General features: G+C 35.3%; 1 protein-coding gene across 1 annotated transcript; it reads right to left on the bottom strand.

Moving 5' to 3' along the window:
• Positions 1 to 7,285: 7,285 nt before the first annotated feature.
• On the bottom strand, positions 7,286 to 50,328 carry LOC145293946 (replication factor C subunit 3-like). The gene is made up of 8 exons (XM_080140808.1): positions 50,163 to 50,328; positions 43,645 to 43,850; positions 33,397 to 33,494; positions 27,071 to 27,252; positions 20,746 to 20,882; positions 15,468 to 15,566; positions 12,503 to 12,572; positions 7,286 to 8,301 (listed from the first exon to the last, which is right to left on the bottom strand). The coding sequence occupies exons 1-8, from the start codon at positions 50,247 to 50,249 to the stop codon at positions 8,113 to 8,115; spliced, it is 1,068 nt and encodes a 355-aa protein (XP_079996934.1). The 5' UTR covers positions 50,250 to 50,328; the 3' UTR covers positions 7,286 to 8,112.
• Positions 50,329 to 72,089: the final 21,761 nt, after the last annotated feature.

Genomic DNA, 72,089 nt, shown 5'->3' on the forward strand with positions numbered 1-72,089 from the left:
TTTGATTTTGGCCTACATTTTCCTCAATGGTAATTATTATATACCTGAGAACCTATTATCCACTACTGCACCAGAAAGAGGACTACACGGACACTACATGAAACTTTTTCACTGTCGATTTGGATTGAACCAAACAAAGACAGCTTTCTCAATCTAAAATCTTGTGTTGGATAATTCAGATACTCGGGAGTGACATCAGAGAAAAGTCGGTCAGAAGCCTTGATGCGGGTGCTCCCAGGAATGACGTCAACGAAGGGGGACATAGAATCTCCGGAGATTAAGTCAGCGAGAATGACTTACATTTTCAAGACAATGCATGGTGGAATGTTGACCTCATCTGTGCCAATAAAATAGATATGCAGGCAATGAGAGAGAGAGAGAAAGAGATGAGAGAGAGAGAGAGAGAAAAAGAGAGAGAGAAAGAGAGAGAAAAAGAGAGAGAGAGAAAGAGAGAGAAAAAGAGAGAGAGAGAAAGAGATGAGAGAGAGAAAGAGAGAGAAAGAGATGAGAGAGAGAAAGAGAGAGAGAGAAAGAGAGAGAGAGAGAAAGAGATGAGAGAGAGAGAGAAAGAGAGAGAGAAAGAGATGAGAGAGAGAAAGAGATGAGAGAGAGAAAGAGAGAGAGAGAGAAAGAGAGAGAGAGAGAAAGAGATGAGAGAGAGAGAAAGAGAGAGAGAAAGAGATGAGAGAGAGAAAAAGAGAGAGAGAAAGAAAGAGAGAGAGAAAGAGAGAGAAAGAGAGAAAGAGATGAGAGAGAGAGAAAGTGAGAGAGAAAGAGAAAGAGAGAAAGAGAGAGAGAGAGAAAGAGAGAGAGAGAGAGAGAGAAAGAGATGAGAGAGAGAAAGAGAGAGAGAGATGAGAGAGAGAGAGAGAGAGCGACCATGATGAGCGAGCTAAGCAACACACATCATCACTAATATCAAAACTGTCATTTTGAAATCGAAAAGGTTATAACAAAATATTTTATAACTAGCTGTGTGTGTTTTTATTTCGCCGCCAAGTGTACGTATCAAGACAATGACAAAGGTTAGTTTTTTTTAGAAATTATATAGACTGAAAAAAACCTTTGATGACCGGCTGTAGCAAATATATAACGCTTGGACCTAGGAATAAACTTCCAAGTGAAGTAATAAATGCATCAACAAAAAAAATCAAGGTAGATTTAGACAGATGCTAGCCTACTGTATCCTCTTCTTTGTAAAGACCTTTCTTTACACGGCGTTGAAACATGATTGTTGGATTTTTATGACAACAGATACATTTTAACAACGAACATGTAACAAAAGGAACAAATAATAGTTCTCTAGGGTTGTAACATCAAGCCAATCGGAGAAACATACCTGGTCCAATTCTGATCTTGTTTGACAGATCCTCGGGAAGAGTTACAAAGAAGATTCATCTCAATGAATCAACAAATCTCGGGTTGTCTTTTCTGCAACTTTTATTTCCGATGTTCCTTCCTCCCCCATTGAAAAACTGCCGCATTCTGATCCCCTCTACTGAGGACCATCACCGTCCGACTCAAGTCACTCTCTCTCACTCCCGATCTTTTTGCATCTGCTCACTCTTGCTTTCTATCTCTTAACTTATCAAATCATCGTATCTTTTCCCAAAACTCACTAAAGGCCACGTCACTTTATAATGACCTCAACGTATGAGTCATCAAACTCTAGAGGTCAATTTATTTTAAATTGTTGTTTGTTCGGCATTCCTTAATTTACTAAACATCTTAACATAAAAAAATGTTCTCTGTAAATATTTATTTTGCAAGGATAACATTCTTCTATTTTTTACAAATATTACGATAATAATAATCGACCATTATAATTTCATCATAATAATCGACCATTTTAATAGTTTCTGGTGTTTTCCGGTAGAGTAACAACAAAACAAGAATAGAGTCAGACACAAGGTCAGTTTTAATGCGAGTAAAATCCAGCTTCCAAAAACAAGGCATTCTGGATTGAAACAAATATTAAAAAATTACCTTAGTCTAGAAGTACATCTCCTTCACTATCGAGGACAAAACAGATACTCCACTTTGAATTATTCATTTGCAAAAACATGAAGCACGTGTGGTTTTGGTTTAGCGGTGAAAATCATCACGTCTCAATAAACATATTGCGGTCAAAAACTCATGCCTCCCAAAATCTCCTTTACTGATGTTACTTTCATCTAAAACTGATCGTCAATTAACATATGTATTTGTTGTGTTGTGATATCATCAATGTTGCCACCCCCTTAAGTGTAAGAAAGTAGAGAAGAAGAAAAAAATGCCCCCCCCCCCAAAAAAAAGAAGAAATTGGTTTATTGGCAGAAGACTTAACATGCAACATAACATTAGCTACTTATATTTTCTCTACCGTTCTCCCTCGACCCAGGACTGTACTCTAATGAACAAAGTCTCTGACAGCATAGATACAGCACTCTCCATCGATACTAGCGCACAAGTGCATATATTTGATGACATCAATGTCCACCACAGTAACTGGCTTGGATTTTCTACTTACACAGACGCAGCTGGTAGCACAACGCATAGCTTCTCTATATCGCATTCCCTATCACAGACGGTTACATTTCCAGCACGTTTTCCAAACCAGCAAGATCAAGATGCCTTATTTCTAGATCTATTTCTGACCACAGTTTCCGATGACTGTGTAATGAATGCACACAACCCACTTGGGAATGCTGATCACGCTGTGATAATGGTAGAAAACACCCTAAATTCTCGACCCAAAGCCACTGCTTAAAACAATGAGGTATTATAAAAAGGCTGACTGGGAAGCCATCAGAGATCTCATCAGAGATGCCCCATTGGAAAATATCTTTTCTCTTCCACCGAACAGTGCGCTAATGAGACCACTGAAAGGTACATAACTGCAATCGAAGCACATGGTTCCACACGGAAATTTTATAGCAAACCCCACTCTCCCCAGTGATTTACTTCTACAGCTGCCATTGCTCAAAGGCAACATGCATACCACAGATTTAACCAACATTAGTTCAGTTCAAACAGACAGAAGTATATAGAAGTAATTGTAAGAGAGAAATAGCGACAGGTAAAAGAGAATATACTGAAACCACCAGAAAACGCATCAAAGCACAGAAATTAGGAACCCGTGATTTTTGTAAAATCTACAACAGTGTAGTAAATAATTGCCAGTCAACAATTCCCCCACTATCAAACAATCATGAGGTTGTTTGCACAGTAACTGAGAAGGCTAACACACTGGACTCATTGATACTTCACCGCCATCTTTGTTATTAAGAATTACTCAGCACTCGAGATCATGACTGCATTTATTCTTTGCCGATTTGATTTACTACTGCCATCTTTGTTCAACATAATGTCTCAACATTTAACAGTCACAAAATGTAGGAGGAACCCCAGTGTTCATCACTGTCTGCTCACGTCAGTACCCAGCAATTCTCTTCTCAGCTTAATCTGCTCTCGCTTGACTTTGACTTCAATCTCTCTCAAGAGCCTTCGCCAACAGTCTCAAACTGGATACTGTCCTCAACTCAAAACTGTCTCCACTGTCACAAAACCCATCGGCATACCCAAAACTGGCTGTAAAATAAATGTATATCCAGTGCTTTTATTCTTGTTCACTGTCACACCTTGATTAACTATCCTATTTTTAGTTTCCTTTGTGTGTTGGTGGACAACTTCCTCGCTATTATTTTACTGATAAACTTATTTCCTCTTTTTTTGTTATATTTTCTTCTCTTTTTTTAATTAATAACACTTGGGGAGGGGGACATGTCAATTGTATCATACGTTGTTTCTGGTCATGTTGGAACTGCGTCTTTTCTACTCTGCATCACGTCCTGAACCCTCGCAGTTCTTACCAATTGCGATTCCACTGTTGAAAACTAACCATTTATGGATCTGAGGGTTTAGCCATATCTTCCTTGATGCTTGTCACCTACGTCTTTTATTGTTACACCCAGACAGAAACGATTATGTCACAAATTAATTTCCTCTCTTTTGGTGACAATCTACATGCCCGAATCATGAAAGACGTTGCTGATAATATATTTCCATGAGGTCCAGAGGGATCTCACGGAGGGTGTCAACATCCATAGCAAAAGTGGGGCTATAGATTAAACAGGATGTGAACATGGTATAGTTTACTATTAAAATGAATTGTTAAGTATTCTCGACTTTCAATAACAGATTGTTAGCTATTATGTTTATACTTAATTTTGTGATTAAAGTCAATATGCCTCAGTATTGTACACGCACACATTGTGCTCTGAATTCATGACTCCAAATCCTTCATCCTTCTCTGAAATGGGGCTTTTTACCAAAGTCGGCATTATCTTATTTGCATATGACAAGATTTCATATTAATTTGTGAGACCTGTTAGCATATAATCAAGTGCAGATGCTATTTTGCTTTTCCTTTTTTTTGCTCATAAAAGAATCTTACGTTACACAAAATCTTACGTTACACAAAATCATCCAGAAGATTGAAGTCTCTCCCATACTCTTATCACTTGTTACAAGTGGCAACAAGATATTTTGTCACACATGCAACAGTGAGCAATTAATTTGCCGTTATTCATCAAAGACAGTATCCCTTGACATTTTTTTAAACCACTGAAGGCAAACATATCAGTGATACAATTGGATCCATTGTAAAATGTGCCATTATCACAAGCATTAATGTGGTGTGCATGGAATTTGTAATATTCTTAATGTTGTAAAAATCAGAATTTCGAACAATAACCAAGGAATTTTATTTTTTTTAATAGAAGATTTTGGAGCAATTGAAAGAATTCAGAATCAATGTTGATATCAAATTGAAGACATCCTGAAGTCCAATAATCTGCTTGTGAAAAGTGGGGAAGTCAATGTCAAGCAATGGACCGGCAAGAAATGTACTGTAGAAGTAACAACCCCGCTGCTGACTCCAACGTTATGTGAGGATTGTAAGGAGACCAATCACAGTGCGCGCTTTCACAAATGTTGATAGTCTCAGTAAGCAGGCAGGTGGGGAGGGTTGTTGCACACAATCCTGCCTCATGGAACCAATTAGTGTAATCGGGCCGTCTCCAGTCCCTGAACACAGAAGCTAACCCTCTGTGCAAGTCCCTGTAGCTACACTTTTATCTTCATGATGAACTCTTCAAAATCTAAACAGACTCTTAGTTGTTACCGGAACTCCTGCTCTGATACTCAGAGTGCACAAAATGTGCATGACCCTAAGTCTCTGTGGCAATACCTTTAATTCATGGGTTGACAGTTCATCATCAGACGCTGTGGTTGAATTCTCCTCGTACAGTTGTACTGATCAGCAGACATGTGCCTCTTGTAGCTGCAGTGTGGTGTTGGGTTCAGGGTAGATCTTAAATCAATTGCATTTCAATTCAACAATTAGGGATATAACTCAGAGGCAGTTTTCTTATAAATAAGAATAATTATTCAGAAGATATTTCAGGTACACTTCATCCATAGTAATTCTTAACACTTTCAAGATGTAGGATCCTTCAGATGGTTTCTCAATCAGGAGTTAGAGTTTCCTATTTAGTTCTTTTGTGGGGGCTTCCAGATTTTTAACTAAAGCCCAAAAACCGGTGCATACTCTTTGATGGCCAGCAAACAAGTTCTCAATTCATTTGCGAACATCATTTCTGAGATTAGCATTTTCTCCTCTTTCATTTGGCGCTTACTCGTCCTCTTTTTTCTCCTGAGTCTCTTTCTCAATCCATATCTCTTTAATTTTGTTTCCCTTTTCTCTTCCCCTATCTCCTCCTTTGCTCCACAGAAACTTTATTATCAAACCATGCTAGAGGTCTGCTTGTGTTGTGTATATAACCCTTCAGCCAAACAAACATGGCAATCCCTCACGGCGTATTATCAAAACCAAATTAACGATCAGAAAGCAAAACCTGTCTAAAATCCCCTTTTGAATAGAACAAATGTCTAATTGGCGATATTTTGTTGATATTTCGGTGGGAAGCTGTCATAGCAATTGCCATTGAGATGCCTATTTTTCTGTCATCTTTGGAAAATGCATATTTTATCATTCTGTTAAAGCATCTGGATTCTTTGAAGAGTGTCAACACCCTCACTATCAAACCTAACCCTTGGCCCGTAAGTAAGGTTGGTGCAAAAATAATGTTTTTATCAGATATATATATATATATGTCAAAAAATGACATCATTTTTGCACCAACCTAATAATTTGGTACTGCCCAGCGCATGCAACAATGTTACACTATAATCATGTGTTCCTTTGAATTGTCTGATCTATTCCCTGCTTCCTTTGTTCCAGCTCATTTGACTCCTTGGTCTAGTGGTCTTCATCAATTCACTGTTTTAATATCTCATCGTTATACAGCTTCCTATTCCAGTAGCTTTTTTTCCAAGGACTGAAATGTTGCGGAACTCTCTCCTGCTCACTGTTTTCCTTATACCTACAGCCTTAGTATTCTCAAGCCTAACATCAATAGGCATTTCTTGTCTTTGTGAACTTTACGATAATCATCTTTTGTTCTTGATAGTGTCTTATATCAAGTGGCTTGTCTTGAGCGATGTCCATGAAAAAAAAAAAAAAAAAACTCTTGAGGCACAAGAACACACGTTTTACTTCTGTCTTATACAAGATGATTATCTTGAAATATTGTCTAATATCGTGATTGACAATATATAGAAAGATAAGGTAGATCGGCATCAACTCAAATGCATAAGAAAACAACACTGGAAAATCCGTGTAACAAATCTACCATTGTTGCTGCATTTGGACTGCTGCACTAACCACAAGGTGCAAAAAATGAATTTCTAACCAAATAGTTGCCACATTGGATGCCAAGTTCCAGCTCCTGTCACATTGCTGCAGTGTTTTGGTCATGTGCTTGTTTGACAAGTACTACCAAGGAACGTGCTCCAATGAACTTACCTCACCTGCAACTCTTCAACAAAAACACCTCTGACGCCTCCGACTAGCAACAATATCCTACCCCTTCGCTGTAGAGGTCCTAAGATTTCCTACTCTGATAGAGTCTTTCTTCAGACTACTTACCTTTAAAATTTTCTTCTGATTTCCCCAAAGGTATCAACATGTAAAAATTTAAATGTAGTGTAAACAAACATCTGCATAACTCCTCATTAAGTTTCCCCATTATAAATCTGGCTATCATTACAATAGCCCTTTAGGTTATAATTGCGATATGCTGTTTGAAAGGGAAAACAAAAGAAAAAAAAGCACTAAACAATATATTGTGTGTGTGAATGTGGTCCAAAGACTTCAAATACAAAATAAAAATAAAAGTCTGCAGATTTTAGAAAATTCATCAAATTTTATTACAAAATTATTTTCTTTTAAATTTTATTCTATTTTCACATTTAGGACACCAGATTTCTGTAAGTGTTGACTTGGGCTTGACCGACAGCTGATGTAAACTACCAGGATATGCCGAGCACTGATCAGTCGATGTAAAACGATAACAAACGGGCTTAGAAAAAATAAATAAATAAATAACAAAAAAAACGAATTGGAAGAAAAAGAAAAAAAAAAACGAATTGGAAGAAAAAGAAAAAAAAAAACGAATTGGAAGAAAAAGAAAAAAAAAAAACGAATTGGAAGAAAAAAAAAAACGAATTGGAAGAAAAAAAAAAAAAAAGTTTTTAATCACACACAAATTTAATCAGTCCAACCCCAACCCTAAAAATAAATGGCAACAGTTTTCCTAAAAATTCTTACTTTTGTTGAAAAGAAAGAAAAAAAAAAAAAAAAACAAGATTAAACAAAACTCAAAAGTTTTCCTAACAATAAACATTAAAAACTTACAAAAAAAAAAAAAAAAAAAAGTTTCTATTTATTTAAAACAAAATATTTAAAGAATATTTATTCATAAAACGTCCAGTAGGTTGCTATATTTTATTTTATTGTATTTTTATTTTTATTTGTGAGTAGTATCTGTTAAATGTTTTTTTTTCTTAGCATTTTTAAATTGGATCAATATGATTGGCATATTCTGGCAATTTATGTCAGCTGCTGCTAACGTCACAGAAATTTGGGGTGTGAAATGTAAAAGTATCAATCTTTTCAATCTGAAAACCTTGCTGGCAAGAAAATCATTACCCGTGTTGCACAGAATTCATTTAAAACAATTCTGCAATTCCTTCTTCCAGGAATCGTTTATAAATGGCCATGAATTTAGCCACAAATGCTTCCATGTGAAATATTGGCTTTTGTCCGAGCTGTAAGCGATGTTCAAAATAAGCGGCTGACTGGACAACCTCTGTCTTAAGCTGACCATCACAATTAGCAATAAGTTCTTCAAGCAGACCCTGAGCAAAATGTAAATAAAAAAGAATTTAGAATTAAAACTCAATACAACATTTGGCAAATTAAAATTTTTATTAATATTTATTGCAATGTTAAAATTCTAATATATACAGCTGTACACTAGTTATCATGAAAATGATAATAATCTATCTCTACTAGCATATAAAAGGAATTTTGTCTGTCTGTGCTCATTCCCTATGGACTCCTAAACAGCTGGGCTGTTTTTTTGTTTTTTTTTATTTGACACAAATGTACTTTATGTGCCTGGCAGTGTTTTTAGATAGGTTTTGTATCAGATGCCAGCACTTCTCCTCCTGACAAGTCATCCTCGCAAGACGTCTACACTCACTGTCAACCAGAAGAGTTTACCTATGAAACAATTGCTGTCAATTCCCTGTAGAGTTGGAAACAGTTAACATGGCTGATGACAGTTAAAGCTAACTTGTAATCAATCTGGGCACTCGAATCTACTGTTTGCCCTTGGAACAGCGAATTGTTAGATTACTCAGTCATTTTACTTCAAATTATCAGACTTGGTTGGCCTTTGTGAAGTATTTAATGGAAAAGATAGATGGAGTTGGTTAAATCAACACCAAGTAGATGCCGTTTTAGCTAAGTACAAGTGTGTGTTTTTTAAATGGTAAATTAACGCAAAGATTTAAATAAACAAATGTTTGTTTAAAATTGATACATTTCGACGTAGCCTGTCTTTTTCAGGATTTTTTTTTATCTTTCGTCGCATGGTGTTCATATGAAATTATTAAGTATCCGCGTGTTGTGTAATCGTGATTTCTTTTTTCAAGTCCAGGATGCACTTTGGGTGCGCAAAGTGAAATATTCAAATGTTCCTGCATTGAAAGCGTTGTTTAAAATGGTAAATTAAATTGAAATATATATATAGAATACATTTAAAAGCCAAACAACAAAGATTTAACTAAACAAATGTTTATTTCATTACAATCGATATATTTTATTGTAACCCATCTTTTTCAAGATATTTTTTTCTTCCGTAGGATGTGATGTTAATACGAAATGTATTATATTTCAATTTAATTCATCATTTAAACAATACTTTTAAGGAACACTTAAATATTTCACTTCGCATATACCAATTTTGCATCGTTCAGTTTTTAGAATAGGCAGAGTGCTAGCCTTGGCAATTTATACATTTGGACTCGCGACATTCTTGTTCATTGTGACTTATTTCTCTAAAGCCACATTTAGCGTACGTGGGATGACCTCTGAAGGCATCTCTATATTGACCAAATTTTTGACAGTTGAAACATCTCAGGGGATCTGGGATGCATATTTCAGCTGGTTCTATAGTGTAACCAATTTTAATTTTTGGAGTTTTAAATGTAAGTATTGGTTGGTAGTTTTTCTTTATATAGATTCTTTTATAGTTAAGAACTCCTTGTTTGCTCAGTTCGTTCTGGATTTCTTCTGGTGAAGCAAGTAATAGTTTCCGGCTTCAGCTGACTCCTTTGGATTGATTAAGTTTATTGTGTGGGGTGACTTTAATGTTATGAAAAGTTTTCATATTTTCTAAGTTTAGGCTTTGGCTTATTGCTTTGATTTCAATCAATAAGTTGCCATTTTTTTTTTTTTTTTTTTTTTAACCAATTTGGGGTTTATTTTCCTAGTTAGCACTTTTTTGATAAGACAAGTAGCATTACATGCTGTATTTTCGTGGACATCGGCAATATTACATACCTAATGTGCTTCAACAAGTCATATCTTTTTTATTTGTGGGTCAATTTTTAAAAGAATTATATTGATGAAAAAAGAACAGAATAAGTATTCCAATGATGTTAATTTATTTTTCTTTTATGCGTTCAATATTTTTATGCTTCAAGTTAAAAATGAAAAAACGTAAAAAATTACGACAGCAAAAAGGGAAACTGTTTTTTCAATGTTTACATTTCATACGTTACGTTTGGATACATATGCGCAGGGTTAAATTTGGTTGTATATGGCGGAAATTTTACAGGCTATATAAACAAAGAAGTCCATCTCTACTGGTGTTTGATTTTTATTTTTACGACCACAAACAAATATCGCGTTTAAATTTTCTGCAAATAAGTAGTTTTCCGGATATTAAGCAATATCATTTCTTATGTTATTGCTGGTAGCCATCTTGGTATGTGTGTTTGCACATAGTTTCTCGGGGTTATGTTTGCGTGCTCGCGCGTACTAAGATGTCCACCAACGATAACATAAGAAATGACATTGGTTAATATCCGGAAAACTACTTATTTGCAAAAAATTGAAATGCGATATTAGTTTTCAGCATACCCTAAAACCTAAAAAAAGTAATCATTTTAAATGTTAAGGTGGAAACAAGGTAAAAAATTACTGTTTTATTTCTTTGTTTACATAATTGAATTTTCAGTAAAATAACAATAGAAATGTCAAAAATTACCATTAACTGGTGAATGTATAGTTGTTGCTTATTAGGATTCCTGGTATCCTGGTACTGTGAAAGCTACAGCAAGGATTCACGTAGAGTACGATTTATGGTTGCATCTCATAAAATAGAGGTATATTTTGGGCCAGATAGTGAGGATTTACAAAATTGAAAATTGGACTGGTCCCAAAATGCATAAGTTCTGGTCGACTATGAGAATTTGCACCTTTTACAGAAATTCAAAATCTATATGAAAAATTTTCGATTTATTTCTGAGATTGATTTATATCTATCGATTTTTTTTTCTTTGATGGGAGTAGTAAATACCAGCCATGAATGCTCTTCAGATTAAGCTCTCCTTTGGTGAGGAGGAAGGAAAATGCCTGCTCGCAATAAAGCTATATTTAAATACTACTATAATACTTAGTTTTGTTCATGAATAGACACCCACTGTATGATACCATGCGCCAGTTTAAAAAAAATTGAAATTTGTACATCCTAATTTATAATTCATGGCTTATGGTAAAGAGATACATCAAATTTGATTGCATAATCAGAAAGAGCACATGATTTTACATAATAGTACCAAGTTTCATGAGAATAACTTGGAAAATAAATAAATTGTGGTGAAATTACCGAATTTCTTCAAATTCGGAAGTCCGTAATTTAGCCCACTTTTTCTAAAGAAAAATGTCTATGGAAAAGCATAAATTTTGGCACTTAAAATTCTCATAACTTTTGAACTACTGATGGTATTTGCATAATTCAAACAGTTTTAAGCATCTTTTACATAGCTCTTTTCATGCAAGTTGATAAAATAACAATTATCTAAAAAGAAAAAAATCAACTTGTAATGCTAAGAAAAGGAGACATTTCTGACACCGGAGTTTCATCTAGTGACTATTATATAGTACTTAGGAAAATCTGGATTTTCTTCGCTTTCAGAGTCTGATAAGGAGCGTTTGTTTTTTTTGTTTTGTTTTGACATCAATATGGATAAAACTTTCTTTGCCTGTGTTCCTCACTCACTTTGGAGCCTGACATTGGGACTTGTCAAGGGGGAAACCCATTCATTTTGACAAAGTCAGGGCTACACAGGCAGTATACTCAGTCAAGTGGGAAAACCCTAGCATCTGTCATTAAATTTTTTTCACTACCCAAATCTAGAGTGAAAAATGTTGTTCGCAGCCATGTCAGAATTGTGTTCTTCACTTGCTGATTGACTCTTAGCCAGCGCTTTCAAACATCTACTTTGGGGTGGAAGTTTGTTGGTTTCTGTTTTTGTTTAGGAGAAGATTTCTTTTAATAATTTTAAAATTCTCAGTTTATTTAGTCTAAACCATTAATAGTAGATGTAGGGTTTGACCTGACCATCCGATTGATTGGATCGGGCCCTTCCAACTGCCCGTGTAGCAAAGGGCTAAAAGTGATGTGTTGGGAAGAGGAGGCTCATGAACTTGTCCTCCAAGACCTTCAATCACCAGGATTCCATCCTAAGGTATCACGGGTCGCCACCCACAGCCAACAAGTGGCCCCAATGAGGGACTTTTACCCTCTGAAAGGGGGGGGGGGCCAGTCAGTGTATTTTAATGCCCACTGACAGGGCTGCTTTACATTTGGAAGAATCCTCGTAAAAACTAATCAGTAAAATATATATAAATAAAATTAAGTTCAAGATATTTGAGAAAGGTTGGCTAGCTGTTGTATTTCTATATAAAACCCAATCCGAAATTTCACGTCACCATTTCTTCTATTCATTATATTACAGATGAAATCAGATAAAATCTCTTGCTTACCTTCATGATTATGTCGGGTGGAATACAGTGTGTTAGTAATTCATAAAGCCGTTCACGAATTTCAAGCAGTCTGTCAAAAAGAGGAAATAATCAGACGATGAGGACAAAACAACGACAGAATTTAATAACAGCAACTAAATAGCTGGCCATAAGTTAGTTTGAAAGTTAATTTCTTAAAGCCATCTAACACATTCCAGCATATAAAACGGACGATAAAATAAAATGTTCTATTTGAAATTCCATACATGTTCGATAAGACACACCTGAAGAAGGTCAGACATTACATTTACTGAAACGTTAAGAGATCAATATCTAAGATGAAACCAGTTGTTTAAATAATACTAAATAAACACACACACACACACGCACATATATATATAAGAACAAGTAATTAATAAAACAAGTTAAAAAACACTTTGAAAAAGAGTCAAAAACATATTTAATTTTAAAAAGGAAGCACAAAATAAGTGGAGAGTCCTTAATCCCCGGAGTTTCGAAGAAATACTTTCCTTCTCATCAGAGGGTAGGATTTAGCAAAATGCGGGATCGGATTTTGCTTGCAAAAGTATTTAATGAAACTACAAGTCATAGATCTTACTTGGTAACAAATAGTGAAGCAGAGGGAATATGGTGAAGAAAAAGGTGATTTCATGTGAATGGATAGTCTGGTAAAAGGTAAAATATCCAATAAGGGAAAAATCCAAAAAAGTTGGTTAAGTTTCCATTTCCACAAGTAAAATCCAAGGAAATCGGGTAATTGGAAAATAGTCCAAAGTAATCCAAAAGGCAGAAATCCGTGAAATAATTCACAAATGGGGGCAAGGACAAAGGAATGAGTTCAAATAATATTATTAAAAGGAAGATAAGATGTGTGTAGAAAAAAGAATTTAAAATGACTGCTAAGGCTGGGCTAATTTTGATGAGTGAAGAAAAAAAAAATATATTATATATATATATTTTTTTTTTTAAACCTTAATTTACTTGATTCTTCCGGCCTTGGCAGACGTGTTTTAAATATTCTCTCCAGTGCTTTTTCTGTGCACATTTTAACTTTTCTTTTGATGATTTTGAACTCATTCCATTCGTGATTTTTTCCCAGGAATTCTGCCTTTTGGATCATTTTGGACCATCTTCCAGTTACGCGATTCCTTTGGAACTTACTTGTGGATTAGAAGTTTTTAATTCAACCGTGTTTGGATTTTACCATTCTTGGATTTTTTAACCTTCACCGGACTATCCATTCATGTGAAATCTTTTTATCATTTTTTCTTTTACCTCCTATTCCCCTTACCTCACCCTTTTTTTAACCAAGTAAAATCTGTGACTTACTTGTGGTTTCATTAAATACTTTTACATGCAAAATCCGATCCCGCATTTTGCTAATTCCTGCCCTCTGATGAGAAGGAGAGTATTTCTTCGAAACTCCGCGGATTAAGGACTATCCACTTATCTTGTGCTTCCTTTTTAAAATTAAATATGTTTTTAACTCTTTTTCAAGATGTTTTTTAACGTGTTTTATTCATCATTTGTTCATATATATATATATATATATATATATATATATATATATATACATACACACACACCCTGTGTATTGCTTTATTGCAAGTCTATTTTTTTTTTTTTAATTTTGAAATTGCTATGGAATGCAGAGAAGTAAAATTTGGTACACTGGGAGAACATAACAAGGTGGCTTATTGCCTCGATTTTTGTGGAATTCGAAAAATAATTTTGAAAATTACGCTAATTTTTCTACTTTCTGGTAATTTTAAGTGTGTATCACCTTATTGCAGGTCTCCCAAAATGCATAGAAAGGGTCGATTGGCAGCTAATGAAAAGGGACATGTTGTTGCAGGCCTTGCAAAAGGTTAATCTAGCCAAGGAGCTTGGAAGAGATCATTGTCTTCATTTGTTGAAAATCCAAACATCAAACAAAGGAAGGACAAAAACAAAAGAAAATCAGTTTCTGCTTGTGATGTTAGAAAAACTTTGCCGTCAACTTATCAAGCAGCCGGGCAGCAACAGTGCTGCTATATTTGATGAGACATCTTGCTATGATCTTCCAGTGAACCAAATTTCACTTCACTGCGTTTCATAGCAATTTCAGAATTAAAAAAATATTGACCTGCAATAAAGCGATACACAGTGTTATATAAATAAATAAAAGGAATTTTGTCTTGTGTTTTAATTTTCTAATCACTTTGCTATAGAAATGGATCATCCCACCAGATGCCAGATATTCACCCACTATTTCAGTCACTTCAACGAAGAAATATTTTTAAAATTGTGTCTTTTTGAGTGCAATTGTTTGTATTTTTCTTGCACTTGGTTCACTGAGTGTATTCGACAGGTAGTTTTTGAAACTCTTTTTCATGAATCCGGTTGTTCCTATAATGACTGGGATGATGAAGATCTGCCTAAGATTCCAATTTCTTTTCATATCATACATAAAGCCTTGGTATTTTGTTATCTTCTCTCTCTCAGCTCTGTTTAAGCCAGCATTGTAAGGGCCATTTACTTCAACTAGGGTTGCTACTTTCTCTCTCTTATCTCATATCACTGTGTGTGTATCCAATGAAATCCGATGTAAGAAGGAACCGACAATTTTGACCAAAGTTCACACCTTATACAGCCTAACATGCATTTGAGAAGTTTTATTACCACAGAAGTAAAAAAGGTCCGGTATATAAAATCAACAGTAGGTTCTTTGATATGACAGGGGCACATACAAAATGTTTCTGTTCAAAGCACAATTGCCCCATGATACTTGACTTTTTCATTTTAAACTTAAATCCAAGCCATTATATATGAAAATAATTTTATAAAATCAACAGTAGGTTCTCTACAGTGCAATGTAGACTACAATGTGTTGTGGACTAAATAACTGCAAGGAGGACTGTGAAGTTTCCTCCCGGTGAATAAAACCAAAAATAAAAAAGAACGCCTCAAATGTTTAAAAATTTACCGTTGTGGACTTTGTTGTTGTACCATCAGGGTTGCCGTTTCTTCCAGGTAAATTTTCCAGTCAGGTTCGACCACCTCCTGATCAGGACTGAAGGGATACCTTACAAAACAAAAGACAAACAATCAAATGTGATAATCTACATAATAAAGTAATCTCGATTCTCCTTCTGCATCTACAGTTCAAATAGGAAAATAAATGAACACTTCCTGGATACAAATTTCGTTACACATATTTACAAACAAAATTAAAAAACAAAAGTAAAACAGGACCTACATTTATGTTAAACAATATATTTCACCCCCCCCTCTTCCCCTCGTGTCAGAAAGTAATAAAAAATAATAAAAAAAGAGGAAAAATATAACAAAAAGGAAAAGTTTATCAGCAGAACAATGGAGAGGAAGTTCTTATTTACAATGCCTCCCCACGAGGACAGTTAGACACCAGGGTCGGTTTTTAACGTGGAGAAAAGGAACAAAAATAAAAATTGTCTCAGTCGTGAAGGATTTCCCCTCCACTGACAGAGAACAAGAAATTGAAGTGCAGCATCTGAAGAACAGATGTATTTATTTGCTTCCCCACCAAAGCAAATTAGGCACAAGGCCATTTTTAATGTGGGGTAAAAACCAGCTCCCCTAAAAGTAGGCAAAAAGGGGGCACTCTGGTTACCAAAAATAATAATTGTCCCAGTATAGAGGGTTTCCCCTCCATTGACTGGTCCAAATTATCTTAAGTGCAGCATCTGAAGAACAGATGGTATTTATTTGCTCCCCCACCGAGCAAATTAGGCAAAAGGCCAATTTTTAATATGAGGAGTGAAGGGAGGGGGAAGGGGAAAAGGGGACCAGCTCCCGAGAGGTGGGAAATGGGAGCTGGTTAAAGGTCAGGTATATGGGGCTGCCCCCACATACGGTCCCTGCTTGCAGCATCTGAAGAACAGATACTACACTTTGATCCCAGCCCGAAGGCCAATGGAGAGGAAGTTGTTCACCAAAGTACACAAATGAAACTGAATGGGATTGTTAATCAAGGTGTGGCAAAAGGCTGCATATATTTAGGTAGTTTTAGGTGTAGTGGTAGGTTTTGCAACAGTTGCGAACAGTCTTGGGTTTGTGATGGTTGACAACAGAGTTGAAGAAGAGAGTTGCCAATTAGATATAAGAGGATGTAGGTTGTAACTTGGCTCCGTGATGAGTATATTTGTTGATGACACCACACTCTAACAGACATAAGAGGAAAACAAATGAACACATATCTAAGGCAATGGCTGTCTTGTATTGGAAGCCATGTTACATTTCAGAAGAGTTTCCGATGGGTAGTTATTCTATACAAGTCCTGGATATGAAGAATTTTCAGACCGTCGCTGTTCTGTACAAGTTCTGGACTTTATAATTGTGCAAGCAAAGAGCAAAAGATCCTTCTCGTGTTGACGAGAAAATTATGTGCTGGAATGCTAAAAAGAATCAATTATTATGGAGCAATTCTGGTTTCTGATTGGATGATAACAGAACATGAATTTGATTCAGCAGTTCCTGTCGGCAGCGTTTCTAAATAGGATCTCCCAACTTTCAGGGAGCACACCCCATCATGTATCAAAAATATTGCCACAGGCTGAAACCTTAGAGGATGATCTGCAGTGGAATAGGGATGAAAATGGACGGCAACATTCAATGCGGCTAAGCTTCGTTCCTTTAATAATTACAAGAAACCTTCTCAATCACTGATTGCTATGATTAATAATATGCTACTTGAAAGTTCTTTATTAAAACTCCTTGGCTTAACATTCACAGGCAACATGAATTGGAACAAATACATTGAGGACATTGCCAAGGCTGCTGCAAAGAAGGTGGGCTCTCTCTACCATGCTAGAAAATTACTCACACCTGAGAGTATCGTACAAAGCTAGTATTTACCCATGCATGGAGTATTGCTGGTGCATCTGTCATTAGTTTCACTCTTATAAAGAGTCTCCAACCTAATGGGTCCCACACTATCAACCAAACTCCAGCCCCTGTCTAAATATATTAATAGAAGGTGACCTAACATACTCAAAGTACTTGCATCCCCTCAACATAAATACTTCCAACTAATCAGAAAAGCAGCAAAATTCTCACAGAAGATGCTGCAAGTTTAACTCTGCTTTATCGTTATTTTTATAGTTGGTGCTTGACTGAGCTTCAATCTATGGTCCCCCACCACAAACACTAGTCTAGCTACAACCAATGACAACGATTTCCCCATCTGTACCTAAAACCGAATAAAATTTACATAAGCAAAATTTATTTTTCTAGAACTGCCCGTTTCTGGAACATAATACTGCAGGGCTGCTTTTGAACTGACTCTAACCTGGTTGCTTTTAAGTTTAACTAGCAAAGAGTACCCGGCATTGCCCGGGTAGAAGATATTGGCACAAGGACAAAGCGATGTTAAGAATGGCTTCCATGTGGTTAAAATAAAAAAAAAGAGAGAGAGAGAGAGAGAGGTGAGATCAAACTCAAAAATGTAGGGTAATCAGTCTTCCTCGCTAACCATTAGGTCAAAGAGGATAGCGAATTCAATGAGTTGGTACTGAAGAATCATAAGAGTCGCCACGCATGCGCGGAAATGAAGGTTGCTTTTAAAACTGGCTGGGGGCCAGGTAAGCTTCTCACTTTCCCACGAAAACAAAATGCGACAATGTGGGACTAAAAACAATTTGTTTAAAAATGAAATTTTCCTAATATACAAAGGTTTCCCTCTCCATTGACTGAGAAATAACCTTGTCGAGCTGTCGTTTGCATTTGAATAGTTCCGCTTTATTTTACAGAAAAGGCAAACGCACAATCGAGATGACGGAACAGTGAGAATTTTGTTTAACTCGATCAAAAAGAAAGAAGAAAAGAAAGGATGTCCATTTGCGAATGCGAGATACTACGATCTGGGAAGTATACTAAAACTTCTCACGGACTATAACCAACGTGAGAACCCTGATGCAAAAAGCCTTTGGCAGACATACACAAATGCGCGCACCTATTTTGCCTTTTATATATTAGACTAGCCTAGGTGCCCAGGTGTTTGGAGGTGTGTGTATAGCAAGAAAAAAAAAAAAGTGGTAGTAGGCAGGCAGGCTTGAACCCGTGAATGTGGAGAGGTGGGTTAAAAAAATAAAAATAATTAAAAAGAAAGGTAGTAGCGTGGGGAGGGAATCAGAGCAACAGTAGGCAGTCAGGGTGGAGAGAGGTGTTTAAAAAAAAAAGTGGTAGTAGGCAGGCAGACTCGAATCCACGATACGAAGGCGGAAAAGAAAGTGAAAGAAAATCTGAAATCTTAGCCGATGTCTCCATGACGCGACCGGAAGTCAAAAGCGTTCAAATTAACTGAAGTCAATTCAATGGTGACAATGACTTGCTAAAATGTCGGCGAAAAAAAAAAGAAGAAAACCGACCCCTCCTTGTACAAAATGGCTGAATTTAGGGTGAAGGAATTAATGTTTTTGGCCAATTTTTCAATATTTGTCATCCGAGACGTCGAGCTTCAAAAATGATACCGATCTTGTCAGGATCTGTTGCCTCTGTCGAAAGTTTTTGCGAGACATATAAACATACTTTTAAACAGACAGGTGAGATTTATATTATAGACTAGCGGGGGTGCCCGGCGTTGCTCGGTGTTTTGGAGGTGTAAAAGAAAAAAAAACAGTTTTGGTAGGAAGGTAGGCTCGAACCCGAAGCCTTGATGTGAAGGTGAAAAAGTAAAGGAAAAAAACCCTGACATCTTACCCGCTCGGCCACGAAAGGAGAGAAAGGAAAAGCGTTTTAATTTAACGATTAAAAAGTTAAATGACAGGTGCGTGAATTTAATGAGGTCAAACATCACGCCATATGGAAATGAAATTAACTTTGGCTGCAAGCCAGTTTCTGCGTTTCCCTCCAAGATGTTGGGGAAAGCCAATTCCCCATTTAAAGGGGAGTATCCAATTGAATAGCAATTGTCTGATATGACGGGTTTTGGCCGCATTGATCAAACCTCATTGCTTTCAAGGGAGGCTCATTTTGCTACAGGTTCAGTTTCGCTTATATACGAAAAAGCTAAATAAACACATGGAGACTAAGAAATACTGTGAAAATACTGTGTAAAAGTCGCCCAAATAAAAGATACCCCCTTTCGTAAATCGTAGATATTATCATCTAAGTAGCATATAAAAGGTTCTAAGAAAGAGTAACCGTCCCGAGCGCCCTCACGAAAAAAGCCTTTGCCGGAAATACAAAAAAAAATGCACACGCACACACTAACATAGATTTTCGCTTTTATATAATAGACTAGCGGGTGGTACTCGGTGTTGCCCGGGTGTTTGGTGGTGTGTGTTAAAAAAATAAATAAATAAATAGTTTTAATAGGAAGGTAGGATTGAGCCCCGAAGCCTTGACGCGGAGGTGGAAACAAAAGGAAAAAAAGCCAGGCACCTAACTATCTCGGCCATGTGAAGGTTTATAAAGCAAAATAAACAGGTGCAAGGAAGTGGTGTGATATCTGATCTAGTTTTGCGCTGCAAGCCAGATCATTCGCTTTTCAAGACGCAGCAAGTTTGTAAAAGTTGTGCAAATTAAATACACACAGGACCCCCGTTGTTAAGTCGTAGTTATGATTTAGATGCGATATAAAAAGTTTTAAGTATGAGCGAGCCGACCGAGAATCATGTCGAAAAAAGCCTTTTGCAGACATACATACATACACACAAACACACATTTTCGTTATATATATATATATAGATGTAAACAAGCTGAGCCGTCCCCTTAATCAAATTCTACCCAATTTCCACTGTTACTGATCATCGCAGTGTTGTCTCGCTGACCACCAGACACTCATTAACCCTTATCATCGAGTGGCTTTTGGGCCTTGATAAGCACAGATTCCCTTTTAATCAAAAAAGAATACATTACTCCTTAAAAAGTTAAAGTGTAGAACAGTTGCTACTATCAACACATCATTACGGCAGCTATTACGAAGAAAAATAAAGGAAAGAGACAGAGAACGACCAAGATAAAGACAGCTGCAATAACTATTACTACTTCTGCTACCTGTTATCAACACGACACTTCTACAAGAAGCTAGGCAGAGATATTTTGTTAGGGTCAGAAAACAAAGAATGGCACTAAAAATATGAGGTCTTAGGCTTTTTATATCTTTAGAACGACTTTTGGCTCTCTGGAAATAATATTTCTAACTCTCCATTCAAGGATTCCATTTTCCCAAGATGCAATACTGAAAGTCAAACATATTGTCAAAGAATTGCGTTTGTACTTACTGTTGGACTTTACATGCTTCACACATCAGGAGGGCCCGCCTCATGTTTCTTCCGCTCACCTCAGAGATTTTCTTGGCCAATTCCAAAGGCAATACAAGGCCTTCCTTCTTGCAGACCATAAGCAGCACCTGAGACATCTGGAAACAGAAGAAATACCATCAAGATTTTCGGCAATTGTTATGCAAATGGAGTCGACCCAATTTATGCACAACCCTTTGGTTGTTCTTTAAATTTACTTTAGGTCATCACGAACGGTTTTCAACGACAGGGTGATACCCCCCAAAAAATACCATCCATGGAATCATTTATTTATTTTTTTTTACTAATAATTTATCACTTATCAATGCTAAAAGCAACTCAAGGATAAGGGTTTAGGAGCTAAATAAATTGACAGTAGAATGAAGATAATATCATGAGGATTAAAAAATAATGAATGGTATGAATAAAATGTATTTATTGACATTAGATTTGAAGATGACTACGTTGTAGCCCTTAGAGAAGCAACCTTGTGCCACAGAAATAAGTTTCTGGGAAAAAAAAAATTCCTTTTAATATTAACGATTAATAAATTTCACAATCCATTCTGCAACCCGATCATATTTGATACAAGTAACGTTAATCTATACAAGACTATATATTAGGTTTCAGTCATGAATGTCCAAAAATCTTTATTTTATCGCTGATATGGGGGACACTTTGGTGATCAGCTCATAAGCCTGGTTTTAATACTATATTCAGTCATTTTAGTAAAAGCTTTTATGTTCCAAATTGTTTATATTTTCCAATATAAATTCATGTTTGTTTTTTCTTTTTTTTTTTCTTTTACAAAGGAGTCACCACTTATGAAGGCTCGAATGCCACTCTAGTATAAGCTGATCACTGAAACAACAGCATAGTGATTGTAAGTGGTAGAAATTGGGTAAAATTTGATCATTGATTTTTTTTTTTTTTTATAAAGCTCCCCTCTCCTTGGTTTGGTTCGCTTGTAAGTTTGGTTTCTATTTCAATGTCTTCCAATTCTTTGAGTTCGGTTGTTGACTCGTTAGATTTTGTATTTCGTTTCTCCGTTTTTTTATAGTTTGTTCGGGACTGTGGGTTAGGTGGTATGGGGTTGAATTTTGTTCGAGAATTCACTTTAATTTTTGTTTTTTGTTGTTGTTTTTTTTAATGGAAATTGCTACAGACAAGTCATAAAGCCATTTGATGTAAAGCTAAAAACAAAACATACTTCAAGGTCAAAAACTTGCCAATGATAAGTGTTAGATGGAAAATTTCTAACCCAAGAAACAGCAATTCTTCCCACTTTGTCAGAAACATTGGTCATAGAATGTGAAGGCTAAAGAACAAAACAAGGGAAGTGAGAGTTGTGTAGCTGCCGAAAGTAAACCGAAAATCCACTTTTTACTCTTCTTTTGCTCAGGTTATGTTTTTGTATTTGTTGTTATTAATTTTAGGTTTTATTTGTTGTTATTAATTTTAGGTTTTATTTGTTGTTATTAATTTTAGGTTTTATTTGTTGTTATTAATTTTAGGTTTTATTTGTTGTTATTAGTTTTAGGTTTTATTTGTTGTTATTAATTTTAGGTTTTATTTGTTGTTATTAATTTTAGGTTTTATTTGTTGTTATTAATTTTAGGTTTTATTTGTTGTTATTAATTTTAGGTTTTATTTGTTGTTATTAATTTTAGGTTTTATTTGTTGTTATTAATTTTAGGTTTTATTTGTTGTTATTAATTTTAGGTTTTATTTGTTGTTATTAATTTTAGGTTTTATTTGTTGTTATTAATTTTAGGTTTTATTTGTTGTTATTAATTTTAGGTTTTATTTGTTGTTATTAATTTTAGGTTTTATTTGTTGTTATTAATTTTAGGTTTTATTTGTTGTTATTAATTTTAGGTTTTATTTGTTGTTATTAATTTTAGGTTTTATTTGTTGTTATTAATTTTAGGTTTTATTTGTTGTTATTAATTTTAGGTTTTATTTGTTGTTATTAATTTTAGGTTTTATTTGTTGTTATTAATTTTAGGTTTTATTTGTTGTTATTAATTTTAGGTTTTATTTGTTGTTATTAATTTTAGGTTTTATTTGTTGTTATTAATTTTAGGTTTTATTTGTTGTTATTAATTTTAGGTTTTATTTGTTGTTATTAATTTTAGGTTTTATTTGTTGTTATTAATTTTAGGTTTTATTTGTTGTTATTAATTTTAGGTTTTATTTGTTGTTATTAATTTTAGGTTTTATTTGTTGTTATTAATTTTAGGTTTTATTTGTTGTTATTAATTTTAGGTTTTATTTGTTGTTATTAATTTTAGGTTTTATTTGTTGTTATTAATTTTAGGTTTTATTTGTTGTTATTAATTTTAGGTTTTATTTGTTGTTATTAATTTTAGGTTTTATTTGTTGTTATTAATTTTAGGTTTTATTTGTTGTTATTAATTTTAGGTTTTAACTAGGACGAATTGGCTTTACTGTGGGAGCTTTGTTCTTCAGGGTATTCCATTCCTAGCTGACTTATTTGCATTTTTGGTTTCGTTCGGATTTGCTTTGGGGATTTGTTCCAGATTTTTCCCCTTTATTTTGATTTTAGTAGATGTGGCTATTTAATCTTTGTTTTTTTAAAGTTTCCATTAGACCTTCAAGTTCAGAAACTAGTTTACAAAGGTCTTTATAATTTATTTCATTAGATTGGTTTGGTTTTTGAATCACTGAATAAATTTTGAAATACAAAAGAAACGTATCTTCCCCAGAGACAAGCAAAATAGTAGAATCTTATCAAAAAAGTAAATACTTGTGTAGACACAAGTATTTGCTTTTTTGATAAGATTCTACTATTTTGCTTGCTTCTGAGAAAGATATGTTTCTTTTGTATTTCACTTTTATAATTTCTCTTTAGTTTTTTTTTACAGGTTTTAGAATGTGCTGGGTGATTTTCATGGCAGTTTGAACATTTGGTTTCATTTGGGCATTCCTTTTCAGTATGACTAGCAGGGGTACCCGACATTGCTCAGGTGTGTGTAGGTGGTGTAGTAAGGACCCTCACCCACAAAAAGTGGTAGTAGCGAAGGGGAGTGGTCAAAACAACAGTAGACAGCCTGGATGGAGAGAGAGGTTGTTTAAAAAAAAAAAAAAAAAAAGTGGTAGTAGGATGGCAGGCTTGCACCCATAACACGAAGGAAAAAAAAAAAAACGTAACTGATACATCCATGGCGCAACCGAAAGTCGACAGCGTTGAAATTAAGTGTAGTCAATCCAACGGAGACGATGACTTGCGAAAATGTTGACAAAAAATGCAACCCCTTTTTGCAAAAAAAGGGGCGAGGTAGAGGGTGAAGGAATGAATGGTTTTGGCTAATTTTTCAATAATTTGTCATCCGAAACGTCGAACTTCAAAACGATACTGATCTCGTGAGGATCCATCGTGGGTGTTGAAAATTTTTGGTAGACATACAAACACATTTTGTCCTTTATATATTAAACTAGCGGGGGGGGTACCCGGCGATGCCCGGGTGTCTTGAGGTAAATCAAAACTCCGGGGAAGGGGGGAAGGTTAAATAAAAAAAAATGTTTTGGTAGGTAAGTATGAGAATCGAACCCGTACCCTTGAGTTGGAAATTAATGTGTGAAAAAAAAAAACGGGAGACGTTACCCATTAGGCCACCGCGACATACATACAACATACTCAGGTTTGAATTTATTTATTAAACTATAAAAACAGGCGTACGCAATACAAGTTAACTCTGCTGCTTCCATTTGACCTAATTAAGAAGGTCAAATAGAAGTCACGCAGTTGTTTACCCAAGTTTGACTGTTTTTGTTTTTTCCTCCAACAGATGTTGGGGGGAGGGGAACCAGCTCCCAATTGTCCAGATTGAATAACAATTGTCTGATGTACAACATTGATCAAAGCTGATTGCTTCTGGACATTTCCCGGCGCAATGCTGAGAACGTTGTTCGTTGTTAACTTTGAATTAGTTTCGCTTTTTATACGAAAAAGCCTCATCAACATGCGAGAAGCCAAAATGGCAATAATTTTTTAAAAGTCGACGTAAATAAATCTAGATGTGACGCACTTTCCCAAATCGTACATATTATTATTTCGGACCCATATAAACAGTTGTAAGCGATCGTAACGACATCAGAACCGTGTGCGAGAAAAGCCTTTTGAAGACATACACGAAATGGTCACACGCATTTTGCCTTTTATATATATAGACTAGCCTGAGTGCCCGGTGTTACCCCAGTGTTTGGAGGTGTAGAGAAAAAAAAAAAAGAAAATGGTAGTAGGCAGGCAGGATTGAACCGGTGACCCAAAGGCAGAAAAGAAAGTGAAAGAAAATTTGACATCTTACCGCTACCAGACGTGTAAAGCGTTCAAACTTTACGTAGTCAACCAAAAAGATGACTTACAGAAATCGCGTTGCTTTTAAACCTTACACAAAGATTGTTTTCAATTTGGGGTGAAACCAGAACCCCCAATTAAAAGAGAGCACTCTGGCAATATCCAATTAAATAGTAATTGTCTCAGTATAAAGGGTTTCCCTACATTGACCGAGGACCAATTACAGATCAGATACTACCAGGCTGGAAGGCCAGGTGTTAGGTGTTCGATTAATTTCGCTTTATTTATACGAAAAAGACAAACAAACAGCTGACATGACAGCATGGAGGGAATTTTTTAAACTCAATCAAAAGAAAGGATATCCGTTTGCGAATATGAGATATTACAATATGGGAAGTATGCGAAAATTTCTCACGGAATCTAACTGACGCGAGAACCCCGATGCAAAATGCCTTTCGCAGACATACACAAACACGCGACCCCATTTTGCCCTTTATAGAATAGACTAGCCTGGGTGCCCGGGTGTTTGTAGGTGTATGTTGAGCAAAAAAAAAAAAAAAATGTAGTAAGAAAGTAAGCTCAAACTCATGACACGAAGGCGGAAAAGAAAGTGTTGCTCAAGAAAAAGAAAAAGTTGTAGTAAGTACGCAGGCTTGAACCTGTATCACGAAGGAGGAAAAGAAAGTGAAAAAAAAAACTAAAAAAAACATGATACATTAGCTGCTGCGCCCATCACCAAACCGGAAATGATGTAGGTTTAAATAAAGGCTAGACAATCAGAAAGAGGTGATGACTTTCGAAAATATCAGCAAAAAGAGCAACTCCTTCCTGTAGAAAAGTTCCCAGTTGAGGGTGAAGGAATTAATGTTCTAAGCCAGTTTTTCGATATTTGTCGTCCGAAGGGTCGAGCTTCAAAATGATACCGATTTCGTGAAAATCTGTCGCCTCTGTCAAAAGTTTTTGCGAGACATACAAACATACATACATTTAAACAGACAGGTGACATTTTTATTATCGACTAGCGAGGGGTACCTGGCGTTGCCCGGGTATTTGAAGGTGTTTGTGGAAACTCCGGGGGTGGGTGAGGGGTGGAGATTAAAAAAAAATTTTTTAAAATAAAAAAAATAAGTATGAGATTTTTATTATCGATTAGGTTTGATTTAACATTTCCTGCATACTTTATGTTCTCTACCAGGTTCCCTGTGGCACCCAAATTTGTGTCACTTAAACCATCTCGAGTAGGTTGGTATATATTGGATACATATTTTCAATTATATATCTAATTTTAATTTTTTTTGATATGGTAGGGATGTTATAAGGATATAGGTATTGATACATAAGAGTTTGTACGTTCGTCTTGTTAAAGCTATTTTGATTTCTTCAGTTATTGCCGAGGTTAACTCAATACTTCTTATGATACCTTGTCTACCAATTCCCATTAAATTTTTCACAAGTAAAGCATTTTTAGGTGCTGAAGTTTCTAACACTTAAACGATTTTTTGTTTCTGTAGTTATCTACTTCCGTGCCACTATGTTTGACTGAGGTCATTGAGTGCTGGAAGGGGGGGGGAGGAAAAGGACAAAGAATAGATGACAAAAGAAAAGGAAGAAGGTTTAGTGAGTAATCAAAGACCTTATCAATAGACAATGGATAGGAATTGGTTTGTTATCAGTGCGGATAATACTAAAAATATTACGACCATGGCTGAAGGAACGAAAGCAAACTACCCCCATAGATTAAATAATGAGCCCGGTTCAAAATTCCATAGATATTCACGAGTTTGACAAGACGCACCTGAAGAAGGTCGGAGGTTACATCGGCCGAAAAGCTATGAGAATAAGATCTACGATAAGAACAGTAGTCCGAATAATCAAAATAATACAGTTTATCAAACTTATTTTATAAGAAATACAAGTTTTCAAATTTTGAAATCATGAGGACAAGGATTTCAATTGGTTCGGTAGTTTTAGACAAGATTCACTCACCTCATCAACAGTGGGTGCGGCGATGCGGATACCCAAACATCGACTTTTAATAGCTGGAATCACTTTACTTGTTGAGTTACAAATAAGTATAATACGACAGGTCGCCATGTATTTCTCCATCGTACGACGGAGGGCATGTTGGGCATCTTTGGTTAAGCGGTCGACTTCATTTAAAACAATCACTGAAACATAAAATAACATTATATAATTATACAATTTTGGATACTTGTGCAGAAGTTGAACCAGACGTAACAAACTGGCTGCTTGATTTTGCTCGAAACATGACACCAACCACTGGTTTTCACCAAGCGTCGCTGATTATCAAAGCGTAACAGCGCTACTCAAGGAAAATACAGAAGAAAACATTTAAAAATTATAACAAAAATAAAAAAGATACAACCTACTGTAACAATTTCTGTTTTATTCTTGTAACAAATTTTTTTTACGTGTAACAAATTTTTTACGTGTAACAAATTTTTTACGTGTAACAAATTTTTTACGTGTAACAAATTTTTTACGTGTAACAAATTTTTTACGTGTAACAAATTTTTTACATGTAACAAATTTTTTACGTGTAACAAATTTTTTTACATGTAAAAAATAAACAAGTTGTATTACTATTTTTTTTTCAACCAACTTTTTTGGTCAAAGTTGAACAAAACTGATAAAACCAATTTTTTGTATTTTTCATATTCTTTTTAACAAAGGTTTAAAAAACCCACTTTTTTATGTGTTTTTCATGTATTATTTTTATTTGCATTTTTTTTTTCTTTATTTTTGTAAAGTAACCATTTTTTGGTTATATTTTTCTTTTCATGAACATTTATTTCCTGTAGGGTGGGGCTGGGCAACCGATTTTTTTTTAATTAAATTAAATTAAATTAAGATGGCCAGGATATTCCCTTAAGATTAGGTAGACTTTCCTACAGTCGCAAAGAAACTTCGCCAACTAGGTAACTTTCTTATATGTGGTTTAGAATGGAGACAAAAGGATTATTACCAAATTTCTGTTTCCAGATAAACCTGAAAAGATAATTGATCAAAAGCTCCCAGCTGGTCCCGTTGATTTTTTTTTTAATTATTAAATTAAATTAAATTAAGATGGCCAGGATATTCCCTTAAGATTAGGTAGACTTTTCTACAGTCGCAAAAGAAACTTCGCCAACTAGGTAACTTTCTTATATATGGTTTAGAATGGAGACAAAAGGATTATTACCAAATTTCTGTTTCCAGATAAACCTGAAAAGATAATTGATCAAAAGCTCCCAGCTGGTCCCGTTGATTTTTTTTTTAATTATTAAATTAAATTAAATTAAGATGGCCAGGATATTCCCTTAAGATTAGGTAGACTTTTCTACAGTCGCAAAAGAAACTTCGCCAACTAGGTAACTTTCTTATATATGGTTTAGAATGGAGACAAAAGGATTATTACCAAATTTCTGTTTCCAGATAAACCTGAAAAGATAATTGATCAAAAGCTCCCAGCTGGTCCCGTTGATTTTTTTTTTAATTATTAAATTAAATTAAATTAAGATGGCCAGGATATTCCCTTAAGATTAGGTAGACTTTTCTACAGTCGCAAAAGAAACTTCGCCAACTAGGTAACTTTCTTATATATGGTTTAGAATGGAGACAAAAGGATTATTACCAAATTTCTGTTTCCAGATAAACCTGAAAAGATAATTGATCAAAAGCTCCCAGCTGGTCCCGTTGATTTTTTTTTTAATTATTAAATTAAATTAAATTAAGATGGCCAGGATATTCCCTTAAGATTAGGTAGACTTTTCTACAGTCACAAAAGAAACTTCGCCAACTAGGTAACTTTCTTATATATGGTTTAGAATGGAGACAAAAGGATTATTACCAAATTTCTGTTTCCAGATAAACCTGAAAAGATAATTGATCAAAAGCTCCCAGCTGGTCCCGTTGATTTTTTTTTTAATTATTAAATTAAATTAAATTAAGATGGCCAGGATATTCCCTTAAGATTAGGTAGACTTTTCTACAGTCGCAAAAGAAACTTCGCCAACTAGGTAACTTTCTTATATATGGTTTAGAATGGAGACAAAAGGATTATTACCAATTTTCTGTTTCCAGATAAACCTGAAAAGATAATTGATCAAAAGCTCCCAGCTGGTCCCGTTGATTTTTTTTTTAATTATTAAATTAAATTAAATTAAGATGGCCAGGATATTCCCTTAAGATTAGGTAGACTTTTCTACAGTCGCAAAAGAAACTTCGCCAACTAGGTAACTTTCTTATATATGGTTTAGAATGGAGACAAAAGGATTATTACCAAATTTCTGTTTCCAGATAAACCTGAAAAGATAATTGATCAAAAGCTCCCAGCTGGTCCCGTTGATTTTTTTTTTAATTATTAAATTAAATTAAATTAAGATGGCCAGGATATTCCCTTAAGATTAGGTAGACTTTTCTACAGTCGCAAAAGAAACTTCGCCAACTAGGTAACTTTCTTATATATGGTTTAGAATGGAGACAAAAGGATTATTACCAAATTTCTGTTTCCAGATAAACCTGAAAAGATAATTGATCAAAAGCTCCCAGCTGGTCCCGTTGATTTTTTTTTTAATTATTAAATTAAATTAAATTAAGATGGCCAGGATATTCCCTTAAGATTAGGTAGACTTTTCTACAGTCGCAAAAGAAACTTCGCCAACTAGGTAACTTTCTTATATATGGTTTAGAATGGAGACAAAAGGATTATTACCAAATTTCTGTTTCCAGATAAACCTGAAAAGATAATTGATCAAAAGCTCCCAGCTGGTCCCGTTGATTTTTTTTTTAATTATTAAATTAAATTAAATTAAGATGGCCAGGATATTCCCTTAAGATTAGGTAGACTTTTCTACAGTCGCAAAAGAAACTTCGCCAACTAGGTAACTTTCTTATATATGGTTTAGAATGGAGACAAAAGGATTATTACCAAATTTCTGTTTCCAGATAAACCTGAAAAGATAATTGATCAAAAGCTCCCAGCTGGTCCCGTTGATTTTTTTTTTAATTATTAAATTAAATTAAATTAAGATGGCCAGGATATTCCCTTAAGATTAGGTAGACTTTTCTACAGTCGCAAAAGAAACTTCGCCAACTAGGTAACTTTCTTATATATGGTTTAGAATGGAGACAAAAGGATTATTACCAAATTTCTGTTTCCAGATAAACCTGAAAAGATAATTGATCAAAAGCTCCCAGCTGGTCCCGTTGATTTTTTTTTTAATTATTAAATTAAATTAAATTAAGATGGCCAGGATATTCCCTTAAGATTAGGTAGACTTTTCTACAGTCGCAAAAGAAACTTCGCTAACTAGGTAACTTTCTTATATATGGTTTAGAATGGAGACAAAAGGATTATTACCAAATTTCTGTTTCCAGATAAACCTGAAAAGATAATTGATCAAAAGCTCCCGGCTGGTCCCGTTGATTTTTTTTTTTCTTCCAATATTTTCTCCAAGATCGTTTGCTCCTCTGCTGCACATTGATCAATGTCTTATGTCAGATTACAGTCAAACCCAAGCACATGACGTCGTCCTGAGCAAAAACAGGCAGACGGTGAGTTACATCCGATTCAGACATTATATTGTAACTTACTTTCTTGCGTTTTCTTTTTTTTACCCATTCTGTCTCGTCCAAATTTGGAAAGCAAACTGAACTTGCATGCGAACCGAAAGATGTCATTCTCTCCTTTTTCATGCATCGTTTCCTTTCACACGAACTGCATGACACCCCAGTTAACACCACTGACCTTAGCTACCGCATTTGACATACGTCAACCATAACCCCTTGAACTCTTTTTTCACTAACCAACCTGCGAAGTAACTCACAATTTCCCATATGCTGGCATAATCTTGAATATAGATATATCACACATCTTTTATAACATAGTCTAAATTATTCCAAAGTTCAATGAAGTTAGATTTCTTGCTTCAGAGCATAGCAGCTTGAGAATCGTTCAACATGGTGTTAAATATTGGGGGGGGGGATCTCTGATTATAAGCTTTAAGATTTTTTATATTTTTGACTTGTGTAGTGGAATTGGCAATAACCGAAATGGGGGGGGGGGATAAAGAGCTTACCTTGGATACGTCTGTTGTTGTGTTGCGGGCCGAGCGGAAGAGAGTTCCAAGACGGCATCCATGGGTTTTTATTGGTTTTGACCCCATGCAATTCTCGCAGAATCGCGTGTGCTCTCACGCGATTATGCAAATATATAATTCCCGGCCGCTATAAAGGCAGAACGCTGGGAAGCAGTCAGGGAGTGTTTTGCAGATTGTGCGTAGGTGGTTCTGGTGGTTGGATTGTTTTTTTGTGACGAACCATGAATCTGCGAAAAGCGAGTTTTCTGCCTTTTTTCTCTCTCCTTCTTCTTTCTCTACAGTCATTACAGCCAAGAAATCCCTCTCTTCTAGAGGTGGGCGGCGCAGGGCGAAACTGACTATTTCCTATCTTTGTTCCTGATTTTTGCCAACTACATTTTGCTACAACTTGATGTTTATCTCATCTTCGTAATCACCTTACTTCCTTCTTGTTTTGGAATACTGTATTTGTTTTGTATTAATATTTGATTGTCGCCGAAGAACAGATAAATAAATTAAAGACAATATTTTTTTGTTACGTGTTGCAAAACACGCGTAAAATGGCAACGCGGATAAAAATATTGGCATTCGCCGAAATAAAATAACTATGGACGAATTCTTTCCTTTGGTCAGTGGGATGCAACCAACATATGAGAGAAAGAGAGAGCGTTTTGAAAATAGTTTATGAATAACAAAATCCTTTAGTCTCAAGTTCTTTGTTGGAAAACGCCTTGATTTGTTGTAAATGAATCTCCTGCAATTACTGCATTAGTCCTAATACTATTGTATTGTTTACCATGAAAACGGGTTTTGGAGGATTTAAAAGCAAAACAGTATTTTATCTCATTGCTCCCCAGCAGTGTTAATTTAACACCAACGCCCTTAAAAAAAAAAAAAAAAGTTCTTTTTACTAACCTATTTATATTAAAAATGTTCTCCTTACCTATGTTGTTTCTATTTATCCCCCCCCCACCCCACACGCACACATTTGTTCTTTACAAAATTATTGTATTTTATACGATTCCGAATGACTCCATTACGATAAACATCCTCTCCCCCTTTGGTTATTTACATTTTATGTATTTATATAATTTATTTTATACTTTGATATTTATTAGTTTCATTTTACAATGTATAATTATTTATGACTACGGGACCTGTGGAAATTCCACGGCGGTCTCTTTCATATGTAATATATTGATGTTGGTATTCTGTGGATGTTCAACGGAAATGGAGATGCCCTGATATTATTGTAGCTATTTACTATGCCTCCCCACGGGACAGAGTTAGACACCAGGGTCGTTTTTTTAACGTGGAGAAAAGGTACAAAAATAAAAAATTGTCTCAGTCGTGAAGGATTTCTCCTCCACCGAAAGAGAACAAGAAATGGAAGTGCAGCATCTGAAGAACAAATACTACACTTTGATAAAACTGCAAAAGTATTTATCTAAGCTAGCAGGGATGCCCGGCACAGCCCAGTTGTAAAATATGCTTAAATATTATATTTTAATTCATGCAGATTTTGTATATATTATTATAGAGTCAATTATTAATTATGAAGCTGTGATTTCAAAAATAAAAATATATCTATATGACTTGGGTCCATCAGCTTGAATCGAAACTGAAAAAAAAACTTATGACGAATTCTTTGTAAAATTTTTTATTACAAGAAATAGAAGATTATAACAATTAAATGGCAGTCACTCGGAAGTAAAAAGATTTACGTGTGGCACACAAATTAACACACACATTATCGTATTAATATATAGATTATGTGCATCTGTACATAGACTACGAACTGATAAAAAGTTTGAATTTTTGATGAAGAAATGTTTGACAGTTCCAAACGTATTCTCATGTTTCGAAACTTTAGAATGGTGTTTTTGATAATTTGTGTAATTAAAAATAAATTGTATTTTTGGAGACAAAACAACCACACATGGATCCAATAGATTTTCAGGTTTTGGTAATGTTGCAGTTTCAAATTTAAAGAAATTCAGTAATATCAAAATTAATTTTTCTATAAAAGTGGTGACCTCCCCCGCCTCTCTCTTTCTGGCATGCAACATGACTTGATCGGCAACAACAAACTCTAGTATGATAGCGTTCATGCTGGAGAATGAAAGATGGACAAATCGTCAATGTTCACCATATACTTAGATTGCAATTAATAGATTGGCATTTTATTTGCACGAAAAAGATGTCATTTTTCTTTTTTTAAATGTTTCTCACCTTTGAAATCTCGCTGAGTGCTCGTCTCAATTTGGTTGACTTCTGCGACAGATTTTATCAGTTCTTGAATAACAACTCGATCTTGCATGCCGACATCACTGAAAAAAAATATATATATAACTTGATAAAGCAAACTTAGTTTGGAGATTTTAAATTTTAATTTGTTTTGATTTATCTTTTTAACCAATCTGTTTTGTTTTTTTCCAGCATTTCAAACAGCCTCATTAAATGCCTATATATTTATTTACTAGCAACATGTCGAGCAAACAATCAAACCCTTTTAAACTTTCCTTTATTTCAATAGCTTCCACCTGTCTCTTTACATGGCTCATTGCATCTAGCTTACAAGTGTATGCTGTATTTTCGTGGACATCGGCAATATTACATACCTAATGTGCTTCAACAAGTCATATCTTTTTTATTTGTTGGTCAATTTTTAAAAGAATTATATTGATGGAAAGAGAATAGAATAAGCATTCCAATGATAATTTATTTTTCTTTTATGCGTTCAATATTTCCATGCTCCAAGTTAAAAATGAAAAAAAAAAACGGTAAAAAATGACAACAAAAAGGGAAACTGTTTTTTCAATGTTTACATTTTATACGTTACGTTTGAATACACATGCACTGGGTTAAATTTGATTGGATATGGCTGAAACTTTACAGGCTATATAAGCATAGAAGTCTATCTCTACTGGACTTTGATTTTTATGACCACAGGAAGCAAAGTTACGATCGAGCAAAGTTGATGAAGAATATTTCAAAATTGATAAGATAAATCTGCATATATCATCCATTTTCATATAGATAATAGTTTCAGAATTATTTTCATGTATAATATGTAAATATTTGATAATTATTGTGCCGAGATTTCTTTAAGATGTTATCTTTTATAGAAATTCAAATACACTTACAGAAAAACAACTCGCTAAGCTGACTAAAGTATTCTCTTAAAAACAGAAAACTACTAGTCATTTTTTATTCCGAGTTTGTCAATTTAAAAAAATTATTTTCAAGTTTTTCAAATTTGATTTCCAAACAATACTATTTTGTTATTTTTAACACTTTTAGTACACATGCACTAAAAACGTTAAAAATAACAAAATGTACTAAGTACATGTGTTTAACTTGTACTTAAGGTAGAATTGTGTTTTTTAGTGGTAAAAAACAAAAACAAAAAAAAAAAACAAATATATAACAAATAAAAGGTACTTGTGCACTTATGCTACCATGCTGAAATAATGATGTTATTATTTAAAAATCCATTCATAACATGGTGAAGGAAGGGCTTTTTTTGTTAACTATTCTGTACTTTCACCTAATAATTAAATACAAAAGATATTGTGAAACTTGAATTTATTTTTAACTCATTGTCAAGACCATTTTTTTGAATCTGTAAAACAAACCGTTTTTTTTTGTTTTTTTTTAACTGAGGATATCTAAAGAATAATAATAATAATTAGGCAGTTCGATACAGAATTTGATTGTGATGCATTTTGTAAATTTTCACCTTGTTTCCACCTTAACATTTTTCTTTAAAATGACTACCTTTTCAGGTTTTCGGGTATGCTGAAAACGAATATCGCATTTAAATTTTCCGCAAATAAGTAGCTTTCTGGATATTAAGCAATGTCATTTCTTATGTTATTGCTGGTGGCTATCTTAGTATGCACATAGTTTCTCGAGGTTACGTTTGCACGCTCGCATGCACTATTTTACATAAGAGTACCAAGTTTCATGAGAATAGCTTGGAAAATAAATAAATGGTGGTGAAATTACCGAATTTCTTGAAATGTTGAGGTCCGTAATTTAGCCCACTTGTTCTAAAGAAAAATGTCTATGGAAAAGCATAAATTTTGGCACTTAAAATTCTCATAACTTTTGAACTACTGATGGTATTTGTATAATTCAAACGGTTTTAAGCATCTTTTACATAGCTCTTTTCGTGTAAGTTGAAAAAAAAAAATAACAATTATCTAAAATAAAACATCAACTTGTAATGCTAATATAATACTTGAACAATACTATACCTAAACCTTTATAATCAGTTAATCAAAAAATGAAAGAAGTTCATTAATAAACTAAAAATGAAACCATGTAAAGTAATAAAATAATTAAACGTCTTTAATTAAATGTTAATAAAATAATTAAAAAAAAATAATAATAATAATAAATCATATATTGATTCCTTATTGTAAAAATTACACAATTTCCGGATATATAAAAACCATAGTTTTTATTATCATTTTCATATGGAAATATACTTAATTAAAATTTAAACAAGCAGCACGTGCGTGGTCCCCCTCTGGTGCTGCATGTGAGATGAAAATAGTGAAGAAATGATGAATGCGAGAAGTGTGAAGGGCCAATGTTGCCTTCACAATTTCAGAAAAATCTAATGGATGGGGCAAAAGTAATGGGGTAAAAAGTGACAGTTTTTGCAATTTGGGGGCATTTGTGACCTCTTTTGAACTCTTGGGAATGCCGAATTCCAGTGAAAATGGACAAACGGTGCAATTTCACGCCTTAAGACATGTATATTTGAATTCAACACGATGAGAAACCACTATATAGACATACATATCAAGTTTTTGAGTAATATGAAAATGATCTCCAAAAAGGCATGGTTTTTAGCCCTAAGAGGTCCCAGAGGGATGCGAACCAGAATTTTGCCAGGGTCACCCATACACTGATTTTATATTAAGAACAATAACCTCCACATTTTGGCCAAGTCTCAGGAAAATCTAATAGATGGCTCAAACACTATGAGGCAAAAAGTGTCATTTTTTACCATTTTGGAGCATTTTTGACCTCCTGTGGACGCTGAATCTCAATGTAAATAGATAACGGTACAGTTTCAGGCCTTAACACATGTATATTTGAGTTGACCACCATTAAAAAAACACTATATAGTCAGACATATCAAGTTTTTGTTGAGAAATATGAAAAGAGAGCCATAAAAAGAGGCGTTTTTAGCACTGAAAGGATGCAAACCAGAATTTTGCCACGGTCACCCTTACTGAATTTATATTAAGAATAATGACCTTCACATTTTGGCCAAGTTTAAAAAAAAATCTAATGGATGGATCAAAAGTTATGGGCCAAAGCGTGTCATTTTTGGCCATTTGGAGGCATTTTTGACCTTTTTTGAGACCCTGGAGATGCAAGGGAAATTTTTCCAAAAAGATTTTTTTACTGTGCACATCTATTAAATAAAACAATTTGTGGCAAAATTTTAGGAAAAACTAATAGCAATCATCCGGACTAACGGACGCACAGAAGCCACTGAAAACATAGGTCCCTCTCTGATAAACCAGGGACCAAAAATAGTGCTGAATGAAATACGTCGTAAAAATTGTCAAACCAGTTTAAAAAATTTTTTTTTTTTACTATCAGTTTTGTGTACGTTACGTGCATTAATATTTTTCATTTGCATTCTTTTTTTTATTATTATTAAAAAAAAAAAATTGTGTATTCGTTTTTGTTAAAGTTTGTTAATTAACGTGTTTCATTTTCGTAAACTACTTCGACAATTTCCAATATGAACCGTTTAGCGTCCCAAATTATTTATTGTGAAATATGCATTTTATTTTTAGAAATTAGGAGTTATCTTCCTCAGATTTATCCGCCTTTAGCACAACAGCGCCATTATCTTGGAAATACTAAGGGAGATAAGAATATTAAGAGTTACTCCCCTTTGATTACTTTTGAGGTCATATTTGTAGCGAATTTAACCAAAAATGCAAATATTAACGCAAAAGGTAGCATTTAAAAGTAGTTTTTAATAAACTTCTCCAATTTAAGCACATTAGCTACAAAACTTTAATTTTTTTTGTAAAAATTGCACTTTCAGGCCGCCATTGAATTGCATGTTGTAAAGAGTTTAAATAGCTTTATTATTCATGTCTTTATGTCTATATTAATAAAATCATGTGCACTTGCACTTTCATATCTGTGTTTCTCGCCCCTACATAACTTACATTTTTTTTTTACTATTAATCGATTGTTCAATGAAATAAAAAATAAAATTCAAAAAGGTCCTTTTTTAGAAAACAATTACAAAATAAAATCAAACGCAAAACACTGATTCATTTGCAAACAAGTCAGCCATTTATAGCCGAAAAAATATCTTCCTTTGTGACCCTTCAAAATTTGAAAGCTTTTCAACTGTCAAGATTAGTCATTTCTGGCTAGAAAATGCTCAGCAAATCCTCTTTTAATTAAACTGAAAATTTAAGAATTTGTTTTTTCTTTTACATCCAATAATTTTGTAGAGATTAAAACAAATCACATTAACGATTGATTTAATAACTTATAGGCATCGGCAAAAATGGCTGAAAAATCAAACTGTTGTTGTTTTTTAAAACGAAATTCCATTTATTAAAATCCATTATTTCTAAGTAACTTTTTTTTTCCAGAAAGATAAAACCCTGAATTTTATCATATAGAAAACAGAATAATGTAAAACTTTTTCTACTATTTTTAATTAAATTTTAAATGTTAAATTTTCCCAAAAAGTTAACAATTGACATTTTTTGTCTTGCACAAAAAACATACATAGATATTTAAAAAAAAAAAGGTTTTTGAAATAATTAATTCATTTATTTGTTGTCTAACTAAGATTTAGGATGATTTTCTAAGAGAATATGCAAAAATATTATAATATAAGTACCTGGATTTCAAATAATTCCACTTATTCATATAGGCAACCAGTTACTTCGCGTAGATCTAGAGTCTAGATCGACAATGTTTACGTTTGCATTTGATAAAAAGCAAACTATGGAAGACCAAACAGGCCAAAAAAAAACTTATTTTTCAGTGACGAAAATTTCAATGTATTATTAACGCTGAGGCTGGCCAGTACCAGATGGGTGATCATTTGTATGAGTTTGGTTTTTAATGTGTATGTGTGTGGGGGCCAAGCTCCCCAAAATGGGAGGGGGGGGCAATTTAAAGCAGAATAAAAAAAAATTATTTCAGCGCGTTTGGTCCACCGTAGTCGAAAGGCGGCAAACGTTTTCAAACGGGATCAAAAAAATGATGCTATTTTTAACACAAAGGGCACAATATTTATCGAATTTTTTTTTTTTGTATCGATTCTTTAAAGCATGCCCTGTTTAATAATGGACATGCATTATTCGGCTCGCTAAAAAAAAATTGTTAATTTATTTATCAAAGATTTTAAAATGGCTTTTTTCGTATAAATATTAAAATTTTTTTTTTTGTTTTGCTTAACTTAAATTAATTATTTTACTTAACATATTCACCGAATTTCACACTACAAAATTCAAAAGCGGAATAATTAAACACAATCAAAGTTCTGATATTCAGACGTCAAAATAAGGTATGCAAACAATTTTTTTTTTTTTTAATCTATAATTCTGTCCCTTACAACAACACAATATGTTGTGTTCAGTTTCAGATGATTATTTTAAGCATATTTGTACCCCCTCAAAACAAGGGGGGGGTTGTAAGCAAAAAAAAAATATATATATAAATATCGTTTATGAAAAATAAGTACACTGTTATAAAGTTCATTCTTCTCTTAATAATCACTGAAAATTTCGTATTGATCGGATAATTACCTGATTTTTGGTAGATTTTTAAAAAGACGGTCCATCAAAAAGTACTTACCTTGAACGTATAGATGAGAAAATTGACCATATTCTATCTTCTCATCCCTCTGCCAATATCCACATCTGTGGAGATTTCAATGTTCACAATACTGAATGGATAGTCCACTCAAACCAAACAGATGACGAAGAGAGGGTTTATTATCATTTCTCCCCTTGTTTATGATTTAACACAGATTGTCAACAAATCCACTTGCATAGCGGATGCTAACAGACAATTTACAAGTTTTCTAGGTCTTTTACTAACAACATGTCCTAAACTGTACTCATCCTCCGCTATGTCTCCACTGGGATCATCAGATCACTTGGTTGTTTAAATTAAGATAAAATAAAAGTTTAACAAGACCTCAGATGTCCCTATCCATCAAAGAGTGTATCAATACTCAATTGTTGACTGGGAAAACTTCTGGATGTTCATATTTCAAATACCCCTGCATTTCATGTTTGAAAAGAACGCGTCTTTTATAGCATCTTTTTTTTTTTTTTTTTTTTTTTTTTTTTTATATATTACATTTTCAGTCCAAACAAGGCAAATTGCTACTTTGGTGTAGGGGGCTACTATCAGGGACAACAACTACTGGGGTACTATGTAGAGATTTGGGCAGCAAGATGTCGGTTCACGTTACACTTGAACTTCTGCACGTCAGTACTGTTGGGGAAGCAGGGATCTAGAATGGAATTCCAAAGTCTAGTGGTTCTGGGGAAGAAACTATTGGAGTAGAAAGATCTTTTACATCTAGGAATCTCTACAGTGTGGGGGTGGGATTTAGCAGTCTGTCGGGTCCGTCGAGGGGGCACAAGTGATTGCAGTTCGTCAGAGCATTCACCACTAAAATACTTATAGAACAGGCGCAGGGATGCAACATTTCGTCGATGGGACAGAGGCTGAAGTTAAGAGGACAATTCAGGACATATAATTGCGACTCTCTTTTGAACCTTGTAAAGGAGCGAGAGACTAGTAGCAGAAGCACCAGCCCAAATGTGACAGCAATACTCCATACATGGGCGAATGGTGGCCTTATAGAGGTACAGGATACTTTTGGGTGTTAGTAGTTGTCTAGCACGGTAGAGAGAGCCCACCTTTCTTGCAGCGGCCCTGGCAATGCCTTCAATGTAATTGTTCCAACTCGTGTTTCCTGTGAACGTTAGGCCAAGGAGTTTGAAAGATGTACTCTCAGATAAAGAGTCATTGGCCATTGCTATAGGTGGTAGAGAGGGTTTCTTGTAATTATTGAATGAAACTAGTTCAGTCTTGGCAGCATTGAATGTGACCAACCATTTTTGTCCCCATTCCACTACAGATTGGAGGTCTTCCTCTAATGTTTCTGCCATTTCTTTAGAAATGTGTTCATTCGTCTTCCTGTCGTGCCTGTTATAGAGTGTAGTGTCATCAGCATATATACCCATCTCAGAGCCATCTTATTGGTTAACGATCAGTATAGACAGTGATATACACTCCAAGAAATTCTAACAGAAACCAAACTGCCAACTGGGGTTCAGCCTTGAATGTGCTGCCACTACACATAGAAATCACTATTTCAATTTCTTTCAACAAAGTTCTGAAACTAAAGCTACCTGCAATCACTGCAAAAGGGCTATAGAAAATGCGAGGGAGTTATATGCCCAGTCTGTAAAGTATAAAGTAACTGAGCTGAGATTTGGTTCTTAAGAGTTTTGGTGAATAAAAAAACAAGGATCTGAACAAATGCGTGTATATCCCAACCATTATGGACCTGAGGTGATTTCGTCACCATCTAATGAGGCTAAACTCTTTGCTAAGAACTTTGTTAAACTTATCAAGAATCTTAATTTCAGTAAAGCAACTCTGACAACATTCCAATCAAATAGCTGCAACTAGAACTAGTTTCTTAACATTCTTGTGAAAGCTGTTCAAATATTAAAGGAGAAATGCTTCTTAACATTCTTGTGAAAGCTGTTCAAATATTAAAGGAGAAATGCTTCTTAACACCTTGGAAAACTTTTCAGTCTGCTAAGTATTTAAAAATGGATCTTCCACATCTCTAGTTCTAGGAGGTCCACCATCGCAGGCTTTGCCTCCTCTTTTTAAGAAGGGGTTAGTTTATTGCTAATCGCCTGAGACACTTCTATGGGGAATGCCAACAGGGCTGGCCAAGCTCCTGAGATGTGCCAACTTTTAAATCCCACTTTCCCACCCTTGTGTCACATCTATTAGTGTAGGGAAGAAATAAATATGTTCTACTTCAACGTTTGATTGCCTTTTGGCCAAGATCAAAGTGTAGTATCTGTTCTTCAGATGCGGCACTTCAATTTCTCGTTCTCTTTCAGTGGAGGAGAAATCCTTCACGACTGAGACAATTTTTATTTTTGTACCTTTTCTCCACGTTAAAAAACGACCCTGGTGTCTAACTCTGTCCCGTGGGGAGGCATTGTAAATAGGTACTTCAACGTTGATTTTTCTCATTCATTATTTAACAATTATTCATTCTTCTGACATTATTGAATGAGCTGCATTATTAACTTTGCACATGATCTCTTTCATTGATATTCGAAAACTATCTTTCATCTTATATTTCAGTAAAGTCTGTGAGTTTCTTCAGGAGGAAGGGCGGAATTAATAGAAGTTTTAATTTTTTTTTTTTTTTTAAACATATCATTCCACTCTCCACAATGGAATTTTTTTATACCGTGCTTGAAGGCTACTCACACCTGAGAGTATCTTGCCTCTCTGCAAGGCTATAGTTCGCCCATGCATAGAGTATTATTGGTGCATCTGCCACTAATTTATCGCTTCTTGACGGGGTTAAAAAAAGAGTCACCAACCTAACAGGTCCTGAACTATCAACAAAACTCGAACCTCTGTCCCATCGACGAAACGTGGCATCCTTGTGCCTGTTTTATATTTCAATAACAAGTCGTCGAGGGGGTAATAGTGCTTGGAGCCCAACAAACCTGACAAGCAGCAAAATTCCGCCCTACACTGTAGAGATCCCTAGATGCCGTAAAGCCTTCTACTTGAATAGTTTTTTTTCTCAGTTTTTTTCCTCCCAAGCCCCTGCTTCCTTTATTGTACTGACATGCAGAAATTCAAGTGTAATGTGAACAGACATCTTGTTTTCCAACTCCATAAATAGTATCCCTGCAAATCTGGTTCGAAATAGTAGCCCCTCATGACTGTGGCCCTGTGCCTTGTTTGGGGTGAAATGTCAATAAAATAAAAATAAAAATTTTTTTTTTTTTTTGTAAATAAGATTTTTTTTTTAAAAAGAAATTGAGGATAAGCTAAGTAGAACTAACCCATGGAGTTAATGTGGTATTTTGGTGACAGTTTTTAGCATAGGGTAAGAACTGACAAAATATATAACCACCAACCCTCTCCTTCCTTACAAAATGATTAGCTCTTCATGCCTTAAGCAAATGATGGATTTTTGTAGTATTTGTTAAAAATAAATATTGTAATAATTGTATTTCATTTTTGTCTAAATGAAATATTTAATTCTGTTTAGCCAATTATTTATAGCAAAGAGTATAAAAATAGCAAAGAGTATAAAAGAAAATAATATCGGTCCTTGTTCTTAAAAAAAAAATGTAAAAAACATTCCAGGCAATGCCAGGTAGTTAGAGATAATTGCAAAAACATTTTTTTGATAGACAAGCATTGGCAAAAATATGTCCTTTCGAGAAAAGGAATTAATATTGACTTTTATTTTTGTTCATCCATAACATAGCATATTGCCACTAAAGTCTAAGAAGTTAGTGATAGGAGCCAGATTGAATGGCAGAGAAGGAGGAGGAGGAGGGAGTGACAAGATGATAGTACTTATGCAGAATAGGGACCATGTTATCATTGGTATAATCTGGGCAGGTTACATAAAATACCGCAATGTGGCAAAACATTTCGCAAATGAAATCACAGCAGCAGACAATTGGCAAATGGTGTCTTTTTATTAAATTCTTTTTCGGCATCTTTTATTCATTAGATTGTTAAGTAAAAATACAAAATAGTTGGGGGGGGGCTCCCCATATTAAGAATGGCTTTCTAAATAATGCTATTATTTTAGCACAGTCCATAAGTTGCACAAGTTCCTTCTTTTTTTTTTAAATTACCATATGATGACTATTTGCTCATAATTGTATTATTTTTCATTAATTTTTGACTGCTATTTTATTAAACATTGATCATCATATTCAGTAAAAAAAAAAAAAAAAAAAAAGAGCTCTCGGTTGGTTTGAATAAAAAGCAGGGCAATGTTGGCAACTAATTTGGCTGCCTCATACCCAGCATTACAATCTTCAAAGGAAGAAAATTAAAAAAGAAAAATAATAGAAAAGAAAACATAGTTTTTGTTCGGCACCTTCTTAAAAATTGGTCAGCGTTTCTTTTTATTTTTTTTTTTTTGCAAAGAAAGTTTTCATTTTGCACTTTCCAAAGTGTACATAGCCTGTCTGGACTATCCCAACAATAACACAGTCCCTATTTAACATAAATAGCTAAGATTTTGTCTGTTGTATTCTCGGATCATCTATAAATGCATTTTGTCATTTTTTTGTTCATTTTGCAAACGCAACAAAACTCCAGGAGAACAATTCTCAAAGATGTAAATAATGATGTTTCAAGTCTCGTACAGATATTTACCTGGGATTTACTTCGATATGGTAGTTACTGGAAATGGTCATTATGTCGAGTTTTTTCTTGGAAGGAGTAACAAATGAGAACATCCGATTGGACAATTTATCCACACTGTTGCCGTAGAGTTCCCGGAGAAGGGCCATTACCCTGGTCTTCTTTCCAGCTCCAGATGGTCCATATACAAGCAAATGAGGAAAATCACCACGATTGACCTATGTCCGCATTGGAAAAAAAAAAAAATAATAATAATTTACAAAATCAAGAGAAAATGGAAAGCAAACCCAAATATTTATACTGAAAACATTTTGTAAAGGGAGCAGGAGGGGATGGTTATTAGCATAGAACAGAGCAATGTAAAACCCGTCTGACTTCACTTTTTACAGAAATCGCTCCAGACAAGGTATGAAGCTACTTGATACAAGGAACTAACAAAAATGAAGGATGATTATTGCAAAGACAGGAAATACTTATTGTGACGTGACCATCCCAGGGTGCGATTGGGTTCCCCACTAGGGGGAGGCTTATACTCCTGAAACATTGGAGAATGCTTGGCAGATATGATTGTTTTATTCGTTAAGTATTGTTTTGTGGCCGGGCGATAGCAACCAACCTTGCTGAGAGAAAGATTTAATTTATAAATTCCATTATTTTATGAAAGCGACAAGTTAATGTCACCTTGAGAGTCATAATAAAAACATCATTTTGTTTCCGATGCCAATGAGTGATGACTTAGGGTTGTTTGCCCTTTGAGTGTAGTTACCAGACCAACGAGGTTACGGGCTTAACCTTTCGATCGTGATAACAACGCCTGCAACCCACAGGTGCAACCCTGAGGCGACATAACTAGTTGCAACTGGGCCAGGAAGTGACCTTGGCCCACCCCGTCACCTGACTTATGAACAGGTCCCCGCACAGAAACCGGAGAATTGAGCTGAGACTTTGAGAGAATCAAACACAATTGAAGGGTTGTAACCCCCCCTCCTCTTCCCGCATCCTTCTATCGCCATACTGAGAAAGAGAAATTAATCTATTATTTTTTGGGCTCAGTGGAATCTTAAAATCAACACTGAACTTCATACAATTGTATATAAGTATATATATTGTATATCTTATCTTGAATTAACCAGTAGAATAGAGAATCGAGTTTGTCTTTCTTTTGTGTGCATGAGATTGATTCCCTTCCAGCATGACGGATCGAGGAAGCAGCGGCATATCAACCCAATCGTGAAATTAATACCAACCAAATCGTTTGACAGGTCCTGCTACACTAAGATACCTTGCAAAAGATCCCCTGCGAAAGAGGAGCACGGATCACATTTGGTGACCTGCTACAGGGATAGTTTCACATGTGGGGCTGTTTAACCAGGATAACTGCACATATTGCTATTTATTAAAATTCACGCCTGTCATTCCACCCTTCACTCTACCAATAACCATTTGGAATCAGAGCAATTCTATAAAAATAGAAAATTGCTTAGTTTTGAATAATTGATATTACTCATGCAGGGTAAATAGTGGCTTTCTAGAGATACAGGATACTTTCCGGTTTGAACAATTTTCTAGCACGGTAGAGAGAGAATGAGCCTATGTCCTCAGGAGCACTCTTGGCAATGTCTTCAATGTATTTGTTCCAATTCAAGTTGCCTGTGAACATTAAGTTCGCAATCGGTGGTTGAGAAGATGTTTTGTAATTATTAAAGGAAAGAAGTTCAGTCTTAGCAGCATTGAATGTTACCAGCCATTTACATCCCCATTCAATTTTCTACAGTTTCAGCAATAGCTTTCAGTATGTATACATTTATTTTCCCCCCTCAATTTTGTTATAGAGCGTGTTGTCATCAGCAAATATACTCTTTTTGCTGAGAATTTTTTTACGGACATCATTTATAAATAAAATAAGATACGAGAATTTTGTTCTGATAGAAAAGGTTCTTTGAAGGTTGGTGAAGTCTTAGCAATAGCAGATTTTTCTGAGAATTATTTATTTTTGCAAGATGCAGCTCAAGGATTCCACTGGAATAATGATCAAGCTACATTGCATCCATTCATCTGCTACTATAGAAATAGAATTGACCTTGAGCATATTAATTTTGTAATAATATCTGATTGTCTCAAGCATGACGCAGTAGCTGTCTATTTGTTTCAAAGAAAGTTTATAGAAAAATTAAAACAAATTCTTGGTTTTCACGTCCGACGACAATATAACGAACAAATCATGATGCCAAGACAGTTGTATTTTTATGCAAGAAAAAATATTTCTGGAATACATTTCTTATATTCCTCAACAGTAGAATGGACGAAGGAAGCAAATCTTAGAAGACAGATTTAACAATTATAGTTTAGTAGAGTTTAGAATTTCTCCAGACACTGGTCTCGAACCTGCATGGTCTTGAGAAGTGAAAACTGCTGGGTCCTTTAGCCACACACCTCAGAACTTTCTTTAGATTGCTACTTTTTCTCCTGACACCGTTTTTCTGCTTTGAGCAAAAGCACAGCTGCTTATTTGTCCGAGTTTGGTCTTTTATCTCTCTGAAGTCTCAGGAATTCTCATGGTAAGTCTCACCTTCTTTCCAATAAAACCAACCACGCCCACTTCTTCCTCTCCCAGCCGCCCATGTATCGACCTTCTGTCTTTTAGAGGTGAGTGCATAAGAAGAATTACTACAACAAGAAGTCTTTCTCAACTGGGAGGGAGGTGTAGGCAAAATCCTCATTATTCAGATTCAAGAGCAGCCCAGGATTCTCATCAAGCCGCAAAAACATGTTGAGAGATACAACCCCTAACTCAGTCTCTGCTGATTCTTGATAAGTTAGAGGGCAGTTGTTAAGAGCCTGATGTATATCAGATACAATGGTTAGTAAGGTGAAATAATCCATCTCACCTCTTCCAACCATCTTGTAAAGACAATTCTTGATTGTCTGACTACTCCTCTTCCAGACACTTTCAAACCAGAAAGAGAAACGTGGAACGAAACAGAACTTGATCAAATAGGAGCAAAATTTCTGTTGGTAATCATGCATTGTCGCAATAAATAGTGGTCAGAATGTCATACAGGTTCCTAAACCGCACCAATACCTGCAGAAAGGCCAACATGCTCATGTCCGGTACCACTGCAAAACGTACAGTTCTAACGCTAAGACAAGTGAAGATGAGCAGGTACCTGTTCATCATTCATCTCCTTATCACCCTTCCTACTTGAAAGGTGACTCATGAAATCCACTCTCGTATGTTTAAAGGGAACAGCCGGTTAGATATGATAAGCAGGCAAGTTGGCCACATTGGAAGGCAAGATCTGTCTGGCATTGTATTTCTGACACAACACATGAAGCCAAGACAGTCTTCACCATCTGTTTGCCTTTGAATATCCAGTAACCATGACTGTCTTAATTCAACCAAAGTGGATGCAATTCCTAAGTGTTGGCACCTAATGTTCATTCATTATTATAAGATTGGTCACTGGGAGATGTTTTGCTAACAGAACCGAGTGTTTAACCTCCATACTAAAGTGGTGAAATTTACCAAATCTTGCCACCTGACCTGATTAATCCTTCCCTGTCGATGAACAAGCTGGAAAGTCTTGTCCGAAGGATCTAGCAGGAAATCCAGTTCCTCAGCATATACTTGGCATTGCATTGCCTTCATGAGTAGAATAGATACCAGCTTTTCACTGTCAACCTCCAACTGACACAATTGATAAACTTGGGGACCACGGACGTCACTTTCAAGAACCATGTAAAGGAAGAGAACTGTAGAAGATTCCTTTCCATGGAAGATAGCAGCATTCTAAGAATAACGGGCTATACTTTGGCTGTGTTGGCTGAAGCAAGACAACTCCTGTGTAGCCCATGGAGTGATGCCATTACTCAACCAACCCGGACCATAGCATAAGAATTGGAAGAGATTTTTGAACCCTTCCAAACTTATCCTTCTTGTGATCAAGTCAGCAGCGTTCTCAGCTGTTGGAACATACCGAAATGAGAATGACAAGCCAAGTGTGAATCCCAGCTCAACACTCATCCACTGGACGTCCTTCAGCCTATTCCGGGCAAACAGGTTCTTGCTCACAATGGTCCCAGAGTCCACTTGCAAATCTGTGGCCACATGAATCTGAGAAGGAGTGAATACTCCAAAGTTAAAATAGTGGGCAAACATCAAAGAGCCAATAACACAGCCATGAGTTCCAGAGTGAGAAGCATTTTCCTTTTCAAGGGAATCACCCTAACCTTTGGAAATACCATACAAGATCTGCAATTTTGCACCACATATGCAGCAAATCCATATGCTTTTGGAAATACATCGCAGAAGAGAAAGAGTTTGCCTGCTTCATTCTCATCGAATACAGAAAAGAAAATGGTCTCCAATTCGAAAAGGTTAAAAGAAAGTTTCATCCATGGGGCAAGGACTTTGGTAAAACCGGTTCATCCGCTTCAAATCCTTTCTCACAAAACTTGCTTCACAAAATACGGTCCAGTAATGAAACCAGGAGGCTCAACGATAAGGGGTCATAGACTCTAGCTATCTCCTTGAGAATCTGTTTCTTTGTAAAAGCACAAGGATTACATTTAACAGGAGCCACAGGAGGGGGTGAAAGGCGGGCGGTTGTGGCGGCATATTTTTGTGTTATTTACTTTGTTATACATTTTTGTGTATTGTAAACACTTGTTTATATTTGAGGTTCACATAATGGCCGCTAGACGCTTTTGAAGAACAGGGTTCGATAAGTCGTCTCTGTTACTAATATGTCACTGACATGCAGAAGTGCCAGAATTTCTGTAAAATGTTAAACGAGTATTGTACTCTGTAAATGTCGGAACGTTACTTACGGAAAAATGGTCAATTAAACTGCAGAAGCATCCGTTAAACTACACACCCGCCTCCAATGTAGTGTTAACGAAGGCAGTGAAATAGCGAAAAATAGTCCCAAGGTGCAGGGGTTAATACCATGCAAACGGTAAATTTGCGACGGGTTTGATTCGATGTCAGCGACCTCGAATACCTCTAAAATATTGAGAAAACTTGAAGCACTTACCTGCGACTCTCAGGAAGAGTGGCAGCAGAAATCTTTTGTGTGGGTGATGACTCTTTTTATATTGGTAGTTGTTATGTTTAACTTATTTGATTGGCTAACTGGATTATAAGAAGGATAGAGTGAACTGAATTTTGGTGGTGATGTTCAGTTTGGGATTGGAGTTGAAGGAAACTGAATCATCATTACCCTTATTACCAGACCGACAAGGTTCTACAATTTTTACCTAGTCACAAGTCGCAACAAACCATTGTTGCAAAATCCTTGTTAACCTATACCTTTCAGTGGAGAAATTCCCCACAAAAAAAAAAAAAGGGTGCTAATGCACTTACTGATCCGCGCAATTTTTTAAATCGTATTTCTAAGTTTAATTAAAGTTTTTTTTTAATTCAATTGTAAGGTTAAAGTACAGAATAGGTACAAACACCCTCTCCTCCCCATGTTAAAAATGGCTTTTTAAATAATAACGGTATCATTTCAACACGGATCAATAAGTGCATAAGTACCAAAAAACAAATTAGAGTGGTCGGTGTTTGTTCTGCTGTAGCATAAGCTAATGTTTACCTGCTGTTTTAATCCCTTTTTCATTTTGTCCTTTGTTAACCACTTTTTCGTTTAAAGTACCCCTTCCTCGTCCCCGGAAACAGGCAATAAGAAATGAAATTTAAAATGGCGCCCAACTCTCTCTCTCTCTTTGACACGGTAAGTTTGGGAAAAGGAGTTAAAAATAAAAAAGTAGACAAAATACTGTTAAAAACCCAACGAAATATGTCAGCCTATGTCACGGTAACATATTGAGCGAGTTTCTAACAGTATTTTTTATTTTTAACTCCTTTTCCCAAACTTACCGTGTTAAAGAGAGAGTCAGGCGCCATCTTGAATTTTCCAATACATCGGTAAACACTGTATGTTTTTCGAGCTGAATAAACATGTTACATTGAATAAAAACACGAAAAATTTATCCATGTGGTGATGCCTTTGTAAAAAAAAAAAAAAAAAAAAAAAAAGTAACTTATCTTGCCTTTGATAACATTTATGTAATATTTGTTTTTTGACAACTTTTTCGAATCTATGTGTACAGTTATACAAACCCGAAAACTTTATTACATAACGAGTACTTATATAATTTTTTTTCAATATTTTCATTTTTTAATGTACTGAGTAAACTGCATAAGTACCAAATTCTGTTTACATTATTAATTGAATGTACAGAATAATTATCGTCCCGTCTCGTCCCTTTCAGTTCAGCAACTTCAGCACGGTTTGTTAACAGAAAAAAAAATATATAAGGGGGGGGGTGATTCTCGTGCAGGTCCGCCAACTAATTTTTCAGATAAAATTATCAAATATGGAAACTTTATGATTCAAAGTTAAATAAAATAAAATCTATAAAAAGAGCCGACACCTGCACGGACGATTTCCTGAATGTAAATTGAGGCGTTTAAAAACGAAATCTGAAAAATAAATAAAAATTAAATGATTTCTTTAAACACGAACCAGTTTCTTAAGAAGACTCGCTTGGTCCTTGTGATAATCCAATTTACTGAGCGAGGTAGGTCGATATTTATCAACCCACAAACTCATCTTGTCAGCTCCTATAGACGGTCGCAAAAATGAAACAATAACACGCGGGATAGATTTACCGCCACTTTAGAGAGCGGCTAAAAGAAAGTCATTTAGAGTTATGTCCCTTGGATATAATTCGGAAATACCAGCATTTTCACCTCTCTCGTTCTGACTACTTGTCATTATCAGAGATGAGGTTCGAATTTAGATAATAATAACGCATATAAAAAACGACACAAGTGGATAAATAGGGGGGGGGGAAATGACCCATGGGGAAAATAGAGATGAAAATTTCTCAATGAATTTATTAAAATGGTGCCAATGAGAAAGGAAACGATTGTCTAGGGGAGATAACTAGCATTGACTAAGTAAAAATACGCATATTTTCCAAGAGATAATTTAAGAAAAAATAATCCATCGAACAATGAAACAATATTAAGTAAAAAAAAAACCATTTTTTTTTTAAACTCGTCTCCATAAAAGCCGAATGAAATTAGTCCTGAAAATTACCAAAGCAGATTACAAAAAGGAAATCAGTTAAAAGAATAAATTGAAAAATAAATTAGCGATTATAATTATTAGGAATTTAAGGGTTTCTTGTACACATAGATTCGAAAAAGTTGTCAAAAAACAAAAAAATAAAAACTCGCTCAATATATGTTACCGTGACATAGGTTGACATATATTCGGCGGGTTTTTAATAGTATTTTGTATAGTTTTTTTTATTTATAACACCTTTTCCCAAACTTACCGTGTGAAAGAGAGAATCAGACGCCATCTTGAATTTTCCAATACATAAACACTGTATGTTTTTCGAGCTGAATAAATATGTTACATTGAATAAAAACACGAAAAATATATCCAGTTTGGTAGAAAAGTAACTTATCTTGCCTTTGATAACCTTTATTTGTTATATATTTATTTTTTGACAACCTTTTCGAATCTATGTGTACAGTAATACAAACCCGAATTTAAATAATAATAATAACAAAAATGAATACACAAATAATACACCTTAACATTCTCCTTCTCATCCACAAAAACACCTTCTTTTAACTCTACCACATACACTAAGTCTGGACCGTAACCCACGTCCTCTTAAAAAAGAAAAATACTTTACATACCACTAACCTTAAGTCTGGTTTGGAACACCCCCTTTTAAAAAATTAAAAACATATGATAACATCTAGGATTTAGCTAAAATCTAGACCTGAGTAATGACATAAGAGAATGAGACAAATCAGGTATTTATACATGTAGATCAGTTTAGAGTAGAGTTTCAGAGTTGGATAGTTGAGAGGGGTAGTTAGCTAGCCACCAGGAAGAGAGCGGATGGTCTCTGAATGCCTGGGAAGAAACGTTTAAATGTTATCTGATGGGAAAATAGATGATTATCTCTTACTTAAGAAAGATATTTATTATGTAGCAGCTATCATATCAGTCCATGAGGAAAACGATGTAACATGGCCGTTACATTTTCATGTGAATATAACACGTTGTGTGCAGAGACAGTCACAAAAGAACATAGGAAAAAAACTTCAACTCAGCTTTTTTGTCAGTTTTAACAAAAGACTGCACCGCGTCGGCACACACAAAATCGAGTCAAACTCAACATCGTCTTACCATCAACGCTTACCTTGTGAACTCGGAATATGGAAAATTCCCATATGTACAAAACAAAATCACTGAAAAAAACAAAAATGCCCAAACTAAGGGTAAGGATAATGAGTAAACGCTGGATAAAATGATGGTTAAAATTAATATGAACTTGCCAGGATCCGAACCTGGAATCTTCTGATCCGTAGGCAGACGCGTTATCGATTATGTCCCAAGTCCTGTCCGTATGCCGAAAGATGTTACCGCGACCGTAAACAGACAGTGCTAAATTCCGTTTATATGGGCAGGTAACTTTTCTGACAATTGCACGAGCGGCCCAAAAACCCTTATTTTGGGCTTTTTGTGTGACTCAGCGTTGTTCGTTATAAACCATATATAGATAAAGACAATCTAGGGACTCACACCTTTCAGAGAAAAAAAAGAATTTTTCAATTCGGGGCATCCGTTCGAAAGTTTTATTGGTATATATATACACACACACACACACACACACATCAATAAATAAACATTTAGAATTTTATTAATAGTATATATACTTTCCAAACTATACCTGCATATTTTTTTTTAAACAAATCTTCTCGTCTGCCCTGTGGTTAAGAAAACTCTGCCATCTAACCATGTCTTTTCCAGTCTCTCATGCCACCATAGGATTACACGTCTATCTCATACCAGATATGCTTTCTGGTCGCTGTTGCTGCTATATGTCTTTTCTCTCTACTTTTCTTTCTTTCTTCTTCCTCTGCTATGATGCCATCTTGTGTCACGGCTTGGTCATTTGCATATGTGAGATGCTGCTGCTGCTACATGTCAGTAGCTTTGTTACAAAGAGTTTTTTGTTGACACTTGAACCCTGACAACGCCCAAATTTGCATTGATTTTATTTTCATTTTATTTTTTGTGTCGAATGGATTCCAGGTTCAAGTGCCAGTGCTTATATATCGTGAGCACACATCTACCGTGAGTGATTATTGCCATGACTCCCCACACGAGTCAACCCTTGTCCATCCATGCTCAGAATTTCTGATCATACTCTGATCAGATTTCTGCAGCCACTATATGTGGTGTTGAGTGTCAATTGATATAGGATGCTCGCATACAATGTCGATCCTGGAAGACAGGAAGAACAGACATTATGATGATTGGAAGCATGTCCCGGGTAGTCTACAGCATATGGGTACTCCATTGTGCAGTCCTTCAGGTATGCGGTCATCTGTCCATTTTCATGCCGCAGTCCATGCCCATCTCTGATGGTTAAATGTAGCAGTAAAGTCAGGTTCACTGATGGAGAGGCTGCACACCTGGAGACTTTCTCGTCACTTATCCAAATTGCACCTGAAGGGCCAACAGAGATCTAGACTCCAAATGCTTGTATCACATCGATCTCTAACAACAGATCAAAACCCAGTTGTCTACTATGCACTACCAGCACATTGATCCTGACATATTCATTTTGCTTTGTGGCAATACTGGCCACTCCACTACCGCAGTATACACGGAACATGCTTCCAATCATCATGACATCCATTGTTCTTGTCTTCGACATTGATTTGCATCTGCTATTACCTACAAATATCCTGTGTTGATTAATGCCAAACATTGCATTCCATCAATGTAGACAATAATTTCCAGGAGCGCCACGTTTACATCTTTGTAGGGGAGTAACCTGAATAGTCCTGGGCCCAGTGTATAACTGCGCCACATTTGCGAAGAAACACGCATCTTTTTCCTCTTCTTCTCTCCGAAAGTGTTAGCTCTTCTAAGTTGCTTTTCTTCTTCTATCTGAAAGAAAACGCTAAGATATAAATTATAGATTTTATATGAGCCTTTTATTCTCATCTGTATAATGCTTGTTGAAGTTTGCATTTTGCTATATCTTTTGCCAGATAGCTTCTTCCCAGGCATTCAGAGACCATCCGCTCTCTTCCTGGTGGCTAGCTAACTACCCCTCTCGACTGTCCAACTCTGAAACTCTACTCTAAACTGATCTACATGTATAAATACCGCATTTGTCTCATTCTCTTACTTCATTACTCAGGTCTAGATTGTTTTTTTGATATTAAATTCTATTTGTTATTGTTTCTAAAATTCCAAATTGTTTACCTTGCTTAAGCATTTAACCCGGAAATAATCTATTGCAACTTTATTTTTCCAATATTCTAATAATATTTTCTCTATTGAATGTAAATATTCAATAACAAATGACAATCACAATGCCTCACTAGTAACGGGAATTTTATCGTCATGTTCACCGAATTTCATCCCGTTGCATGAGACTAAAGAAATTTAATCACATAAAAAAAAATTAAAAAAAAAAAAAAGGCCAGGGTAAACCGGTATGAATTTTATCAGAAAGAAAAATTGGAAAGGAAGGAAATGTATAGTTCGGCTGGGCTGCCAAATCAGTCCCTCTGGCGGTTCATAAAGAACACTTATAACGAATATACTTTTTACTTGCTTTTTTCTTTTGGCATATCAAAGTTCGCAAAACCGCTCTGGTGCTTTAGTTCGAAGGTCGCAACACTCTTCTGATGTAAAGCAGAGGCCGCAAAACTACTCTGTCGTAATTCCAAGGTCGAAACATCGCTCTGGCGTTTTTGAAAGCCTAACACCGCTCTGGCGTTTTCAAAAGCCTAACACCGCTCTGGCGTTTTCAAAAGCCTAACACCGCTCTGGCGTTTTCAAAAGCCTAACACTGCTCTGGTTCCTTCCTTTACTTCTGCCTGTCTGTTGTGTTTTTTTTTCCTTCTTCCTTTTATCGAATATCACAAGACACAGCCAGAAGTAGTAGCACCAGATTCACCGAGAGAGGGGGAGAAAAGAAGGGGAGAAAGAGAGAAGAAAATATACCAATTAGAGGGGGGAAAGGAAGGGGAGGTAAATAAAGAAAAAGAAAAATAATTTCTACACTAGGTTATTTGATGATTCCCTTGAGTCCAAAATATAACAAAAAGAGATCACTCTTAATAAAACTTCTTTTATCCAAAGACAATAAGAAAAAACTAAAAAGTCTTAACTCAGCTTAACATTGCTGGTGTGTTCTGGTGAAAACTAAAGTTCCGAGAAAAAACAAAAATAAAGCAACAAAAAAAAAGTATAAATATTCATTGCAGCAAGTTTCTCAGAATTTCAGAAGCTTTTATCTTCATCAGACAATCTGCAACCTGTTCTCGGCCTCTGATCTGCTCAGTTTGAATTTCCTTCTTCACCATCATTTCCTTCAATCTGACCACGTCAACTCTCAGACACTGGTCATTCACAAAATGTGATGAATTTAAAATCTTAGATGCATTGTCTGTATTACAAAGAACTTCGAATATCTCCTGAAACAAGATGGCTATCAATATACCAGCATCATCTGCTTCACCAAGTGCAAGAGTTTCTGAGGATAATGGACTTTTATGTTACATGGTCAAGTTTTTTTTTTTGGTGACCATCATATAGGAGCCATTCTGTTCATCTTGTCATGAGCAAGGATGATAAAAGCAGCCTGTGAAAACCAATCGTTCAAACTAGCATAGGTGGCATCTGAATAAAACACTATTCAGATCCAAAGGTTTCTCAAGCTCAGGAAAAGATATGGAATCTGACATTGATTTGAACTTTATTTGTGATATGTTTGCCTCGAAAAGTAACTTCACTTTTGTATATGTTTCCAATATTACTCATTACACATCAAATGATACATCTGGTTGAGTTTGGGTGGATATCCACATCATTTGATCTGTCAATCTCTTCAACTCTGTCTGGTGCTACCTGATCAGGCTGCCTATTGGCTTTCTGAGACGAAATGCACCTACATCGATTTCTCTTTTTGTTTTCTATTCTCTTTTGTAAAACTTAATTATGTTCTACAAAAATAAAAACAAAATCAACAGCCCCTCTCCCTTCTCCCCTCCTTTCTTTTTCCTTCCCTACTTCCCGGTCCTAGATATGACCTTAAACTATATCTGATAGTGAGCCCCCAGTTTGCGGGCTTTGGGGAGCGTGGAGCCACCCTTTAATTGCCATTGCTCTCAGGTCCACTCTGACCCGAAGTGGTAGTACCTGTTAGGGTCCCAACTATGGGTTAAATAAAAAACAAACCAAAAATAAAAAAATGAAAATAAATAATAATATATACATTTTATTAAAGAATTATACAAAGAAAACAATATTAAAAAGTTATTTGAAAAAAAAAACAATCCCCACACCATACTCTTATATCTTAAAAAAAATTGGCCTTTATAAAAAAATTTAAAAAGAACCTTCTTACACAACGGTCCTGGATATGACCTTAAACTATATCCGATGGTGAGGGCCCCAGCTTTCAGGCCTTAGGGAGTGTGGAGCCACCCTTTAATTGCCATTGCTCCCAGGTCCACTCTGACCCGAAGTGGTAGTACCTGTTAGGGTCTCAACTATGGGTTAAATAGAATACGACTTAAAAAACAAACATGCTATATTAAAAAATCGTTCTTCAAAATCACCAGATTCGGCATTAAATAACCTGAAAAGGGTTGATATGCCATAAAACAAAACAACCAACCAAATCTTCAACTCTGTTTTCTCATCTTGATTCGATTTATCATTTTTCCTTTATGATCTTCCTTTACTTATATCTGTTGGGGATACAATTGAAGCATTTTAGATTTTAATCCATAATAATCCCAGTTTTTCTTTGTTTGCTTAACTTTCAATCCCTAAAATTTAAATGTTTCGCTTTCATGCTTTCCAATTTTAAATATCATTTATGATTCTTCGATCACATTTTTCTGAAACAGATAATTTCCACAGAATATAAAATCATTTACATGTTTTGCCAGAATGCCTATCAAATCACCAGTAGCATTGTTTTCATGTACGCACTATTACCTTCAAACGAGTTAACTCATGATTAATTTGCTTGTACCGTGAACAAGTTGCATCATTTAAACCATTAATGCATTTTTTCAGCTTCAACGCCTGTGATTCTGGACACATATTGGACTAGCCTTCGTGCCCGGCATTGATCAGGTGTTTGGAGGTGTGTGTAGAGCAAAAAAAAAAGTGGTAGTAGGCCGGCAGGCTCGAACCCGTGCCGTGAAGAAAAAAAGGAATGTGAAAAAAAAGCGTGACATCTTTGCCGCTGCGCCCATAACCAAACCGGAAGTGGCGAAGGTTTAAATTAAGACTAGTCAATCCAAAAGAGGGGATGACTTTCGAAAATATCGATGAAAAAAGCTGCCCCTCCTTGTAGAAAACTATCCTGCCGAGGGTTAAGAAATTAATGTTTTGGGCCAATTTTTCGATATTTTTCGTACAAAACTTTGAGGTTTAAAACGATACTGGTTTTGTCACGTTCTGAGTTTTAGACATACAGGCATACATACATAAAAACACACATACATGCATTTAAGCAGATAGGTGAGATTTATATTATAGATGGTAGTCTAAGGAATTTCTCTCTCTCTCTCTCTCCAACATATTGCTTTGTTGAAAAGCTGAGGTAAAATCAAGAATTTCCACCTGCCACATCATAACCGAGGTAGTTAACAATACGAGATGCATTCCCTCATAGATGCATTTTGGAGAATCTATTTTTAAGTTACGAGAATCTTCTTCATAATCACGTGCAGTAAGATGAGCGTTCATTATTTTTTTGTTAATAATTTTTTCTATCAGAAGTAAACAAAACTTCCTTTGTTACTTGAGAAAGTTTTCGCTGTTGATCAACATGATCCCAATTGAGACAAAAGAATATCTTCATTCTCTGCTCTTTTTTTTTTTTTTTTTTTACAAAGTAGTCACCACTTATCAAGGCCCGGAGGCCACTCGGGGATAAGGGTTATTGCGTGTACAGTACGTTAGTATTGGAGCGGTAGAAGGATCCTACCATTTTTCCAGCGACCTTGGCAACTGAGTTGATGTACGTGTTCCATTTCAGGTCAGGAGTAAAGGTCAAGCCCAGAAGCTTATCAAAATATGGAGCTTCCCCTAGACGAGAGTCACCCATTTCAATTGATGCCAGATGGGGATCAGAGCTTTGATGATGTAAAGATAGGAGCTTGGTTTTAGATGCATAGTCAATGGCTATATTTTCCTGTTGATTTGGTTTTTGTTTTTTTAATTACATTTTCACCTCAAACAAGGCACAGTGCCACTTTAATGTAGGGGATTACTATCAGGGACATAAGTTGCAGGGATACTATGTAGGGAATTGAGCAGCAAGATGTCTGTTCACATTACACTTGAACTTCTGCATTCCAGTACAGTTGGAGAAGCAGGAACCCGGAGGGGAATTTCAAAGTCTATCAGTTCACAGTTCTTGGGAAGAAACTATTAGAGTAGAAGACTTTCTTTCATCTCTACTCTGTAGGGGTGAGATATTGCTGCTTGTCGGATTTGTCAGGAGAAATTACGTTGAAGGGGTATGAGGGCTTGTAGGTCGTTGGAGCGTCTGCCATTAAAATACTTGTAAAACAGGCAGAGGGATGCAACATTTTGTCGATGGGACAGAGTCTGAAGCTAAGATGACAGTTCAGAACCTATCAGATTGGCGACTCTCTATTGAACCCTGTCCAGGAGTAAGAGATTAGTAGCAGATGCACCAGCCAAATGTAACAACAATTCTCCATACATGGGCGAATGTTGGCCTTGTAAAGGTACAAGACGCTTTCAGGCGGAAGTAACTTTATTTGTGTGTTCATAACCATTATTTTTTTCCACTCATCACTCCCTCACTTTCACTTCCTTTCTGTTGTTATTAAAATGGTTATATTATCCTTCACCTTCCTTTCCCAAATTTCATTCATCTAATTTTTGTATTTTCTTCATTCATTGAACTTTTAGCATACACACTAGTTAGTGGCAGACTATAATGTGCAGAAGTTGTTGTTTGCAATTTATTATGTCTGCTAAAAATGCCATAGCCGTTGTTTTCAAAACTTAGTAGTACAGGGTGACCCCCCCCCCCAAAAAAAAAACGTGCCCCAACTATAATTAGGCCCCGATTCTTAGTGTTTTGTCCGAATGAAATGAAACTTTGGTCATAACTAGTTTATTATATTCAAAACATCACATCAAAACACTAGGGTCTCTGGCCTTTTTTTTCTCTCTGTTCTACAGCATATGTTCTAGATGGCCTCCATTTAGCTCTGTGCATTTTTTGAGGCGCAGCACGAAGTTGTCCATGACGTTCTTACAGACCGAATTGGTAATGGCTCTCATCTCCTCCCTGATGGCTTCCTTGAGTTCCGTGATGGTTCTGGGTTTCCTTGCATAGACTCTGTCCTTAAGATAGCCCCAAAGAAAAAAATCTGGGGGGAGGCTTAGGTTCGGGCTATGGGTTGCCCACTCAAAATCAGTCTGTATCACTGCAGTTTTTATTGATTTATGATTTAATAAAATAGATATATCTTGACAATGTCAGCCTCAATATAACATCTGATACCTTTTATACACTCTATTGTTACTGAATATTTCATTGTTTTAATAGCTCTTGCCTCTACCCCATCTGCTACAAGAAAGGTCTCGTTTTTCTTGTAAATAAGAAAAACATTAGATAAGTAAAAATGAGATTAGAGAGACCGAGATTCGAACCTCGTAAGAAAGGTTCAGGAATAGCATCAGAAATGGAATTTTCGCATTGTTCAGTTTTCACATAAAATAGTTTAGATATGTTGTTTGAAAAGGAATTTAATTATTCAATTCTTTTTATGAAAACTGAATTAAAATAAGGTCAGTTAGAAGAACGAACAATAGCAAATTTAAATATGTTTAAAAATAAGTTAGGTCGAAAAATAGAGTACAGAAAATTCATTGTCTGCAAAAGTGGTTGGAAACAAAGTATGTTTACGCCACATGAGTTCTCCACGATGTCCAGCACGTTTTGGACATGCGTATGACGTCATGGCAGAAATGAAATGAATGAATTCTCAATATAGGAGCTAGAGTCGAAGAAGAGTTAGACAGACGGGTCGAGAGTTGGACAGACGGGAGACAGAGCTGACATTGGTTAGAAGAGGGTCCCCCTTTGGAAGCGAAGGGTTAGAAAGTTTTAATCATGTAGTCGACTTTTGAATTACTGGATGTCATCATCATTGCAACCAGCCGAATGTAATAAAAGAACACATCATATTTTGTTACTGCATCTTCGTGTTGTGTCATTCTTCAACAATTAAAGGTAATGTGAAACATCCTTTATATGAACATTGTGTCCACTCATCGTTATAATGAACTTTGTGTATAAACCATCTAAGTAATGTGTCCCCCTCTCTATCATAAGTAATGACAGTTCTCTTCTCTGTGTTAAAGAACTGATCACCACCTCTCCCCTCTCTAATATCTGTGTTAAAGGAAGAAACATCTGAAAAATTGTAAAAGGTATAAATGTCCCTCACTCCTCTCTCTTCTCTTCTCCCTCATCAACATATATGTACCAGACTATACAACACATCTCCAAAACAAAACGCTCATTTCATTCCTTAAACTGAAAATACATATTTTTATTATAAACAAATATCATTTCACTAAGATTTTAAAAGAATGTCTAACATTTTTATTATTCTTTATAAATATTATTTATGAACAGATCATTAACGAATTTGTATATTTACAAATATTTATGAACAAATCATTTACAAATATTATTTCATAATCATTTATATTATTATGTATTTTACTTTATGTTCGATGTATTAATGTATTAGACAATTGTATGTATTGTACAGTCATGAAGTGGTAATACTGCATGAGATTTTAGTCAGTTGATAGAGAGGGGGACACATTACTTAAATGGTTTTTAGTCAGTTTTTGTGTGAATGAGGCAACAGCATCACAGAAAGAAGTTGCTCAGGAAAAAGTTTTCTTTTGGGGAGCAATGTATTTATATAATTTTACACTTTGTATGAGCAGTTCATATGATGCAGGAAATCACATCTGGGTGAAATAACCAGATTACCACTGTATTACCAGACTCAAGTGGGAGCAAGACACTAATGTAGTCAGTCAGATGAAATCCCACGTCCTGTTTGTAATCTCTGCTTTGCTTCGGGATGGACTATTTAATGATTGAGAAAAATGATGACAAAAAAGTGATGAGTCATCTGGCATTAAGTTGTTAATTGATGACACCGATTATTCCCACAAAAATGGAGCTGTAAGCTAACTAGAAATTTCATTGGACTGAAGCGGAAATTTTATTGAATGATTTGGAAGCAGAAACTGAAACTTCACTTTGAAGAAGTGCGTGAAGCAAAAGGCGATCGCTACGCTGCATGATGTGTGATCAGAAGATCAAAAGCGTGTAGCATAGGTCCATAAGGAAAAAAATTAAGGGTCGCGTTTGATGTTGTTCATTGGTTATTGAACCGAGAAGTTTATTTTATTTTTTTTTTACATAGGCATCACCACTTATCAAGCCCAAGAGGCCACTTGAGGATAAGGGTTAAAGAGTGTACAGTACAAATTGGACAATATAGTAACCGTTAGTAATGGAGATTCGGTAAATTTGTTAACTTATTTGGAATGGCTCATCAAAAACTTGTTTACATTAGACTTGAAGACAACCATATTGTACTCAGCTGGAAAGCAGAAAAACGGAAGACAATTCCATAGGCGTACAGTTCTAAGAAAGAAGCTTTGCTCATGGAATCTATGCTTAGGTTCAGGCACAGATAAAGAGTGGGGGAAACTAGTGATAGTGTTTTCTGCTAGACGGGTGTTTCTTGTGAAAGTTTGGCGAGGAGGGACCATAGAATAGACCTCAGCCGAGCATCTGCCATGAAAATAACGATAAAGCAGAGACAAACTCGCTACATCTCTTCTGTGAGAAAGAGGTTGCAGGGAAGAGAAAAGGACATCCCCCCCACAAGGCTACGATGTCTATTTTGAACTCTATCAAGGCAGTCTATTTTTGAACTCTATCAAGGCAGCTCCTGCCCAGATGTGGCAACAGTACTCGATCCTTGGATGTACCTGGCTCTTATATAGATAGAGAATTGCATTAGCAGTGAGATATCTACTGGATCGATAGAAGGATTTCACCATTTTTACAGCGGCCTTGGCAACAGATTTAATGTATGTGTTCCATTTCAGATCAGGAGTAAAGGTCAAGCCCAGAAGCTTGTCAAAACATAAGACCCTCCCAAGACGAGAGCCATTCATTTCAATTGATGCCAGATGGGTATCAGAGCGTTGATGATGTAAAGATAAAAGCTTGGTTTTAGATGCATTAAAAGTAACAAGCCACCTCTTTCCCCATTGTACCACTTGTTTAAGATCTTGCAAAACAGCATTATGTTTATTTATATGATGAAAAGAGTTTGTTTATTCAAATGATGCATAAACAAATTCTCATTGAAATAAAAAAAAAAGATAAAATTTTCCTCTTTGGTGCAGTTAATTGGGATCACATCGATTGTTCAATGAGAAAGCAATGAAGTTGCACAAAGAACAAGTCAATTTATTCAAACGATTGTTATCAAATAAAAAACCCCGGGGGTGTTGTTACAATAAAAATGCCATCCGGAGGGAACGTTTGAGGTGGTCACAGATGTACATATAATAACAACCTGAAACGGATGTTTGGGTTGGTTAGCGCTTTCGGTCCAAGAAGAGTCAACGTGTTGAATTCCTAACCAACCATTCTTCTTCTTCTTCTTCTTCTTCTTCATCATCATCATCATCATCAACGACAACAACAACAACAAAGATATATTGTTATATTTTCATATATCAGTATCTTTTTTTTTTTTTTTTTTTACACAGTGATCACCACTTATCAAAGCCCGGAAGCCACTCAGGGATAAGGATTATTGCAAGTACATTACGTTAGTGTGGAGATTTGATGAAGTGTTTACTTAAGGGGGCGGTTCATTAGGAATTTGGAAACATTGGACTTGAAGACATCCAAGTTGTAGTCCGGTGGGAAGCAGGCAGACGGAACAGAGTTCCACAGGCGTGCAGTTCTAAGAAAGAAGCTTTGTTCATGGAATCCGCGTTTTGATTTAGGCACAGATAAAGAGTGGGGGAAATTTTTCACAGTGGATTCAGCTAGACGGGTGTTTTTCATGAAAGATTGGCGAGGGGGGACCAGAGATTGGAGTTCAGACGAGCACCTGCCATGGAAATAACGATAAAACAAAGATAAGCTCGCAACGTCTCTTCTGTGGGAGAGAGGTTGCAGGGTAGAGAAAAGGGCATCCCCTACTAAGCCACAAAGTCTATTTTGTACTCTGTCAAGGCAGGATAGGCTGTTTTTAGCACCTCCTGCCCAGATATGGCAACAGTATTCCATCCTTGGACGTACTTGGCTTTTATATAGATAGAGAATTGCATCAGTAGTGAGATATCTTCTAGAGCGGTAGAAAAATCCCACCATCTTTCCAGGACCATGGCAACAGACTTGATGTACATGTTCCATTTCAGATCAGGAGTAAAGGTCAAACCCAGAAGCTTGTCAAAACACGGGGCCTCACCCAGACAAGAGCCATCCATCACAATTGATGCCAGATGGGGATCAGAGCGTTGATGATGTAAGGATAGGAGTTTGGTTTTGGATGCATTAAAAATAACCAGCCACATCTTCCTCCACTGAACCACGCACTCGAGATTAGAGGAGAGAGAATCAGAGAGAACTTTGTCATTTACAGCCTTTGATGTGTTGCCGTAGATGGTCGTGTCTCCATTCTTTTGAGCCATGACAAAATACAGAATAAAAACTAAGACATAAGATGATGATGATGATGATGATGATGATGATAGCGTGTTACCGTTTGACAATTTCTAACTTTTCTTTAATTTTCGTTTTAATGAATCATATATTGTGCAATATAGACGACTGTTTCGTCTTTAGATGTACCAAAACCAACGATGACATTTATTATGCAACTAGCAGGCTTATCCGCCGTTGCCCGGGGCAAAAATGTAACATATTTCTGTTAAAACGTCTCTAAACCTCTCTCTATTCATCTCTATCTTTCTCTCTTTCCCTCTATACTTAACCAGCTTTCATTCTTCTTCACCCAACCAATTCTTCTCTAGCTCGACATACACACATAGACAACACGCTTCTCTTTTTTATGTCATAGATTTCTCATAGGATGAGTCAGCATTTTCCTTCCAATACATATTAATACTGAAAAGTCAACGATCTTGACGAAACCTTGCCCAGTTGACCTTCAAACAATAAATAATTTCTTTTAAATTTTAAATATTATTCATCTTGGGCAATGCTGATCAAGAATATTCCAACTTTGTGGGTGCTTGTTTTGATGTTTTCTTTTTCAAAATTTTATCTGGACATACAAACGCGCACACACCTGCTATGTATATAATAAATGAATGAAATAATGAACAAAAATATATTTTATGAATGCAACAGATAAAAACATGATTAACGAAGTAAACATAACTATGTATATAGCTATAAAGTTGAGTTTTTTCTCACTCTGACATTGATATTAAAAACCTCTCTACCAAACTCCTCTCTGAAAATTTGTTCTACCGACATAAAACTTGATATATAGGGCATTTGGACCTCAAGAACACTTTCAATTTTGTTTATATCCTGTAAAAATAGCTGCTAACGGATCAAAATTGATAAAAAAAACAGTTGATTTTGGCAGGAGTAAATCAACTAACTTCTGAACATGCATACATATACATTTTTAGCATGAAATTGCTTAATTGTTAGCCTTTTTTTTATCTGTGTGGCAATAGCTCAGATGGTAACAATGAAGACTGAAGTGCTAAATAACGACTACGGTTAGATCACTGAATGATTTGGTTTCAATTCCAGCTGATGACACCAAAGTCATTCTTTTAAAAACTTTTGAAGTCATTACTATATGTATTGGGTCCAATATAATAATCAATAAAGAATTTGCTCTATAATTGTTGTGGGGGACATATGCACCCTTATAACTCCATCATGGAATTTAATGGACAAAGCTTTTTTTGCATGAGCTTCCTGCCTGTGAAACACATTACCATGAGATTGTTTCCCTGTGGATTACAGCTTGATCATCTTCAAAGCCACTCAGTGTTTCTCCTGACTAGGAGAATAAACATCATCCCACCATCTCAGTTTCTCTATCTGGGCAACTCAAGGACACTTGCTTATCACTTAGTATCCCATTACTAGCCTGGGCCCTCTTGTTCTGACAGATTGAGAGTAAAGGTTTAGCAATTTGTCTGTCTATTGTTTCTGAATGGTAGTACAAGAGTCCTAACTCTTAGATAGTGCTAAGAGTAGCTGCTTTATCAGCAGTTATGTAATAGTATAATATCGGGGCGGAGGGGATAACTCTAATGCTATATGTATTGGGTCCAATATAATAGTCAATAAAGAATTTGCTCTATAATTGTTGTGGGGGACATATGCACCCTTATAACTCCTAAGAGGCATATAACCAATACGTCTAGACTGCTCAATGAGAGCTATCCCGGATGTCGGATGTTGTACAGAAATGAGTCCCCACGGACTTAGTAAACGTCTATAAATTTATTTTGGAATTTAAGTTAAATTAAAGGTATAAAAAAGAGAGGCAGAGAGAAAGAAACAATGCATATAGTAAAGGTCAATCAGAAGTAAACATAATTTATAATATTACGTCTAAATAACATTAATAATTCTTAGATAACTAAAAGTAAATAAATAGATTTCACTTAAATCTCGATTTAACTAATTAAAACTAAAAGAACATATTATATGAATAGGATACTTTGTAATCTAATTATTAGGGAAATTAAATTCTATTCAATTAAATCAAGTGAAATTATACTTAACTAAGTGTTGTGGGGATATACACACCCTTATAACCGCTAAGATGGACTAGTCCATTAGGCATATAATCAGCAAGTCTAGACCGCTCAATGTGAGCTATCCCGGATGTCGTAGAGAGACGACTCCCCACGGACTTACTAACCTTTTCTGTACCACTAACCCCTGCTTGGTATAAATGTTCTTCTTATTCTCACCAAGTCGCCGTGTTCCTACTTTCGCCTTTTCCGGCTCCACTACAATAATAATAAATGCGAAATCTGTATAAATTAAAATATTATATTTAAATGTATTTTATGACGAGGCAATGCCGGGCGGCCTACTAGTATATTTACAAATTTACATGTTACTAAAACATAATTTGTGTGAGAAAATTGTTTATGTCCAAAAAAAATAAATAGTGTTCATATTTACTTGCCTCCCATGAAGGCAAATTTAGACACAAGGTCGGTTTTTAATGTAAAGGAAAATCCATCTTCCCCCCCCCTATAAAAAAGGCACTTTGGACTGGAAAAAAAATAAAAATTGCCTCAGCCTAAAAAGACCTCTCCTTCACTGACTAAATACAGAATAGACTAAGTGTAGCATTGGAACAGATACTACACTTTCAACAAGTTATTTTAAAGCATAGTAGAGGAAAAGAGCCTATTAAATTTACTTCATAAAAATACTAAAATTACATTTTTTGTGTCTTTTAATTCTCGAATTTTACTACTTTCCCTAAAGTGTCATTTTTTCATTGCATCTTTTTTGTTGTTTTTTTTTATTGTTTTTTTTTCATTGCATTTTTTGTTGTTTTTTATTGTTTTTCATTGTATTTTTTTTTGTTTTTTTTATTGTTTTTTCATTATTTTTTCTGCATTGCATTTATTCTGTTCTATTTTTACATTCTTCATTTTTCCTACCGCAGCTCCTTTTTGTATTGCCTATTTTTCTTTCCCATTTTTCCTGTTCCTGTTTTCCTGTTGCCTCTTTTCATTTTTCTTTCTTTTACTATTCCTTTAATGCTTTCCCCTGTTTTCCGAAATTCGTGTCGATTGCCGTTGCTTTCAATAATAAATGAAATGATTGATGCAAGGTGAGCAACAATACCTTACTTTTCTGCCACAATAAAAAGTGTCTTTCCTTTCCCATCTGCTTTGCATCAAATGGAATTTAATGAACAAAGCTTTTTTGCATGAGCTTCTTGCATGTGAAACACATTACCATGAGATTGTTTCCCTGTGGATTACAACTTGATCATCTTCAAAGCCACTCAGTGTTTCGCCTTGTGCTCTGACTAGGAGAATAAACATCATCTCACCATCTCAGTTTCTCTATCTGGGTAACTCAAGGACACTTGCTTGTCACTTAGTATCCCATTACTAGCCTGGGCCCTCTTGTTCTGACAGATTGAGAGTAAAGGTTTAGCAATTTGTCTGTCTATTGTTTCTGAATGGTAGTACAAGAGTCCTAACTCTTAGATAGTGCTAAGAGTAGCTGCTTTATCAGCAGTTATGTAATAGTATAATATCGGGGTGGAGGGGATAACTCTAATGCTATGTTGTGCATTAAAAGAGACCCTACACTTATCTCCAGTGGCCCTTTCCCAAGGCTACATTTCTATAGATAAAGATCCAGCTAATAGTCTACTTGTGTGAGCTTACCAGCACCAAATAAACAACCACTTTGTCTAAAAACAATAATAATGTCAATATACATATGAGTAGTGCATTCAAAACAGACACCCTTCCAAAAAACAACCAATTTGCTTTCTCTCTTAAGGTTCACATTAACAAATATCCGATGGCTGAGAACTAACCTCAATGATGTGGAAGACTTCCTCCTTGTAAAATATCTAGATACCATAGCATTAACCGAAAGTAATCTACATTCCTCAATCTCTGCTAATTGTTTTGACATACCAGAATATTTCCACTCTGTTATAAGCACTCTGAAAAGGATATGCATCAGCTTGTAATCTATATTCATAATATCCTCCTCTAGACTAGAGAACAGTCTACAATCAGATGATAAAGCTTACATGTGCTTTATGATTAAACTTACAACATTGCATTTGCTACTTATATTTCCTCTACTATTTTTCTTTGACTAAAGACTATGTCTCTGATAGTGTGATTCTAGGATGCTCCTTGTATATGAACACCCAAATCGATGTTTTTGAAAATTTAATTACAAACACAGAGATGGGCTTGGTTTCTTAAGCTATACATACACAGCTGGTAACAGCACACATGATGCATTCCTTTTCATGGTCTCTTCCCTGACCAACTTTGTGATAATGGTTGCTATCACCCTAAATCTCTGATTCCAAACTGTTGCTCAAGACAGTGAAATACGAATATTACAAATAGGTTAATCAGGAATCTATCAGAGAAGCTTCATGAAATAAAACTTTATCTTCTTTCTGATCAGAAAATGAAATAACAAAATGAACCAAAGAAAGCATAGAAACACGTAAATGTTATAATAAGCCCCATTCTTCCTAATGGTTCACTTCGACCTGTTCAGCTGCAATTGCACTTAAGCAGAAAGTATTCTGCTGATTAAATGGATATAAAGTAGATACAAATAGGCAAAAATTCCTAACATAAAAAAATTCTCATAAGAGTATAATAACAGTAGTTAAAAATAGTCATACCGAGATGACCAGAAAATGCACAATTAGTAATTTGTGATTTGTGGAAATTTTAAAATAATGTAGTGAACACCGGCAAGTGACAATTCTCCCACTATCCAAGTACCATCATGTCACTTGCAAAGCAATGTATAAGGCTGAACTTCTTGCTCAGCATAGATTTGAATTGGACTCTACAAACTACTCTCTCTCATATTTCATACTATAGACAGAAACCACACTTTATGATTTGATCATCATCTCTTCTCATATCCTGAATATCCTAAAAAAAAACCTTCACATCTTCAAAGCATATGAAACTGATTCTATCTCTGATATAGTGATAAAAAGAAATGCTCTGCTGAGCTGGCCCTTGACTTCTCCAAACTCTGTAAATCTAGCTAAATCTTGTTTTCCTGATAGCTGAAAAATTGCCCCTGCAGTAACAGTTTTCAAGAGGTCTAGTAAAAGAATTGTCCTGTAAAATTATCGCTCTATCCGTCTCATTCTGCTCTTCACTAAAATCTTTGAATCATTAATCAATCTAACGACATTTCCCCAACTTGTGAATGCTAAACTTCTTTCTGACCAAAAGTATACATTTAGGAAATCCTGTTCGACTACAGATATTCTAATATTCATTTCTGAAAACATGCATTGGAATAGGCAGTGGAAGTTGGAGCAATAGCATTTGATATATCTAAAGCCTTTGACTTGTTCTGGCATGAAGGTTTTCTCAGGGAAACTAATTTGTATGATATTACTGGACGAATATATAACATAATCAGATACTTCTTAGCTTAAACAAAGATAGACAAACATCTGAACAACATCACATTATATCATTTTAATTGGAATTCATTACTGAGATGAGTATTATTTATATTAATTTATTTATTGCAGACTATTATTCTTATCTTTATTAGTTGTTGTTTCACTATGGTTCCAGGTGAGAATTGCCTGAAGATAGCGATTTCAATCCCACCCAAAGCCGGCCAGAGACTTACTTGGTCAAAAACGTGGTGAGACGACAACAACTACGGATGGAAGTAATTGCTGAGAATGCAGTTAGGATATTCGGAGTTCCTATCTGTCACGATTGCCACCTGATGAAGGCCAGAGGAGTAGTTGGCCGAAACATTGTAAAACAACATCTAAGAAAGATGAAGATAATAGTCATCTCAATAAATAAATTAACATCACATTAATATGAATGTGCTTCAGAGAGCGATCCTTTGATATATATTATTCCTGATTTTTATAAACGACGTTCTCGATACAATCGCATCCAAGATGGGTATATTTGCTTCTCGACACGTTGGTAAATGCATACATATCGAAGGCAATGGCTGAATCCTTAGGAAATGTCATCGAGTCTTTAGTAAAATGAAGCCAAAAAATAGAAGCATATATGCACTGCTATCTACACAAAATTCCTTCCTTTTAACATTTATATAAAAAAAAAGCTTTGTCAATCTCTAATTGTCATGGCTGCAAACACCGAACCTGAGAGTCTAGCCGTCAAACACCTCTGCCTAATATTCGCAGCTAATATGGATTGGAACAAATACACAGAAGATACTCCCACATCTGCTGAAAAGAAGGTGGCCTCCCTTTACTGGGTTAGAAAACTTCTCATACCTGCCAGTATCCTATGTATCTACAAAATTACCATTTAACAAGATACTCCTGAAAAAGCTCAGAGGTTACATCTGCTGAAACGTTGTAAGAATAAAACTGAAGATGAGAACAGTAGTTTTAATAATCCGAATAATAAAAATTATCAATCCTCATCCAAACAATTCAGAAACATAACAATATTATTTGTAAAATATTGCAAAAAAATGATACAAGTGAACTGGGGATGGATGATAACAGGGTTTACCCCTTTGACAATTTTGGGGTTATATTTATGAGCGATTAAAATCTATAGAGTAAAACTGTCGCCCCCCCCCTCGCCAATTATGCAAGGGTTAGAGGATCTGTTCGAAATATCAGCCACTGTTTAAAAACTTTTTAACAAATAAACAATAAACATAAAATTTATTTTAATTAATTTATTTTCCATTTAAAAATATAAACAAACTTTTGCAAATAGTTTCATTTTCTTTCTTCTTTTTTTTTTTTTTACCTAATGTTAATAAACAATACCGAACTTAAAAAACAAAAACAATGCAGAATATCATAAAAGAAACTTTTTCAATAACTATTTTTTAAGCAACGCAGGAGCAGAACTTTATAAAAGCAACTTTTTAAATAATATTGATAAAATAAAATTTACAAAAATATTTTTAAAAAATAGAAAAATATAATGTAATGAAAAAATAATACCCTTCAAGCGCTTTCGAAAATCCTCAAGTGATCAAATGTTTCGATGTGATTAAATGTCCGCGTTACGGGAAAAATCATGTGATTAAATGTCTAGTGATTAATAGTCTGTGATTAAGAGTCGTGTGATAAAATATCGAGCGATGAAAAAACCGTACACAAATAATAGAGACCGTTGGATATCATTGGTAAAGGTTTAAATTTCAAATGAATGCAATAACAACAGCGGAGAGTGAGCAATTAAATAATTATGATTTGGCCAGAACTTCACTCTCAACTGCTTCTCCACAAGGGTTGTTTACTTTTGTTTGGTTTAGAAAGTTTCAAAAAGAAACTAATAGAAAACCTGGAGTTTATCTATCTCAACTAACCTTTTTATTTTAATGGAAATCACTCGAGACAAGGCATGAAGCTACTTGATGTAAGGAGCTAGCAAGAACGAAAGGTGATTATTGAAAAGACAGGAGATGCCTATTGACCCTAGTCTTGAAAAGATCAAGGCTGAAGGTAGAAAGAAAACAGTGAGCAGGAAGAGAGTTCCACGACCTTTCAGTCCTTGGAAAAAAAGCTACTGGAATAGGAAGCTGTATTACAATTAGGTATTAAAAAAGCAAATTGATGAAGACCACTAGACCAATGAGTCAAACGAGCTGGAACAAAGGAAGCAGGGACTAGGTTAGACAATTCTGATGAACACATGCCATAATAGTATTTGTAGAAAAGACTAGCGACATCACGTCTGTGAGAGAGAGGTTCCAGTGTAGAAGATTAATAGACTGTATCAATCACCATAATACTACATTCATCAAAACCATAATACCCGCACCCCCATCCCTAAAGTACTCGATGAATTATTTATTTAAAAACTATATTTACAAAATACAATATGTGGTTGGGATTTTAAGAATAAAAATATATAAAATGAGAAAACAGCAACAGCAAAAAAAAAAACAAATAAAAAAAACCCAACCAACCAAACAAACAACAACAACAAAAATACAATTAGCATAAGAACCCTCTACTATCTAAATGTGCCCCCATTTATTATATTTTTTTTCGTGAGGGTAGAGTTAGATATAAGTTTGGTTTTTAATATGGAGAAAATCCAGTGCTCTGAAAAACGAGCACTCCATATCGTACCAAATAAATAACAATTTCCTCAGTCTGGAATGATTTTTTTTTATTTCACTAATCGAGAAGAGAAAAGATGAAGCACAGAAACAGAACAGATACTACACTTTACTTCTAGCCAACTATGAAAACAGACCTGCATTTTGACCCATCCATCATATAATGGGGTATGAGAATCAGAAATAACAACAAAAAAAAAAGGGTACAAAATGGAGGAGGACTAATGATGTCATACAATGTACAAACCCAAATAGATAGACACATGGAATGAGTTGAGCCGGCATGATATGTTAGTAACTCCCCCCCCCTTTTAACAATATTTATCTACCTTCCATGGTGGGATGATGTGACACAGAGGCCAGAAAGTGAGATTTGATGAGCCAGCATCCTAGAAAAATAGTTTGCAAAAATGCCTGGACAGCCC

Source organism: Euprymna scolopes, chromosome 15, assembly GCF_053919585.1.
Source record: "Euprymna scolopes isolate OS-2025 chromosome 15, ASM5391958v1, whole genome shotgun sequence".
NCBI classification, from domain to species: domain Eukaryota; kingdom Metazoa; phylum Mollusca; class Cephalopoda; order Sepiida; family Sepiolidae; genus Euprymna; species Euprymna scolopes.

Coding starts and splice junctions, on each gene's coding strand:
- LOC145293946 (XM_080140808.1), bottom strand. CDS start 50,249: ATGAGTTTGTGGGTTGATAAATATCGACCTACCTCGCTCAGTAAATTG. Junction 20,883..27,070: donor CCGCACCCACTGTTGATGAG/GTGAGTGAATCT, acceptor TTCTGTTTCCAG/ATGTCTCAGGTGCTGCTTAT. Junction 12,573..15,467: donor CAACAACAAAGTCCACAACG/GTAAATTTTTAA, acceptor TCTTTTTGACAG/ACTGCTTGAAATTCGTGAAC.